Source organism: Nerophis lumbriciformis, linkage group LG09, assembly GCF_033978685.3.
Source record: "Nerophis lumbriciformis linkage group LG09, RoL_Nlum_v2.1, whole genome shotgun sequence".
NCBI lineage: Eukaryota > Metazoa > Chordata > Actinopteri > Syngnathiformes > Syngnathidae > Nerophis > Nerophis lumbriciformis.
This window is the reverse complement of record NC_084556.2, coordinates 8,003,230-8,074,864: the sequence shown is the minus strand read 5'-3', so window position 1 is coordinate 8,074,864 and position 71,635 is coordinate 8,003,230. Positions and strand designations below refer to the sequence as shown.

Sequence of the window (71,635 nt, the reverse complement as noted above, 5' to 3'; positions counted from 1 at the left end):
TTTTTTTTTATTTGTCAAAAAAGCTCCTTTACAATGCTAAGATTTCCAACCTGTAAAAGGCAGCCGACATGTAAAATACCCTTACAATAACATTAGAATCAAAACAGGTACCAAAAAAGTACAGTAAAATTACACTTCCTTTCAATGGAAATGCTGGAGGGGAAGAAAAAAAATAACAAAAAAAAAACACCAAATGGGAAAATGAAACCTAGAAATGAAAGCATAAAATAAAACATGAAAAAAAGTTACATTTCAGATGTTTTCTGTACAAATGGTCTTCTGTCTTAAAAGAGGTTGTGTTGGGACCAATGGTGCTTAGTCCATCAGGCCGCCTGTTTCACTGGATCCTACGTGTTAAATAAATCATGTTACTTTGTGGTTTTAAAAATAGCCATTTAAGTGCAAGCTTATACCTCACACCATCAGTACGGCTTGTAGGTGCTCTGGTGGCCCCTTCGCGGAGCTTTACCATAGCTGGCACTGCCCTGGCCTGCAAACACCAATCAATTATTCATACTTCAGTATTATGTAAACTGTCAAACATATTGTACATGAATGGAACATCTTCAAAACTTTTAAAGAACATGTATTAATATTTGTAAATCTTAAAACAAAATATGCATAAGCACTTAAAATATAATAAAAAAATAGTTCATTTAAATATATGTTTTTAGTAAGCAATGAGTTATTGTGAGATAAAACATTGGAATGTAGCATGTTTATGTATACAAAAATAACATTTTATTAAATCTTATTTACTTTTAATTTAATTAAAACCAAATATGTTAAGAGACTTACTGTAGTCATAACCAGGGCCGTATCCATAGTAACCAGAGGGGTAGTCATAGGCGCCGCTGTAGCCACTGTATCCTCCATAGCCATAGCTTTGACCACCATAGCCTTGGTTGCCGTAGTAGCCGCCTCCATAGCCTTGGTTCCAGCTCTGGCTCTGACCTACAGACAGGTGGAATCAGTTTACAATGTCATATTTTTGAATATTTAAGGTTTGTTTCCAAAAAAGGAAAAAAACCTCACCTCCACGGCCCCTACCTCCTCGTCCGCCAAAGCTGCCACCGCCACGTCCGCCATACTGCTGCTGCTGTTGCTGCTGCTGGTACACTTCCTTTGGCTGAGCGATCTTCAGCTCACACTGTGCAGGAAAGTAACACCAGGTCAAACATCGGATGTTCGATCCCACATCAAAATTAAAATGCAAGCGCTTACCCTTCCGCCCTCGATGTTGTGGTACTTCTTCTCCAAGCACTTCTTTACGCTGGACTCATCTTTGTACGTGATGAAGATGAATCCCCTCCTCTTCTTGGTCTTGGGGTCAAGGGGAAGCTCAATTGTTTCGATCTAAAAAGGAGAGGAATATGCCGTTAAGTGTTTCTGTATGGTCTGAACTTCACTGGTTGCTATCAACAAACCTCTCCAAAAGTGCCAAAGTATTCCCTGACGCTCTCCTCGGCAGCCTCAGGGTTCAAGCCGCCGACAAAGATCTTCTTGACGGGCTCCTTCTTCATAGCCAATGCCCTCTTAGGGTCAATCTGGCGGCCGTCGAGTCTGTGCTGTCCCTGCTCCAGCACCTGTGGACCGCACACAGTCAGTATGACATAACATTTACAATGCAGTATTGTAACGGGGTGGGGTCATACCTTGTCCACACTGGCAGAGTCTTTGAAGAGAACGAAACCAAAGCCTCGGGAGCGTCCGCTGGCCGAGTCGATTTTGATGGTGCAGTCCGACACCTCCCCAAACTTGCTGAAGTAGTCCTTGAGGTCTTTTTTGTTCGTCTCCCAGCTCAGGCCGCCCACAAACATTTTGCTGCAAATCCAACACACAGAAACACACACACTTCCTGTTATCGTTTGTATGTAAATATAATCTAGTCACACTTTATGTAAAGCAAAAGTGCTACAAGAGAGGCGCAGCATCTTGAAGAAAAATATTTGAGCTCTAAGACCATTAAAGCTGCATAGTAAAGGCTGGTGTATAATTTTTGTTTAAATACCTTCTGAGTTGATGACAAAAATCCAAGATAGAAAAAATTTAGAAACAATATAGATATGTTAAGATAACTTATCTAATGTACTATTGTATTAATCCATGGTATATTATTAAATCTGCATTCAATATGAAGCTTCTTACCTCATTTTCAGAGACACCATGTTATTTTTCTTTTCGTATACTGCCAGTGTTTTTTACAGGTGAAGATTTATTAAAGATGCTTAGTTATTTTTATTTGGTTGTTTGTGTTTGAAATAAATTGGTTGAAATATATTTGTAAAAATATTACAATGAGTTTTTGGGAACTACCGGTATTTAAAAATTAAATATGAGTCATCGACTTAAAATTGTTCATACTGAATTTCATGAGCTTTTTTTTAATAAAACACATTAATAATCTGTAGTTAGGAGTTAAATTTCACAACAAAATACTCTATTTTATCCTCAATTATTTTCTTAATTTGTGTATTTACAAATATTCCAGTCTTACCTTCAAACACATTCCTTTTTTTTTTAACTACAGCAGTAGTGATGAGTCACAATTACTATTTTGTATTAAGTTGTATGTATCCCACAATTAAATATAATTCCAGTCAGCTAGAAACATTGTTATGCATTGTTGTTTTTAATTTACTTATAATTTGACAATATAAGTAGCTATAAGTATCTGACGTGTGAATGGTAGAAACTAGGGAAGTTGGTTTCACGTTGCGCTTCTTTGAATTCTCCTAAGAGGTTTGGAAGACAAGCAAAGCGACGCCGCATTCTAAAATGGTTATGACGCATGGTACTACTCACCCAGCATCCTCCTCTCCTTTGCTGGCATCAATCTTGCCTCCGTCACCACCGCCACTCTCGTCCTCGGCCATCAGCTCGGTTCCTGCTCCATTCTGGTCGTCTTCGTTGCCGTTCTGCTCCGATGTCTCCATCAGTAGATTGTCAGTGTCGGACATCTTAGAGGGTGAACTGTTCACAAGCTGAAACAAGTACAAGCATGGGTGTAAATAGAAGCATTTAAGTCCCATCTTAAAACTAATTTGTATGCGCTAGCCTTTAAATAGAACCCCATTTGAGACCAGTTGATCTGCCGTCTCTTTTCTGCTCTGCCCCTCAGATTAGGTGACCATAGATGACGCGCTAGCTGTTCAATCAATCAATCAATGTTTATTTATATCGCGCTAAATCACGAGTGTCTCAAAGGGCTGCACAAGCCACAACAACATCCTCGGCTCAGATCCCACATCAGGACAAGAATAAACTCAACCCAATGGGATGACAATGAGAAACTTTGGAGGGGACCCCCCCTGGGCGACCGGTGCAATGGACTACGAGTGGATCTAGCATAATGTTGTGAGAGTCCAGTCCATACCATAGTGGGGCCAGGAGGAGATCATCTTGAGCAGAGACAGGTCAGCGGCGCAGAGACGTCCCCAACTGATGCACAGATGAGGGGTCCGCCCGGGGTCCCGACTTTGGACAGCTTGCGGGCTCATCTCAAAGTCGGGACCCAGGGTGGACCACTCATCTGTGCATCAGTTGATGACATCTCTGCGCTCCACTCACTCAACATGATCCCCTGCTGGTCCCACTATGAACTGGACTCTCACAATATTACCGTATTTTCCGCACTATAAGGCGCACCTAAAAACCACAATTTTTCTCAAAAGCTGACAGTGCGCCTAATAACCCGGTGCGCTTTATTACGATTCATTTTCATAAAGTTTCGGTCTCGCAACTTCGGTAAACAGCCGCCATCTTTTTTCCCGGTAGAACAGGAAGCGCTTCTTCTTCTACGCAAGCAACCGCCAAGGAAAGCACCCGCCCCCATAGAACAGGAAGCGCTTCACCCGCCCCCATAGAAAAGGAAGCGCTTCACCCGCCCCCGGAAGAAGAAGAAAAAACGCGCGGATATCACCGTACGTTTCATTTCCTGTTTACATCTGTAAAGACCACAAAATGGCTCCTACTAAACGATCCGGGTCATAAAAAGACGCAATCTCTCCATCCGCACACGGATTACTACCGTATTTCACAGCAACTGAACCGCACTGTGGAACGGGAGCACGTACGGTGAATATTCGCTCCACAGGGAATGAGAAGTCATCCTTCACTGTGGTTCTAGCTTGCCATGCTAACTTCCACTCATGGTGATATTCAAAAGGAAGACCTTGCCAAAAGAGACCTTTCCAGCCGGCGTCATCATAAAAGCTAACTCGAAGGGATGGATGGATGAAGAAAAGATGAGCGAGTGGTTAAGGGAAGTTTACGCGAAGCGGCCGGGTGGCTTTTTTCACGCTGCTCTGTCCATGTTGATATATGACTCTATGCGCGCCCACATCACAGATGGTGTCAAAAAACAAGTGAAGCACACAAATACAACACTCGCCGTCATTCCGGGTGGATTAACCAAAGAACTCCAACCGCTGGATATTGGTGTCAACAGGGCATTCAAATCACGACTGCGAACTGCGTGGGAAAAATGGATGACCGAAGGCGAACACACCTTCACTAAGACGGGCAGACAGCGCCGGACAACATACGCCAACATCTGCCAGTGGATTGTAAATGCCTGGGCAGATATTTCTGTCACAACTGTGGTCCGAGCTTTCCGGAAGGCAGGATTCACAGAACTGCTGCACAACAACAGCGACACTGAATCCGATGATTTCGAAGAGACGGAGCCCGCCATTTTGGAAGCCACGCTAGCGCAACTTTTCAATTCGGACACCGAAGACGAAGAATTCGAAGGATTTACCGGTACGAATGAAGAATAACTTCAGAAAGTGAGCGCTATGTTTATTTTGTGTGTTGTGTGTTGTGACATTAACGTTCGAGCAACATTACCGGTATGTTGCTATTGCTCTACACCATTTTGAATTTTACTATGTTTGTGATTGCACATTTGTACATTTTGGGACAGAGTTGTTAGAACGCTGGTTTTCAATATATTATTAAAGTTTGACTGAACTATCTGACTGTTTTTTTGACATTCACTTTAGCGCAGCGTTTTTTTGACATTCACTTTAGCGCAGCGTAGGCGCGGCTTTTAGTCCGGGGCGGCTTATTGGTGGACAAAATTATGAAATATGTAATTCATAGAAGGTGCGGCTAATAATCCGGTGCGCTTTATAGTGCGGAAAATACGGTAACTAGATCCACTCGACGTCCATTGCACCGATCGCCCGGGGGTTGGGGGGCGTCCCCTCCAAGGTTTCTCATTCTATCCCAATGGGTTGAGTTTTTTCTTGTCCTGATGTGGGATCTGAGCTGATTTAGGGCTATATTAATAAACTTTGATTGATATACTGTATAGGCATTAGTGGTGTTTCATCTAAATCAGTGGTTCTTAACCTGGGTTCGATCAAACCTTGGGGGTTCGGCGGGGCCTCTGCCACGGAGGTAAAGAGCCATCCGACTTATCGTGTTAATAAAAACTTTTCCCTATCCGCGTATTATGGATACCCCCAAACAATGTTCCCTCTAATTTGCAGGTTTTTTGATTGATTGAAACTTTTACTAGCAGATGGCAAAGGAAGAGAATACACAGTATAGTACCTATTCCGTACAATTGACCACTAAATGGTAACACCCGAATAAGTTTTTCAACTTGTTTAAGTCAGGGTCCACGTTAATCAAGTCATGGTAATGTGTGTAATTTGTTGTGAGTTCATGCACTGTGTTGGTTTTGTTCTCTGAACAAGGTGATGTTTATGCACGGTTCATTTTGTGCACCAGTAAAAAAACATACAACTTTTTCTTAAATTTGATATATATAAGGGCTGCAACAACTAATCGATTAAAACGATTATAAAAATAGTTGGCGGTTAATTTAGTCATCGATTCGTTGGATCTATGCTATGCGCAGAGGCAGTTTTTTTTAATATACATTTTTATCTATAAACTGCAACATGTACAAACAGCGGAACGAAATAAGTATCGTGCCAGTATGCCGTTTTTTTTCTCAATAAAATACTGGAAAGGATAGAAATGGAGTTTGTCTTTTATCCGATTATTAATCGATTAATCAAAGTAATAATCGACAGATTAATCGATTATCAAATTAATCGTTAGTTGCAGCCCTAATATATATGTATTGTTCACTAAAGAAGGGTTCGGTGAATGCGCATATGAAACTGGTGGGGTTCGGTACCTCCAACAAGGTTAAGAACCACTGATCTAAATTAGGGCTGCAACTAACGATTAATTTGATAATCGATTAATCTGTCCATTATTACTTTGATTAATCAATTGATAATCGGATAAAAGAGACAAACTAAATTTCTATCCTTTCCAGTATTTTATTGGGGAAAAAATAGCATACTGGCGCCATGTTCTTTCAACTTGCAAGGAAAATGTTACAAAAATGCACACTTTTGACACCCCTGCTATAGATAATAAAAAATTAAATCTGATAAATGTATCGATAAAAAGCAGCGCCTGACGACGCATGCGCGTTTATCACAACCCTCTCGCTCTCACCCCTCCCTCACGAATGATGCTGAACGCACAATTTGTTGTGTTTTTAACCTTCTTAACCCTGAACGTACATTGAAAATACACGCAACCCTAACTCAAAATGCCGGACATTTGAGGCATTTAAGAAACACCGCCCGACAGCCCCGCAAAAGAGGACATGTCCGGTGAAAAGAGGACGTATGGTCAGGACCTAGCCCGGTCGCTGCTAGCAACGAGAGGACTTGCAGCGGTTTCACCGGACGTGAAACCGCTGCTAGTCCTCTTTTGCTAGCAGCAAACGGGCTAGGATAGACTGACCATACGTCCTCTTTTCACCGGACATGTCCTCTTTTGCGGAGCTTCATAAATGCCTCAAATGTCCGGCATTTTGAGTATCGTTTACACAACGTGCAGTACGTTACTTAATATGTCGACAAGAAATCTGCGTTCAAAGAACTCCGGCTTATTAGTGATTCCCAGAGCCCAAAAAAAGTCTGCGGGCTATAGAGCGTTTTCTATTCGGGCTCCAGTACTATGGAATGCCCTCCCGGTAACAATTAGAGATGCTACCTCAGTAGAAGCATTTAAGTCCCATCTTAAAACTCATTTGTATACTCTAGCCTTTAAATAGCCCCCCTGTTAGACCAGTTGATCTGCCGTTTCTTTTCTTTTCTCCTCTGCTCCCCTTTTCCTTGAGGGGGGGGGGGCACAGGTCCGGTGGCCATGGATGAAGTGCTGGCTGTCCAGAGTCGGGACCCGGGGTGGACCGCTCGCCTGTGCATCGGCAGGGAACATCTCTGCGCTGCTGACCCGTCTCCGCTCGGGATGGTGTACTGCTGGCCCCACTATGGACTGGACTCTTACTATTATGTTGGATCCACTATGGACTGGACTCTCACAATATTATGTCAGACCCACTCGACATCCATTGCTTTCGGTCTCCCCTAGAGGGGGGGGGGGTTACCCACATATGCGGTCCTCTCCAAGGTTTCTCATAGTCATTCACATCGACGTCCCACTGGGGTGAGTTTTTCCTTGCCCGTATGTGGGCTTTGTACCGAGGATGTCGTTGTGGCTTGTGCAGCCCTTTGAGACACTTGTGATTTAGGGCTATATAAATAAAGATTGATTGATTGATTGATGATGTCCGTGTGGAAACTCGTTCGGTACACTTCCGCACCGAAACGAAACCCCTGTACCGAAACGGTTCGATACAAATACATGTACCGTTACACCCCTATTATTTTGATTATTGTTTCTCATCATCTTGTAAATGTTGCAGTTTATAAATAAAAGGTAAAAAAAAAAACCGTGGCCTCTGCGCATGCGCATAGCACATGACTAAATTAATCGCCAACTATTTTAATAATCGATTAGTTGTTGCAGCCCTAGTCTAAATTGAGGTAGGGAAAACCGAATACATACAACTAAAATCCTGCCAATCAACACTCTAGAAATTTTTTACTTTGTATGAAAGTGCTGAAGCACCTTTAAAGTTGTTTTAATATGAACAGGGCTACTTCTCATTGATAAAAAACCGCAGTTATTTGCGCTTTAACCATGACGATAAAGCATTAAGCCGATCACTTTCCCTCGACATAATTGGACAATTATTTTCGCATGTTTAAGCCAGGAGGTGTTCGATAAAGACAAGGATTAGTTTCTCATACCATGTTCGCGAACAATAAGTGGCTAGCTCGACGCTAAAAAGCTAAGCTAACGTTCAAGAGAACCGCGCTTTGCTGGGGGGGGGGAGAAAAACGACCAGGCCCGGCTCGCAGTCGCACGACTAACATCTTTTTTCCCCACGGGAAACAACGCAACACAATACAATGAGATGTTAAAAAGGCGGCAATGCACGACGTTTGGACCGATAATATACGCCTTCCATTCATTCGCCATACATATCGGGCGTCTCGACGTAAAGCTAGGCTAGCTCGCTAGCACACGGATAGCGTCCATTTAACGCTCCAAAAAAATGGTCTTTTGGCACAACAAAGCTACCGTCGAATGTAACGCTCGCATGTGCATGATATTATATACGCCAAAGATATCGCGTTTAAATTAACTAACAACCCTAAAAATACCGTCTTACCTTGAGACTAAGGGGGAAAAAAGGAGGGAGACGCCGGATCTCAAGCTTCAAAATGGACACTCCGAATTCGCCGCTAACTCGTGGCAACATATATACGACCGGATGTGACCCAGCGCCGGGGCACGTCCGAACAACGACGCAGCCGATTGGACACAGACGCCCGGGAAGGAAATAAAGACGCCTCGCTATTGGCTGGAACGAGTCGTGACAAAATAAAGTCCACGAACTTCTTCCGGTGTGTGTAGCATGTTCCTTTCAATCAGATGCTAACCGGACACACACATGTTACATTTTTAAATAATAAAACATATGATTATTGGTGCTGTGTTCATGAGAAGAGTCATTTTATAACAATCGCCGACGATTCTGTCGGATCGTTCAGGAGTAAATAAGGGGATTACATTAAAACGATGACTATGTGTATTTACTTATTAAAAATGTGGAATAGTCTTTGTTGTTTGGTTTGACCTAATCCACGAAACACGACCCAGTTAGGAATAATCACATCTGCAAGAATTAACTCTCAAGTGAAGTACAGCAATAATGCATCCAACCCACCCAAGAATGTACAATTATTCTCAACAAAAATATAATCTTAGGAACCATTTGTATGCACGCACAATACTTATGAGTATTGTGCCATATCCCACACCCCGGATTGTAAATAATGTAAACAATTCAATGTGTATACTCTGATGATTAACTTGTGTGATGACTGTATTAAGATGTTAGTATATATTTGATAGTATATAGCTATATTGATTGATATATTTTTATTTCAAATATGCATAAAAACAAGAGCAAACCTTATCCAATACAGTGCTATAGCCTTAACAGACATAACAAAATGAAAACAATGGAAAAGAAAAAACAAAAACAAATGAGCATTGGACTTTCTTTTTCTTTTTCTTTTTTTTTACATATTTGAAAAGGAGTGAGAAGAAGTTTACACTTATTTAATCCCACCCCTTTTCTTTAAATCATAAATTACTCTGAGTTAGAACTACCTGTTCACTCAATGTACAAACTTAATGAACTTGTATATACATAAATTATAGATATATACATACATATGCACACTACACACATACATAGCCACACCATTACCACTAGTGATCATGGAAATGGTATCATGCCACCACAGCAACACCACTGCCTCAATGGGCAGCCCCACACTCTTCTGTAACATAAACAAGCCAATATCAAAGCCCTTCTTCATCTCTGTACCTCTGGAATACCATGTACCTATACTTCTTTTTAAACTGGTTTATGTTTGGACATTGCTTTAACTCCACATTCAAACCATTCCATAATTTCACTCCACAAATTGAAATACAAAAACTTAATATATAAGTGGACCCCGACTTAAACAAGTTGAAAAACGTATTCGGGTGTTACCATTTAGTGGTCAATTGTACGGAATATGTACTTCACTGTGCAATCTACTAATAAAAGTTTCAATCAATCAATCAAAGACAGTGGTTCTTAACCTTGTTGGAGGTACCGAATCCCAGCAGTTTCATATGCGCATTCACCGAACTCTGCTTTAGTGAAAAATAAAATGTTGGGGTTTTTTTTCAAATTCAAGACATAGCTATATGTTTTTGGTAACACTTTAGTATAGGGAACATATTGTAAGTATGCCAAAACCCCAAATATTTATAATCCCAAAAACCTGGAGGGTGTGCCTGGCCAAGCATGGTTTCGCCCTATCACAGTGAGAAAATATAATAAATAAATAAAAAATATAATATAATATATCAGTATATATTATATACTGTATATATAATATGTAAATATTACATACATGTTATATTTTATATTGCTACTATCGTAAATTTTTAGTCTACTTAATACCTGCCTTATTCTTTCCATTGATTGATTGATTGATTGAACATTTTTAATAGTAGATTGCACAGTACAGTACATATTCCGTACAATTGACCACTAAATGGTGACACCCGAATAAGGTTTTCAACTTCTTTAAGTCGGGGTCCACGTTAATCAATTCATGGTAAACCATCCTTACCCTTTCCATCCTTTGAAACTGAGCTACTGTGTGGAACAATTTCCCTTGTGGATCAATAAAGTTAGTCTAAGTCTAAGTCTAAAAACAACTGTTTTGATGCAAACGAGCAATTCTATTGTCAAAGCCAACGACAGTCGTTGAAGTGGAATTTCCCCTCGTGAGCATTGAGGTATCGTGTGGCAGAACGATCGCTGTGGATCGACTACTACCAGTCCAAAATAGTCGGAATCCCCCAAATTAGCATTCCATTCAGTTGTAAACAAATGGTGCCAGAAGGTGACCAGAATGTTTCGAACTCCTGTTATATGTTGGAGGCTAAATTGCAGAGTCTGTTAGGAATGGTTGAAAGGACAGTGTTGTATGTGTAGGATAGATGGTGTCGCAGACCACCTCCTCTGTTCAGGGATGTTTTTTCAACCTTGACATAGATGGCTTCCTTCACTCCTCTTTCGTACCAATCCATCCTCTCAAAGGACTCAACTGTCTGCCTGCACCTCAGGGAGAAACAGGGCTCCTTTGAGAACAAAAATGTACAGATTCTGGACAGGGAGCCCGGATGGTACGAAAGAGGAGTGAGGGAAGCCATCTATGTCATGGTTGAAAAACCATCCCTGAACAGAGGAGGTGGGCTTTCAACCATTCCTAAAAGGCTCTACAATTTAGTCTCCAACAAATAACAGGAGTTAGAAACATTTTGGTCCCAGAAGGTGGCCAGAATGCCATTTGTGCCATTTGTTTACAACTGAATGGAATGCTAACGTGGGGGATTCTGACTATTTTGGACTGGTAGTAGTCGATCCACAGCGATCATTCTGCCACACAATACTTTAATGCTAACAAGGGGAAATTCCACTGTACTGTGCAATCTACTGCCTGTTGGCTTTGACAGTAGGATTGCTTGTTTGCATCAAAACAGTTGTTTTTCTCACTATGATAGGGAGAAACCATCCTTGCCCAGGCACACCGTCCTGGTTTTTGGAGTATAAATATTTGGGGTTTTGGCACCAGTCGCTCAACTAGATCGGACCAATCTGAGTCTATGAGCATGAACTGACGAAGCCTACTTGGATGAGAGGCGAAACGTCTTCTTGGACAAACCAAACAGTCCAGTTGCGATCAATTGAATGCCCTGAGATTACAAAGACCTTAATAAATGAGAACATTCATAGACACGATAGTTTAGGAAACTGTTCAAACTCAAAGCGTTTACAAAGAACAAAGAAGAGGAATACTGATTAAAAAAAAAATCTTGTACCTGGTTGATGAATGACACATCACATGTTCAATGAACCATACAGTAAATCAACTATTCATGTGAACTTATAATTAATAATTGATCATTTATTTCATTCATTGTTGTGTAAAAGACTGAAAAAGCAAGTGAACCATTGTGTTAGAAATTGTTTCCAGACAGGTGTTAGGTTCTACCCATGTTCTTCGATTGAATTGTCAGAGGCCAGGACTTCCTTGAAAGATTTGACAAGAGTTTATTTTGCAAAGGTCACAGGCAAAGGCAGCATTGGTCTCAATCAGCTAGCAATGATCGCATGATCATTGCCCCCGATCAATAATTCTCTCTTCCTATAGTCAATGCAAAACAAAGTCTATCTGGGCCAGACAACTTCATGGTGGCACGAAGGTGGGGGCGAGTCCAAGGAATATTAGTCCAGGTGACTTTGGCACAACAAGGCCATCAGGTGGCGCCTTTTGGGAGCCATCCGTTAATAAGACGTACGTCAGAACTATAGGACATATAGTTTTAAGTTCACGGTACACAGTCAACATTGTAACAGTATTAGGAATAGCACAACATTTTCATGGTGTTTTCACAATAAGGCCTTTCTCAGAGTCAGGATGACATGATTTTATGTTCCAGAAAGAGCAATGGTTGAAGCTGATTGATTGAAATAGATTGCACAATACAGTACATATTCCGTACAATTGACCACTGAATGATAACACCCGAATAAGTTTTTCAACTTGTTTAAGTCGGGGTCCACGTTAATCAATTCATGGTAAAGTTGAAGAATGAAGAGTGTATTTAAATGTATATTTGCTACAATATTCTACACAGGAAAGGGGTACAATTGAATAAGCTCTTTTTCCTACTCCTTTTTTGGACAAGTTGGAATGTGAAACTGTAAACATTTGATGTAGACATGTTCAAAACACATCACGTTATTTTCTTTCATCATTCGTTTGTGTTGGGCTTTTTCCTCTTTTCTTTCAGGATGTCCAAAATAAATACCTACAGTAGAATTGTAGATACTGTTTATAACAGTGGTTGTCAAACTTTTTTCACCAAGTACCACCCTAATGACCAACATTAAAATACAGTAGCAAAGTAGGCCTAAGTATTCATTAAAACAAGGCAGAAGTTTTAAGTATATATTTTTGGCCACTAACATTACACGCAGTTTGAACGGTAATTATTTGGAGTACCACTAGACAAAGACCACATACCAGTTTGAGAATCTCTGGTTTATATTTACATGAAATAATTTTTAAATGTTTCGCTTGCCTGCCAATGAAAATGGCCAATTTTTGCAGGAAATCGTTCAAAGGATTTTATATATACAGGTAAAAGCCAGTAAATTAGAATATTTTGAAAAACTTGATTTATTTCAGTAATTGCATTCAAAAGGTGTAACTTGTACATTATATTTATTCATTGCACACAGACTGATGCATTCAAATGTTTATTTCATTTAATTTTGATGATTTGAAGTGGCAACAAATGAAAATCCAAAATTCTGTGTGTCACAAAATTAGAATATTACTTAAGGCTAATACAAAAAAGGGATTTTTAGAAATGTTGGCCAACTGAAAAGTATGAAAATGAAAAATATGAGCATGTACAATACTCAATACTTGGTTGGAGCTCCTTTTGCCTCAATTACTGCGTTAATGCGGCGTGGCATGGAGTCGATGAGTTTCTGGCACTGCTCAGGTGTTATGAGAGCCCAGGTTGCTCTGATAGTGGCCTTCAACTCTTCTGCGTTTTTGGGTCTGGCATTCTGCATCTTCCTTTTCACAATACCCCACAGATTTTCTATGGGGCTAAGGTCAGGGGAGTTGGCGGGCCAATTTAGAACAGAAATACCATGGTCCGTAAACCAGGCACGGGTAGATTTTGCGCTGTGTGCAGGCGCCAAGTCCTGTTGGAACTTGAAATCTCCATCTCCATAGAGCAGGTCAGCAGCAGGAAGCATGAAGTGCTCTAAAACTTGCTGGTAGACGGCTGCGTTGACCCTGGATCTCAGGAAACAGAGTGGACCGACACCAGCAGATGACATGGCACCCCAAACCATCACTGATGGTGGAAACTTTACACTAGACTTCAGGCAACGTGGATCCTGTGCCTCTCCTGTCTTCCTCCAGACTCTGGGACCTCGATTTCCAAAGGAAATGCAAAATTTGCATGGTTGGGTGATGGTGTGTGTGTGTGTGTATATATATATATATATATATATATTTTTTTTTTTTTAAATACCCTTTCTTGTAAAATGTACTCCTATTTAGTAATGTAACACATTTTGGTAATGAGTACAGAATGCAGCGCTGTACTCGCCCTGGTTGCTCAGAACAATATGGTTGGTTTTACCCTAGAACGGATTTCTATTTGTTAGTCATACAAACAAAAACAACGTTTGAAGATTGCACACATTTTTTATTTCTTTTCAGCCACAGTTCAATGTTACTTTATTGACAAGTGAGCAAGTTAAAAAACACATTTACATTTAAAAAAAGACGTGTCAAGAAGTTAAAAGAGAGAGAAAAAAAAAAAACTTTTTAAATCACGCACATATAATAGGACTAAATTCATACTTCAAAGACGTCCTCGTCCCGTTGGTCTGGGTCCAAACTTGGAGTGGGTTCTAGGACCGGTATTTGCTGACCCAGTGGTACTTGTCCACACGGGGGCCACTGAACGTGAAAGTGGACCGGTAGGGGTTGACGCCCTTCTGGCCAGAGAGCTGCTGTGCGGGACCTCCAAGAGGAGGAGGAGGGGCGGGAGGCTGGAAAACATCCCCGATGAATGCCTTCCTCTTTGGGTACATGAGCCACGTCTTGGGGGCGCCGAGAGAAAACTCGCTGAACTGAATAACAAAAAAAGATGGATTCAAAAATAATCCATGTTAGACAAAAGTCCCTGGATTGGGGTCCTACCCTGTAGACGCTATTGGGGTTGTTGACGGTGGGGATGGTCTTGGGTTCAGGGTTGGCCGGGGGGCACAGGGCAGACAGGACGCTGCTGCCACTGCTGCTGCCGTCATCATCCTCGCCATCTTCCTCCTCTTCCGAAGAACTGCCCGAGGCCACACCGAGGCTGGCGCGCTCCACGGCATCGTGGACGCGGCGGGAAAACTCGCCACCCGGTCGCCGCCCGCATCCGCCCACCGCTGAGATGGAGAATGGGGCACTGTGTTCGCCATACCTGCAAGGAGGGGGAAGCGTTGCATTCGCTAACCAGTAAACCGCCATTAACGTCAACAACAAAAAGTGTATGGCTGGAAATAACATTCTGCACGTGACCATTTCCCTTTGCATTCTAATGTTGAAAAATATTTTCGAAATGTAAATCACGACTTGCACCCTAAGAGTTGTTTGCCCGTAGTTGTTACATTGACTTGTTGCTATTCTATGCAAGTTATGTTGACGTGAACGTGTTGAAAATTGTTGGCAACTGTCAAAAAAAGTAAACTGAGAAAAATCCACTTTGCTAATGCTAGACAACGCCAACAAATAAAAACGGTTCTCGTTTATTGGCTAGAAATTTTAAAATGGAAGGCAACAGCGCCTTCCTGCCACACTAGCTGGATTAAAAATGTTTTGTATTAACTGGTGAAGATCAGATTGACATTGAATGGTTCTGCAAAGTTTCAAGAACTGTGGGTGTCTTTCTGAGATATGTAGGTGAAACTAATCTCCAAAGTAACCCTGATTGAATCACAGTTGAAATGTGGGTGGTTGATGAGCCTTCTGTGCTTGGCCATTCAGGAATGCAGCAATCTGTGATTTGTCACTTTATTATTATTATTATTATATATATTTTTTGTACCAGTTAAGGAAAAAAAAACCCGCATTCAATGTATGTTAAAAAAAAGGCTTCCCGTTAAAAAAAAGAAGTTAAGTATACGGCTGCACAACTGATGAAAAAAAAAAAAAAATGAAAAAAAAAAAGACTGAAATTAAAATCTAAATTTTGCAAGATGAAAAATTGTCCAATGCACCAGAAATTAAATCGAATAGTCGTACTACCAGTCAGGAGTTTGCAATGTACTACCGTATTTTTCGGACTATAAGTCGCAGTTTTGTTTCCATAGTTTGGCTGGGGCTGCGACTTATGTGAAAATAAATAACACATTACCGTAAAAATATCAAATAATATTATTTAGCTCATTCACGTAAGAGACTAGACGTATACGATTTCATGGGATTTAGCGATTAGGAGTGACAGATTGGTAAACGTATAGTACAGTGGTTCTTAACCTTGGAGGTACCGAAACCCACCAGTTTCATATGCGCATTCACCGAACCCTTCTTAAATGAAAAGTATGTTTTTATTTTTCAAATTCAAGACAAAGTTATATGTTTTTGGTAACACTATAGTATGGGGATCATATTCTAAGTAACAAAGACGTAATTTAGAGTTTTTTGGACACTAGGGGAACATATTCTAAGTAACCAAGACTTAATTTAGAGTTATTTGTTTAGGGTTAGAATTAGAGGGTTAGGGCCAGGGTTAGAGGGTTAGGGTTATAATAAGGCCATGCCAAATAAGGCATTAATAAGTACTTAATAATGACTAGTTAAGAGCCAATATGTTACTAATTTGCTTGTTAGTAAGCAACTAATTAATGGTGAATATGTTCCCCATACTAAAGTGTTACCATGTTTTATTACTGGTGCACAAAATGAACCGTGCATGAACATCACCTTGTTCAAAGAACAAAACCAACAGAGTGCATAAACTCACAACAAATTACACACCTGCAAATCAATGTGACTTCTGCTGTTGCCGTATCCGTAATACGCCGATAGGGAGAAGTTTTTATTTACACGATGAGTCGGGTGTGTCTTGACCCCTGCCGAAACCCTGAGCCCGACTCACCGAACCCCTAGGGTTCCATCGAACCCAGGTTAAGAACCACTGGTATAGCATGTTCTATATGTTATAGTTATTTGAATGACTCTTACCATAATATGTTACGTTAACATACCAGGCACGTTCTCAGTTGGTTATTTATGCGTCATAAAACGTACATTTATTCAGCCTGTTCACTATTCTTTATTTATTTTAAAATTGCCTTTCAAATGTCTATTCTTGGTGTTGGGTTTTATACTCCGAAAAATATGGTACTTGGTTTACAATATCAGAACAAAATTGCCACCATTGAAAATGTGTTGGAATTGTGTCACTAAGAAAAATGCAAAACAAGTTTGTTCTCAGATTTGTTTGGTTTTCCAAAAAAAAAAAAAAAAAAAAAGAACTTAAAAAAAAACGCGAACAAAGTAAAGATTAACTATTATTGTCGACGTTACGTTATTTTTCTGGGTAATGACAAATCTGAAAGGGCATGTAGTAGGAATTTAAAAAAAATAAAATAAAAAGTAAAACTACAGACTGGGAGATGAGTACATTTTTAAATTGTTTACCTTTGGAGTACAAAATGAGTAATGTCTATAGTTAAGGTAGGTAGGGTGTCTGTCACTGAGATCTTTGAAAACGTGTTTTTACAAGAATGTTGCTTATTTCATGCACTAAAAAACCCCCAAAAAAACATTCACTGACCTGCACGAAACCTCGCCAGGGTCGACCCACAAGGTCAGTTCCTCAGGGAGGCCCAGGTCCTCGTAGCGAACCACGCTTCTGTCGCACGCCTTCTGCAACACGAGGTCTTGCAGCTGCACGCGGTTCATACGTAGACACCTGGAAAAACACTATTATTGTAACCATCTTCATTTAAAAAGGCATTTTTTTTGGAATGCAAGTGTATTAATGCATCCAAAACTAAAATATATTATAAAGATAAATTCCAGTTTCAAACTAAAAGAAAATGGTCGACATGTCCAACAAAATGCCTTTAACATGTGAATCAGTGAATTTTGCCTTTCTGTCAAGCCATTTCAAACAAGACGCAACAATGTGAAATTTAAACAACCCTTTTGAGATTGTTTTACCTCAATTTTATAACAATTTGTCAGTCTTGTTTAACAAAGACAACAAACTTAGCTGAATAACTAACGTGAACAAACATTAGTTTAGCTACCATATTAAAAAGGGGTTTCTGCAAAAGTACATTTTGTTTAATAGATCATTTAAAACCGGAGACTCTCCTACCTCGAATTTAATCAAATATTTTAATTTATTTTTTATTTTTTTAAAGGCTAACTTTAGCCAGCTAGCTTGTTTTAAAGAAAAATGCTAAAGTTAGCTAGCTAACTGACACACTTAGTTAAAATAGAGCACTTTAGTTTAATCACCATCTTAGATTAAGAAAAAAAAAACAGTTCAAGAAATGTAGACATTTTTCAACAAGGAAACCTAATTTAAAATTGATACATTTCAACCCAATTATACACCAATTTTTGATGGAGTTGTCCAATTTACGACACTAGAAAAGCGCGTAAAGGTAACATCAGAGTCTTATTCAAACCTGTAAGCCTGCCCTTTGGTTGGTGCGTTCGGGTGCCAGTGGTTTTTGTAGCTCTCCAACAAAGCAGACGTGAGCGCGGCGGCGAAGCGATCCCGGCTGTCCTTATCCAGACATCCGTACCGTTTAACCAGACGGGCCACGAAGAACACGGCGGCGGCGATTTCTTCCTTCATGTTGGTCAAGTCAGTGAACTTTCACTGCTAAAACATATGCAGAAGTATTTAAAAAGAGAAACCAAAAAATACGTAGGGTGCTCCTACTGATGAAAAAAAAAAAACCGAGTAAAACCAACAAACAGGAATTTAAGGAAACATATTTACTGCTGGATCTTGATAAAAGAAGTCAGCGGTTTTTTTTTTGTTCTAAACTATTCATAAATAAATTATCTTTATAAACTAAACATAAAAAATAAAACAGTGCTAATGCGTCACACGCTACAAGGAGGGATCACTTTAAAGATGTCAGCAGCAAACACACCTGAGGCTACTTGACTTAATTATGGTAGGAGTGGGCGGAGCTAACGTATGACTAACCAATCAAACGGATTTATTTGGACACTAATCGTACAAAAAGTGTTTATTTATTATAAATCAAAATTCTATTATATATATATATATATATTTTTAAATCAAGATTTTCTATCGTTAAAAAAAAGGGGGGGGGGGGTTATTTCAATGGACAGCGTTGCAACGAGCACCCCATGCAGACTGTTTAGCAGAATGCATGACTTCCAATTATAACTTTAATACTGTAGTAATTGCCTCACAGAAGAGCCAAAAGTGCATACCGTTTTGAACAAAACAAGCAAAAAAAAAATGGATTTCATAACTTCTTCAACAATTGTTTTCATTTATTGTATCTGGAATTCAAATCAACACAAGTCATATATATTTTTTTCCTGTAATATTTGTTATAATTTTAACACAATATTATAATGCTTATAATATAACCGTAAACACTGCAATGCTTACAAATGTTACTTATCCAGAAAAGTATAGCATTGATCTTGAGTAAGAATGAAAATAAAGGTAACTCCTCATTTACATTTTTCTTAAAATGATTAAATACTTATGAAAAATGTTTATACAGCATACATTTATTTAAATTAAATAATTATGTATTTGTATTTATTTTATGTAGTTGTACTATACATCTATCTTTTTCCACTAATCTGAAGTCGGGTTGCGGGAACAGCAGCCTAAGCAGAGATATTATTACATATTTAAAAATATTCTATACAGTCCAGTGTATAATTTCCATGTTTTACAGATATTTACTTATACCATAAATACCATCATAAAACATAAATGTAGCATTTCTGAAATAATCGTTTTATACAGTAAGTATACCATTTTATATATATTAAATATTTACCTTTTAAAAATAAACAATAATAAAAACACTTATGTAGTACAGTATTTTAAAACCAATGTACCTTTTCATATATTTTTAGGAATTGACTTAATAATCAACACAACATTCAAAAACATAGAAAACACACTGGATACATTGTACTGTATTTTTAATTTTCATTTTGAGTGTACAACCATTTAATTCAAGCCATTCTGTAGTTGAAGACCTCCACCAGAAAACACATCCATTTAACAAGCAGAGAAGTAAAAGCGAAACAAAGTAAGCAAAAAAAAAAAAAACATGCACACATTCCCCACTAACTATTTGCAGTCCATTTGACCTTTTAAATGAATAATTCATGAAGATGACCTATATTGTATTTGCACTTATTTTGTTTGACTTGACCAAGGCAAAAGGTGTAATTGTAATATCGAATGATGAGGGTTTTTTCTTTATTTCTATGTAACTTTACCGTCCAATGGCAGATGCTGGCGAGAAGGAAAGCTTTTAGGAGTTAAATATTTATTTTATTCCACTGAAGTTCATCTAATTTCTTGCTGGCTGCCGAAGCTTTGAAGGTAAGACTTAAAAGTGTAACTAAATAAATAGAAAACACACACTCCGAAAGAACCGTCCATTTTTTGTGTTTACTCAACAAAGATGCCCAAAAATAAATAGAATATTTAAACAAGAAAACATCAAAATAAATATAACTATGTGTATCATATAATTCTAAAATAACCTTGAACAAAAAGTGTGCAGAGTTGAGGAACATTGAGACGACAAGGAAAGTTGCAAATACACAAAAACACACACAAACACATCAAGTATTGGCTCATCTGCACTTTAAGGTGCTGTCAGGATACCTTAAAAACAATTTCTTTCTATCAATATAAAAGTAAAGACATCTATTTTAACAGCACTGATTTTTGAAATCCGACAAAAAAACCCAAATCTGTCGCCGTCCAACAAAAATCAATGAAAGAAACTCAAAATTTGAGCCCCAATGTCTTTTCTTTATGCTTGATCTTAAAAAAAACAACCAAAACTCGAAATACTGTGGGAGCCCATTCTTCTATTTCTTTTTATGTCATTACGCCAGGTGTCCACAGGTATAACATTAAAAGCACATATGTAGGGAATTGGTGGGAGATTACAGGTGTTTATCGCCCACATAAACATCTTTTGTTTTCCAGCATCAGTTGTTTATTTCTCCTACCACTACACTTGTGTTTTATTTTTTAACATGTTGTGTTATTAATTGGGAAGCTCACCCAACTTCACATTATTATTAAGAGCGCGTCAAAAACGTCTACCTCACTACAGGAACTAACACACGCTTTCCATTGGACAGCAACTAAAACGTAACACCTTGTCGTCTGGTGCAATGAAAGGTGGAAAAGTTGCACCAAAAGGCACCGACGTGCAGTCATCCTGTAACGGCCGGATGAGAAGCTAGCAACGTTATTTTGGACTGACTGGCAGCTTTCGCATTTTTTTGCCTTCTCCTATAAACTGCTAACACTGGAATTCAATTTGGTCTAATGAAGAGATGCAAAGTCAGTAATAGCAAATACAAAGCCAATCTTTATCTCATGCTATTGAGGATGGAAACTCAATCATATTCAGGCTTATGGCCAATTTAAGTGTCCACTTTTAAGCAAAACTGCAGCTTTAGAATAAAAAAACACATATGTAATGCTTTGCATAGCACATAAAAACTAAACTGTGAACAAGTTGAGGGTTTTTTTGGCCTGACAGTCCTCCTTTCTATTGATGCGACACCAAATGACAATACATTCAGCAAATTGTGTGTCAATCTCTCCGAGCGTCTTTGTGCGTTGTTACTGACATCCCAGTATTCGCTTCTTTTTTATCTTAAAGGCTTTGGCTCAGATTTCTTCCTCCGCCCCTACAGACACAAACTGGGTCAAACACAATAGTACCTCGGTTTCCCCTACGCACCACTTTTTGTATCATTTAGTGTTTGACGAAAATGTTCACTAAAAGTTTGTCTCAGTTATCGCACGGTCAAACATTGCGCGTAACAAATATGACCAAATAGAGTTTTGATTTAAATTGAGTACGACTGCAAAATACACCACATGGGGCTTATTTATTTAAAGCTGCAAGTGCCGGCAGTTGGATAAAGAAGATGAGAAACACTTATAATTTCAAGAAAGCACTTGTAGCAAAGTATGAAGGTGGCATCCACATGGCTATGCCCTTCAATTAAGGTAAAAGTGACATTAAATGTTTATTTATATGTATTTGGCGTTGTTTTCGGCTTACGGAACTTTCATTTGTGTCAATATTTGTGGATGTCAAAGACAGTTTATTTATTTTATCATACATTTGGTCTTCGTTAAAACATTTTTTGAACGATGAATCGAGATGTATCGAGATACTTAATGCTAATTAAATTTTTCCTCATTATTGTTTTTTTACTATTATTACTTTTGATTTAATCCAAAACAAATATATTTATTTTGAAATATTACTTGTCAAATTATCAAATTTTTTAATATTTATAAATATTTTTTTCCTAAATACAGGAGTTCAAGAATAGAGCCTTGTGGGATTCCCTTTTTGCTATTTTATTTATATATATATATATATATATATATATATATATATATATATATATATATACTGTATATGACTTAAACGTCAGCGGATAACTTTTCTATTAAAAAAAATTGCTTTGGTTTTGTTTGACCTTTTAGAACAGCACACCGGTGAAAACCGAGGTGCACTAGTTTAAAGACTCTAGTGTAACTGTTTGGCACCTTATTGTTCCAAATAACTTTGGATACATCTGGAGTGTTGATGAGCTGCCTTCTCACAGTCAGCTTTTAATATGAGGGGTTTCCCTCTCTCTGCAGAAATGGAGGCTTTTTGCCTGAAGTTGAGGTTCCACTCATCTAATTTACAGTTCTTCTAACCTACAAAGTAGCTGCCTGGTTCCAGTGCTCACGACTGTGTGAAAACAAAGGTCAGTCACAATAAATTAAAAGAACACAGCAAAGAAAAGGAAAACAATGTGAATTTTGGATGCAGGTGATAAATTGCTGGTAAAGGAGTGTGAATATACTGGTGCCAGCACTTTCCCAGTGCTTCTTCTGCTTCTGCTGTGTCACCACTGCGCTTCCTGGCCCGACACAGTCCTGACAGATCAGTGCTGTCTCACTTCTCCTTTCTAGTTTAATGGGAGTTTCTTCAGCTGCTCGAAGGTGATGAAAAACTGAGGTGAGGTTAAAGGAAACCACAAGGTATGCCTGAACAGTACAGTAAAGTCAGTACAAGCGCCGTACAGGTGATACTATTCTACTCCAGTCCTGTAGGAGGCGGTGACACGTGTTACAAAGTGCTTGCGTAATCCTGCCAAACATCTAGCAGCTTTATTGCAAACAAGGGGAAAACTATTAGCAGTACATTCAATTTGTTTTTGCATATAGCTCCATAGCATTGTGATATGATGATAGGGTTGGGAACATGTGATGCAAAGACTGTAGCACCAACCTTCATCCAGTTTTGCACCAAAATGTGCCACTCTTGCGACAACATTTTGTTTAATATTTTCTGTGTAATCGTTAAAAAGGATACAATGATGTTCCAAGGACCCAGTCGCAGCCAGTTAGGCCAGAAGCCCTTATAGAGAGCAAAGAATCCCTCGTTCCTCCATGTCTGCATCACTCCATCCAGAGTGCCTTTGTACATGGGACCGCCTGACAGCACTCGCTGGTTCATCATCCGTGTGCGAACCACGTCCACGGGGTTGGAGGCCAGCGCTCCTGCCAGGCCGCATGTGAAACTTGAACTGCACACACATAAGTGAATGAGATAAACGGGAAGTGTGCTCATAAGTGCCAACTATAGACCGTGTTCTTACATAAAATGTGTTAAAATGGTGTCTCCCATGGCGCCGGATCGGAGGAGGTGTTTCTTTGTGATGTCATAAACGGGTAGCTCCACCCCGACGACGATGGCGGCCCGCTGCGCTGTGGGGATGACACCCTGCAGAAGACGAGGGGCGAGAACAGTTAAGTTAACGCCAAAATACAAAAACGATGAATGCACTCACTCTCCACAGGCCTTTGGTGCCTTCTGTCTGGTAGATGTTGATGAAATTGGACATCATGCTGCCTTGAAGGAGGCTGCCCTGCGCCTGCATTCGGATCTGGAGCAAACCAAACAATCGGAACGTGTCACTTTTTTCAGGTGTGGAACTTTTGTCCACCTTCTGCAGGGAAGTAAAACTCATTTTCAATGAAAGCCACATCAAAGATCACATCGCATCACAGGCAGCCCTCAGAAGGCCACCTGTAACAGTGAATATATATGAATAATATGCATTTGATTACAGTGGAACCTTGATGCACAAACCCCCTTATTTGCAAACGTTTCAGTTTACGAACCTTTAGATCGCGCCAAATATGCCTGGGTGCGAACCATGTGTCTGTGAAAGCTTCATTCATTTTGTGTCACACTGGCAGCCATTTTGTGCTTGTTGGTATTCAAGAGATTGAGGCAGCCAGATTCATGATTGTGATTTTTCTGGAAAAAGATGCCAAAGCGGACTTATTTCACAGCAACGGCCCTTTAACCCCACCCCCACCATCACCCCCTCCGTCTGCTCATTTCTCTCCTCCTGTGAGCTGTTCTTCCGCAATGTTAATGTACTGTAGGTGGATTTTACTTTTTTTAATGTTTATTATTGTAGCATTATGGTTGCTAAAGTTAAGGATTTTCGTGTTTCTGATCTTTTGTGAAGGCACCAAAGGGACTTCTTTGTGTGTGCGCGTGTTGGCAGAGCACCGCATACAGCACAGTTCAGTTTGTCATTGTTTTAGATTATTAATCAAAAGTTGATTCATCACCCTCTTGCTATGTTTGATTGATATACTGCAAGGGTAGGGAACCTATGGCTCTAGAGCCAGATGTGGCTCTTTTGATGACTGCATCTGGCTCTCAGATAAATCGTAGCTGGCATTGCTTAACACGATAAGTAATGAATAATTCAGCTGGTAATCACAGTGTTAAAAATAACGTTCAAAATATAAAACATTCTCATGCATTTTAATCCATCCATCCGTTTTCTACCGCACCTGTTCAAGAAGTCGCATTAATGGTAAGAAGTATTTTATTTATTATTGGTTAGCTTCAGAATAACAATGTTATTCAAAAGAATAAGAGACTTATTATACTCTAAAAATGTTAGTCTTACTTAAAAATGCACGCATCTAGTTGTATTCTGTGTTAAAATATATTATATGGCTCTCACGGAAATACATTTTAAAATATTTGGCTTTCCTGGCTCTCTCAGCCAAAAAGGTTCCCGACCCCTGAGCTATGTACTAGTATTGTATGTCTGGGTGGGGGTCCTGCTTGAAAATAATTTGTGTACCTCTTTCAGAGATCACATTTAGTTCCTCTCAAAACATTCACATGTTGCACAATTAGATGTAAGCATAGGATAAAGTGTACATTCCTGTAACTTTGTCTGTAAAATATATCTTTTTATGAGAGTTTCTGTAATCTAGTAACTGCATTTCATGAATAATATCCATAAATTAACATTCTTAATAAATGACAGTAGAATAAGCACACATCTGATTGAAGAGTCATAGTGTAACGACCTGGAATTTTACACTTTATGTGTGGTGCTGGAGTTGTCCGACTTTTTGTGTGGCCATAAACGTATCACTGGCTAAGTAGCATGAGTGCTGGTGTTGGCGCAAGCTGGAAAGAGCGAGCGGCTGCTGTTGACATGACAGATGACAAAGAGTTGGTTTTAGCCTGGTTTATACGGCAGAAAATGACCAGTTTTACTAGGTAGAACTTTTTTACTCATGTTTTTGGTTTGGTAGTGGCCGACAATAAACAGTTTTGCTAAATAAAGTGATTGATGGACCTTTTGTCTTTAAACTGTCTTGACAGATGTTAAAATAAATGAACAGTGTTGACGAATATGTTTTGTCTGTTAGGGCCGCTTGTCACCACCTGTCATTCACAGAGATGCATCACAAAATCATACAGAATAAATCGTTATGTGTTTACTTTGTTTAGAGTTCAGATGGGATTTGATTTTGTGCTCTGCATAAATTTGCTGAGCCCAGAGGACACGTGAGCAGTGCGCAATTGCGCACCTTAGACAGAATTTTGGTTGAAATCCATTATTCATATTTACATTGTTTGTTATGGAGAAATTTGCTTGACTATAAAAACTTTAACATTTAGGAACCATGTTCAAGAAACAATTAAGTTCGTAAATCGAGGTTCCACTATATTTTTTAAATATTGATTTGTAACTTGTTTTAAAATCATGGGTTGAGGTGACAAGATCATCATTATTTTTTTAAACAAAAACTTGTTTTGAATGATCTTGTTGCATGATCAGATACTCAAAGTAAAGCTGCTGCTCCTCCACATCGAGAGGAGCCAAATGAGGTGGTTCGGGCATCTGGTCAGGATGCCACCCGAACGCCTCCCTAGGGAGGTGTTTAGGGCACGTCCGACCGGTAGGAGGCCACGGGGAAGACCCAGGACACGTTGGGAAGACTATGTCTCCCGGATGGCCTGGGAACGCCTCGGGATCCCCTGAGAGGAGCTGGATGAAGTGGCTGGGGAGAGGGAACTCTGGGCTTCACTGCTTATGCTGCTGCCCCCCTGACCCGACCTCGGATAAGAGGAAGAAGATAGATGGATGGATGATGAGATACTGTTCAAGTTAAGAATATACGCAGTTCTATTATTAAGTTATATTCATTTTACTCTTTCAAACCTGAAAGATCAAATACATTTATCAATAATTATTAGGGGATTCATTGATGCACATTATTTTTAAATGATGTGGCGAGCCAGATCTGGCCCCCGGGGCCTTAAGTTTGACACCTGTGACTTCGGCCCCGTTTACACTGCACACCGAATCTGATTTTTTTTGCCCTCAAGTGACACAGATCAGATTTTTTTTGCAAGTCTAAATGCTCCAAAGTACTTAAAATCTGATCTTTTCCCATCAGATTCAGGCGGTAGTCCAAATCAGATTGGTATCTGATCTTTTCAAATGTGACTTCAGTCTAAACACAATGCCACCTGAATGCGACCCGAATGTGACTTTTTTGTCATCTTTGGGCGAGCTACGTCATTTGTGGGTGCAGGGAAAGATGCAGCGGTGCAGTGGAAGTGGATATTTCATCACAACATCCGGTTTTGGTGAGCAAAGTCTATTTTCGACGGCGGAATTTTCAGTGCATCACCAGTCAATAGTGCGCTAATAAAAGGCTATATGTAATATATGAATACATATTTTGATACCAAAGAAATAGCGATTGTTGAAGGATTGAAGATGTGGCATATTTGCTTACATGTAAGTTGAAAAATAAAGCTAACGTTGACCACGCTGATGTCCGTGCCTCCTGTACTTACCAGCAATAAAAAGATTAGAACCCTCCCAAATATATTACACTATATAAATCCATTAATACATTCTATTGCTTTCATTTATTTTTACATAAAAAACATTTTTAAGGTGTGGTGACTTATTGTATTTTGTAGTAGTAGCGATTTCCTTGTTCATTAACGGAACCCGGTCAATTTCGTTTGTTTTTGTTTTCACTTTATCTAACTGCACATGCAAGTGACGTTGAGGCCACATCGTGTTGCACTGTGCGCGTTTACACTGGAGTCTACTAAAGATCACATTTTACTTGCAGTGTAAACAGTCAGCTGGAAAAAATCTGATTAAAAAAAAATAATCAAGATTTGGGCCACTTTGGCTTGCAGTGCAAATGTAGTCTTAGTGTATTTGTAAAAAAAAATCGCACCTTCAGGACATCAGTGGGGTTGGCCAGCGATGACGACAGGACACCTGAGACAACGCCGCAGAAGACATTGATGACCATAGTCTCATCTGACAGGAAAGTAAAAAGAAAATATATATATATAAATGACTTATTCCTTTATGATTCCACAAAAAATATCAACGTTTCTAACATTTGCAGCTACTCTTTGGATAAACATAACTTTTTTCTTTGACCACTAAACTTTTGTTCTCCTCTACTGCATTTGTAATACTATTTTGTATGAACACTGATTGGACATTAAATACTGAGGTGAGTAGGACAAAAAATGGGGAAATGGGAACAAAGAAAACAAAGCCCTGAGCACCCGACAGTTCCTGGCCGAGAAAACCCTTGCCGTGCTGAAACAACCTCCCCACTCATCCGATCTGTCTGGATTCCACTCTTTCTTGTCTCATACTCAATCGGGTCATCACTAGGACCCGTTTCGATGACCTGGACAACATCAACATAGCCGTGATGCGGGAGCTGCAGATGAAGAATCCTTCCAGGAGAGAATGAAGACATGGCAAAAAAGGCTGAGAAAGCCAGCCAGGGGGGTTTCTTTGAAGGGGAAAACTTGTAGTTTGGATTTGAAATGTACTTTTTCTGACACACCTTGTGAAAACTAGACAGCAGCGCCTTCAACACAATATCTGCTAAAAAGCAGGGAAGGCCTTTTATATGGAACCCTTTTATATGTAACTGTAACGCACCTTCTGGATGACTGACGAAAAGCCTCTTGAGAGAGTTATATGTCCCGATCTTGATTGTGCCGTAAGAAGCTTGTCTGAGGAGCGCAGGTGAGATCCTGCCAAAAGGAGCAAGAGACATTACAGCAACACATCGATGTGATGGTTTTAACAAACATTAACGTACTGAGATTTACCCCGAGTAAAGTGCCCGAATGCCCTCCTCTTTGCCGATCTTGAAGAGGGCGTGAAACATGCCTCTGTAGCGGACCTCTGTATACTGGGACTGACCCTGGACCTGTAGCCGCGTCTTTGTCAGATCGATGGGGAAAGTGCCTACCATGTGAATACATACAGTTAATTAACTTAACAATATGCTTACAATTGTGGCTGAACTAGTATCTATTATATCTTAATAGTCTCAAAAAAAGGTTGTTGATACAGTCAACTCAGAACAAATAGATAAAAAAACGTTATATAACTACACAATAAATGCACTCAGTTAAATAAAAAATGCTATTTATATGTGCAATGTCAAATGTTCTAACTATATTAAAATTTTAAATGTTATGACTGGTAGGGTGACTGCATACCGTACATTTAGTTTCGATATTCTTTTCTATTCTGAGGTGCAAACCAATATAGTAGAAACTGCTCTCAAAATGAAGCAGTGCACTTCTATGCAACATTTGTATATCTATGTAAACTAATCTTTATTCCTGGCAGAGTCCCCTCAGGTGGCTTACTAATGAATAACAAATAGCAATGATGGGCATCGATGTAAGACAATTTAAGAGGTCTCTTGGTGATGTTTTTAGCTTGAAATGTCGATTTATGCAGTAGATTGTTACTCAATTATATTTATTAACACACTAACAGCAGGGTAGCACTTAACTCTTACAAAAAACTCTTCTCCTTAAAAGGGTAATTGCACTTTATTTTTTAAACATTTTGCCTATCACTGTGTAAGATAAGTACACATGTTAATTATACAAGTTAATTATAAATTATAAATCATGCATCTCACCTGGATAGTAGAAATTTGTGGCCATAAACCAAGAAGTTGGTCAACTTTGACATTCAATTTATACCTACAGATGGCGAGGAAGACACGAAAAGACGGTAGTTTGCGGCACCTTATTTTTAACCCTTCGTGAGGATTATACTGTATAGTCGGCATTCCAGTAAGAGCAGACATCGTACAATAAGTGATTATTTTTGTATGTTCGTAGTTTGTATCTCTTGTTTAGAACCTAGCAATACTGCTACATGATGCTTAGTGTTTCACGAGAGGAGCGGGGGAGAACATGGAACACAACAAATAAGCGGCGTTTGGTCAATTTAACGTGAAATAAATTATATCCATATTACGATATTTTCTTAATTCACATCTTGTTTAAAAATATATCGATATACAGTATCTTACAAACTCTATACATCGCCCAGCCCTACACCGCGGTATGGTTAAAATGACCAAAATATGTAAATATTACATGTTCTGATGAGACTATAATTTTAAATTAAATATAAAATTATAGCGTGTGTAGAAAACGTTGATAGAGGTTTTCGGATGTTTTTTTAGAGCACTTTATAGGCAGAAAAGAGCAATTCTTATTCGGCTACATTGTTAAGTGACTTTTGTTCATGCCTATTCACGAGTTAGAATGCATAAAAAAGAAACATCTGTGTTCTTGTCCTATATACCGTATTTTTCGGATTATAAATCGCTCCGGAGTATACGTCGCACCGGCCGAAAATGCATAATAAAGAAGGAAAAAAACATATATACGTCGCACTCGAGTATAAGTTGCATTTTTGGGGGAAATTTATTTGATAAAACCCAACACCAAGAATAGACATTTGAAAGGCAATTTAAAATAAATAAAGAATAGTGAACAACAGGCTGAATAAGTGTACGTTATATGAGGCATAAATAACCAACTGAGAACGTGCCTGGTATGTTAACGTAACATATTATGGTAAGAGTCATTCAAATAACTATAACATATAGAACACGCTATACGTTTACCAAACAATCTGTCACTCCTAATCGCTAAATCCGATGAAATCTTCTTCCTCGGTGTCGCTTCTAAACAACTCTGCCAACTCCAAAAGGTATGCGCCGCTTCCTCTTGCCGTTTTCTGCTGCATATTTCACTACGTCTAGCTTGTAATTTGCAGTATATGATTTCCTTTTCGGTGCCATTTTTGTTCAGCCCTTCTCAGTTTTTATAAGTTACCGCCAATGTTGAAATTATCCATTTTTATAGCTACGGCCGTAGTAGCAGGTAGCATCCCATGACCCACAATGCACTTCTGCCATGACGCACAATGCACTTCTGCCACGACCCGCCCCCTCCGAATTTTTATTGGTTGATGTGTGTGACGATTGCTGACATTCGCCTTGTCTCTTACGGGAATTAGATAAATAATATTATTTGATATTTTATGGTAATGTGTTAATAATTTCACACAGAAGTCGCTCCGGAGTATAAATCGCACCCCCGGCCAAACTATGAAAAAAACTGCGACTTATAATCCGAAAAATACGGTAATGATTGTGAATGATGAGACAAAACTCCCCTTTAAGTGAAAGTGAGTGCACATACAGCCCTGTAGCCTGGCAATCACAGACCTAAGTCAATTAAACCCAACTATACATACATGCAACAAATAGAAAACTCACTCTTGGACACTTTTCCTTATTATTAGACCAGTGGTTCTTAACCTGGGTTCAATCGAACTCTAGGGGTTCGGTGAGTCGGGCTCAGGGGTTCGGCGGAGGTCAAGACACACCCGTGTAAATAAAAACTTTTCCCTATCGGCGTATTACGGATACGGCAACAGCAGAAGTCACACTGATTTGCACGTGTGTAATTTGTTGTGATTTTATGCACTGTGTTGGTTTTGTTCTTTGAACAAGGTGATGTTCATGCACGGTTCATTTTGTGCACCAGTAAAAAAAACATGGTAACACTTTAGTATGGGGAACATATTCACCATTAATTAGTTGCTTATTAACATGCAAATTAGTAACATATTGGCTCTTAACTAGTCATTAAGTACTTATTAATGCCTTATTCGGCATGGCCTTATTATAACCCTAACCCTCTAACCCTGGCCCAAACACTCTAACCCTAACCAAATAACTCTAAATTAAGTCTTTGTTACTTAGAATATGTTCCCCTAGTGTCCAAAAAACTCAAAATTAAGTCTTTGTTACTTAGAATATGTTCCCCACACTAAAGTGTTACCAAAAACATATAACTTTGTCTTGAATTGGAAAAAAAACAACATTTTATTTTTCACTAAAGAAGGGTTCGGTGAATGCGCATATGAAACTGGTGGGGTTCGGTACCTCCAACAAGGTTAAGAACCACTGTATTAGACTATTAGACTTCCTTTTATTGTCATTCAAATTTGAACTTTGCAGTACAGATAATAACGAAATTTCATTGCATTAGCTCATGGTAGTGCAGGAAAAAAAGAGCAATAAGGTTCAGCTATAAATCTGACTACTGCAAGCACTATTGACTTAAACCTTCTGAGCTGGAGGCCAACGCACTGCAGTACTGCGTTGGAAATCTGGTCCGGCGGTGCATCACCTACCGAATTCTGCGACAATCGAGGCCATCCCTCCGTAGATGAAGGGCTTCCAGTTCAAGTTGCTCATCTCCGCAGCGGCGGCGGCTGCCTCCACCTGCTGCAGCCCGGCCAGGAAGAGCAGCAGACCGCCCAGACACAGCTCCAAGCAGCGCTGCGTTAACAGGCGACAGAACATGCCGGAAAACATCAAGCCTTGATGATGATGTTGGGAGATGATACCACCGCTACTCTCAGAGATGCTCCCTCAGCATCAGCATCCGAAGCATACTGCGGCCGGAAAGTGACGCAAAATGTCGTCATGTTTTGCTTTGTTCCCAATGGCGCTGTGGGCTGTCAATGTCATCGTTTAAGCGATCCTATTGGCTGGTGGGCGAACAGTACGTTAACGGAAAATGTAACGCAAATTAAAAAATAAGTTTCTTTACGAAACCGGTCATATATATGTACATGTAATGTATACATTTCTATATGTTTAGAATTTTATGGCAAGATTGTCGTAGTTAGCTCATCTCGGCTAACGGCTCGCAGTCTAGTTTAGCACGGACTTACTCACCGGGATTACTAGCCTGTTGGTTTTCTAGTTTGCCGTTTACTTACTGAGAAAAAGATTTTAAAAAATACATACCTGGGAGTGTCAATACAATACACAAAGTGCTATTTCGAGTGGTTTTCCATGGCTTCACGAACACGGAGGGTTGACTCCAACGAAGAGAAAACTTCTTCGCCGCCGTGGTTTTGCTACCTTGTAGCCATTTAAGCTAACATCGGGTACCGTACAGCGGAAGTGGTGAAAGTGGCTTTTCCGGTTAGACCTAAAAGTAAAAGCTTTCAATTTAAGGGTAAAAACTAGGGGTGTGGGGAAAAAAATTATTCGAATTCAAATCGTGATTCTCACGTTGTACGATTCAGTATCGGTTCTCATTTTTCAAAAATCGATTTTTATTTTTATTTTAATTTTAAATTTTAATTTTATTTTAATAAAATACCATAACAATGCAATCCAGTTCCAAAACCAAACCCGGCCCAGCAACACTCAGAACAGTAATAAACAGAGCAATTGAGAGGAGACACAAACACGACACAGAACAATTCAAAAGTAGTGAAACAAAAATGAATATTATCAACAACAGTATCAATATTAGTAACAATTTCAACATAGCAGTGATTAAAAATCCCTCATTGGCATTATCAATAGACATTTATAAAAAAATAAAAAATAAAAAGAACAATAGTGTCACAGTGGCTTACACTTGCATCACATCTCATAAGCTTGACAACACAGTGTCCAATATTTTCACAAAGATAAAATAAGTCATATTTTTGGTTCATTTAATAGTTCAAACAAATGTACATTATTGCAATCAGTTGATAAAACATTGTCCTTTACAATTATAAAAGCTTTTTACAAAAATCTACTACTCTGCTTGCATGTCAGCAGACTGGGGTAGATCCTGCTGAAATCCTATGTATTGAATGAATAGAGAATCCTTTTGAATCGGAAAAATATCGTTTTTGAATCGAGAATCGCGTTGAATCGAAAAAAAAAAATCGATTTATAATCGAATCGTGACCCCAAGAATCAATATTGAATCGAATCGTGGGACACCCAAAGATTCGCAGCCCTAGTAAAAACAGCCAGGTCAGTGATTAAAGGTCAAAATAGAGATGGCATGAACTATGATGACATTTGTATTTGCTTCAAAATTTCAAAAGGGTTATTTTAAAAAGAAACCAAGTGGAGTCTTGGCATTTGACTGAAATAAACAAGTTTCAAAATAAAATACTAGACTTTAGGCCAGGCCTGGGCAATTATTTTGACTCAAGGGGCCATATTTAGAGAAAAAAATGTGTCTGGGCGCCGGTGTATCTATTTTTAGGAACACTAATACAAAACCTCACAATAATGTCTGATTGCAGATATATGGTTCCAGAGAGACAAAACAATACATAAAGAACTTAGTTGTATTTATTTATTTATTTATTTATTTGATGCCATCAAATGATAATATACATAATGAAATTGCTCCAATTTGTGAAGTAGTAGTTGTTCAGCGGCATGGGTGACCGGGGGAGTGCATCACAGAGTGGTCCGCATCCCCCGAGTGACCCTCTGGGCAAGCTGCTGGATGACAGACACCAGATTCCTATGGCAACAGAGAGCAAACAAGCTGATGTAGTGTAGGTGCTAGATCAGCAAATATGTACACAAGGGAGGCAAAAAAATGTTCATATTGCCATATTAGGATAGCCCTATATGTGCATTCTCAGGATAAAAACTGGAATTTGTCACAAAGATAATGTCAATAGGTCCACAGAGGTTAGAAAACAAAATCATTTGAACTGTAGTTTATATATATATATATATATATATATATATATATATATATATATATATATATATATATATATATATATATAAACAAACACGATGTTAGCATATACAGTTAGAAATGTATTAATTTAACAGTTTTACATGTTTGTGATTGTACTCGCATTATATTATGAGAGGTTTTAAAAAAGTGTTTATTATGGTTATACAAAATGTATCTGACACATGCAGATTTTTTTCTCCACATGGATTTTATAACTATTTAATTTTTTTAGACAATTTAACGGTAAATTGTCTGTAAGTATACAGCACTTTACTATACCTAGAATGATACCTAAAGCATTTTACATTATGTCACATATTCACCCATTCGCACATACATTCACACACTGATGGCGGAAGCTGCCATGCAAGTGGGACTATTATATAATAACTATTATATAATAACTATTTTTTCAAATATTTTCTTATTTATTTATTCTTACTGTTTATTTTCAGAACCACCCCATTTCTCCTTTTCACAAGTGGTTAAATGTTTTCTTTTTTTAAACGTTTTTACCTCATCTTTTAAATGCATTACATTTTTATATATATATATTTTTTTTACTAAACTTACTTAAAACTACCTATTCCTTTTGTTAGCTTTTATCTATTTAACCCTCATTTTTCAAATTGTATTATGTCTATTCATTTGTATTGATTTACTGTTTTTTAACCACCTTATTTCTTGAATGTATTTGTATTGATCTATTTTTTTTTACTTTTCTAACCATTTTTATTCTATTTGTTCTTATTTATTTACCATATTTAAATTTTTATTATAGGTCTATATATATATAATACAAATACAATACTATATATATAATATAAATATGCATATATCACACATCAAATTACCCTATTATTCTATTATTTTGATAAAGCAAAAGGAAGTAATTTATTCACCATTATTAACAAGAATAATACAACAGAAAACCAGAAAATTGCTGTCTTCTTTGTTTTGCAGGTTTACACCATTATGCAGGGTGTTCAAAGTGCGATCATTTGTGGCCCACATAAACAATAAACACGACTTGTAATATTATTTTGCAAGATTAAAGCCACACTGAAAAAAGGGCAATGGAGGCTAGACGTGGGTAGATCAATGCAAATGTATAATAGTATAGTAGTATCGTGTATATATATATATATATATATATATATATATATATATATATATATATATATATATATATATATATATAATAACCTTATTTTAAAATGTTTTAAATTATCTGTTTATTTGTACTAATATTATAATTAGTACCTTATTTATTCAGATATTGATTTATTATCATTTAACTATATTTTTAAAATGAGATTTGTTGAACCTTTTTTTTTTTTTTTAAATATCCATATGTGAGCTAAATATTTTGGGGTCCCGCAGTACCGTATATGGCCCATAGGTTGCCCATCCCTGACACTATCTAATAAACATTGTCTCACCTGGCTCCCCCAGAGAGGCAGTTTTTCTTGTTGCGTTTGGGATGCAGGCAGAAGAGCGAGGCCACACGTTTGATGCAGTACAACAAAATAGACAGGAGTCGTTTCCTTAATGTCATCTTCAAGCTGTAACACACACACACACACGCACACACACTCACACAAACACATTAACACACACACAGTCAATGCAAAACAACATGAACCCAAACAAGCCCATGACAAAATCCATCACCTTGTTGATAAAAAAAAATGTCTTCAGGATCTTGGCCTTGGTGTCCCCAGGAAAGAGGTGGTACAGGTGTAAACAGGCGCCCTCATAGTGCAACTACCACTGGGCACATTAACTGCTGACACAGCACTTTTAAAAAGGTCCCGAAACGTCCAGCAGCAGTGAATAACATTCCAACATTGTGTGAAATCAGTCAGAGCTATTTTGGTGTGTTGGGTAATGAATCCAGAGGGGAGGCAAGGCGGGGTAGGTGTGACCCGCTTTCGGGTGAGAAGGTGCCCATGCAGAGAAAGGTGGGGCTACACCAGAAACACAAGCAGATGAAGCCAGTAAAGACAACATTTTATTATTATTTAAAAAAATATATATTTTAAATGCTGCAGAAGTAATATCCTGCATGGTTTTTTACAGTGTCTGGCAACCATGTGTTTATTTTTATAAAGTTATTGTGTTTACCATTGGTTGGCTTTAACAAAGAACACACAAAACATGTTATTTATGAGGAAAAAAGTATGTATTAATACAAGACTAAAGTTGTAATTATGAAAAAAAGTAAAGTACAAGATTATAAATTTATTTAAGAAGCAGACATGTGTAATGTGAGAAGTTTAAACATGTCCTTATAGAAGAAAGAGTAATTATTTTATGAGATTAAAGTTGTATTTTGAGGGGGTAAATATTTGTAATTTTTATTTAAATAAAACAAACAAACAAACAAAAACAATATCAGAAAAATTAAAATGATTGATTTACAAAAGTAGTTAATATTGTTGTCATATTGAAATAATAAAGTTGCAATTATGACAAAAAAAAGGTCACAATAGTATGAGAATAAACGTTTTAAAACTTAAATGTGTTCTTAAAAAATGTAATTAAAAAAAGGCAGACAATTAAGAGTAAAGCTGTCATTTGTAAAGAACATAACACATACATTTTACAATTTTTCAAATACTACATTATATATACAACAACTTAAGAATTCAAATGTAAAATATTTAAAAAACTATTGAAATTTTTAGAAAAATATATATAAAACGACGTTAAAAAAGCCAGCAAATTTGAAAGAAGTTGTAATCATGAGGGGTGGAAAGGTCATAATAGTACAAGATTAAACTTTTAATTTAGAGAGAAAAAAAGTGTTATATTAAAAAAGACTTGGGATTTATGAAGAAAAAGTACAAATACTAAAAGAGTAAAGCTGTTATTTTTAGAGAATAAAAAATACATAAAACAATATACAAATATTTGAATATTACATTACTTCTACACAAACATTTGAATTTACTGTAAATGTAAAATAAAAATGTAATAAAGTGATTTTTTCTTTCTTTCAGGAAAGTACAACAAAAAAAACCCCAGCAAATTTGTGGTTTATGACAAACTATTTGTAATAACAGTTTAAATGATTTTAGGACAATAAATATGTAATGTAACTGAAATAAAAGTTGGAATTTTAACAGCATATAATAAGTAAATATGATGAGAATTAAGTGGTGAATTTCAAGAATAATATACAGTATAAATAATTTATTACAATAAGGATAAAAGCATACAAATAAATACATTAAATACAATACAAATCATAGAAACACTAGTTAAACATGTTTTTAATCTTAATAATATTCCAAATATATATATATATATATATATATATATATATATATATATATATATATATATATATATATATAAAAAGTTTTACAAGAAAGTTTTTTATTTTTTCCTCCAGTTTTGACTGATTTCAGTGAGGCGTTTTGTGTGCGGGCGGAGAAAAAAGCATCATTAGCTGAATGTGTTTGTGTGTGTGAACCCGAGTGGAAAATGGTCCATCATGCCAGATGTCTCACTGGAGGTAAGGCGGGTGAACGTGAGTCTGCAGGCGACACGGTTTTGACTTTGACTAACAAGTCTGGCAAAACTGCTGCATTTCTTCATGACTGAACTACAACTGATTCAGTAGAAAAAGACAGATTTTATAAACTCACTTAGCTGATTAGAAGCTGAGGGTTGATAACGACAAGGCGAGCAGTGTGTGTGTGTGTGTGTGTGTGTGGGAGGAGACACAACAGACCTGTTGATAACGCTGCCAGTGTTTGAAAAGGACATGAGACAGACTTGGACCATGACTCTAAACGAGGTGAGACCGCGTGTGATGGGACTGATCCTGAGCGTGGCCTCCTGCCTCATCATCTCCACCAACCTGCTGGTGGCCGTGGCTCTCCTCCGGCTCCTCCACAAGAAGAGCAGCCAGAGCTGGTGCTTCGTCCTCAACCTGGCGCTGGCCGACACCCTGGTGGGCGTGGCCATCACCGGCCTGGCCACCGAGGACCTCCACAGCAACGTCACATCGTCGACGTCGACGTCGTTCCACCACCCTGCGACCAACGTCACCTGCCCTTCTCCTCCTTCTTCCCCGGGAAAGACACGCTGTCTGATGCGGATGGCCTTTGTGATGTCACCCTGCACCGCGTCCATCCTGTCCATGTTTCTCATCTCGCTGGACCGCTACGCCGCCATCAAGGCGCCGCTGAGCTACTCCAGGTTGTCCGGAAAGGGGACGGCGGCGGCCTCGCTGGCGGCTCTGTGGGCTTGCTCGGTCCTCATTGGGTTCTTGCCAGGTAAAACAATCACTTTCACCTTTTTTTTTCTCAATATTTTTTTTATTCTCGATGATATTATACTTTAGAGTAGTCCGTGTTCAGCTTGTGTAGTAATATAGATAAAAGGACCAATTGCAACACCCCCTTTCCGTTGCTAGACTCAATATGCCCCCCTTTGGTGTGACATCATCCACCGCAGTGGTCCCGGCACCAATTGATCCACGGACCGGTAAGTGTATCTTGTGTTTTTTATGTTGATTTAATAAATAAAAAAAATTATTATTATTTTTTTCCTTTTTTTTTTTTTGAATTTCTTAAGCGGCCCGGTACCAATCGATCCACGGACCGGTACCGGGCCGCACAAGAAATTAAAAAAAAAAAAAAAAAAAAAAAAAAAAATATATATATATATATATATATATATATATATTTTTTTTTTTTTATTTTTATTTTTTTTTATTTTTTATTTTTTATTAAATCAACATAAGAAACACAAGATACACTTACAATTAGTGCACCAACCCAAAAAACCTCCCTCCCCCATTTACACTCATTCACACAAAAGGGTTGTTTCTATCTGTTATTAATATTTCTGGTTCCTACATTATATATCAATATATATCAATACGGTCTGCAGGGATACAGTCCGTAAGCACGCATGATTGTATTTTTTTATGTCCCCCCGGTACGTGGGACAAATTATCGAGTGTTGACCAGTTACAAAAAGGTTGAGGACCACTTATCTACGGAACTGGAGCCCATTTCCCCGCATAGACATAAAAACTATTATTTTGAATCACTTAATCGCATGTTTTTGTCGCCCTTGTCGATTATTACTTCAAAACTGATACGGTTAACATTATGAGCAAAAAATACAACTAAAAGAATCGCCATTTCCAGACTTCCATAGACACCATAGCCTGTGTTTCCTCGTGCTCTTTCAGTATTTCCTTAAGCATCTTGAGGAAAACATCAGTAGAAAAGGACGCAAAATAAAACACTAACAGCTTACCTTCTCCTGTCTGCTCGTTTGTCCGCAGGTTCTGTCTCGGTTTTTCTCCCCTCACGGGTGCTTCTGATTTTCAGGATTGCATTTGACCTAAGTCTTACAACATTTTGTTCCATCCAAACTCTGGCCAAAACTCTTCTTCTTCAAAGTCAAATAAAACAATATTCAGTCTAAGGCTACAGTCTCGGGGAGGGGGGTCAAGACTGAGGCCAGGAAAAAAAACCCTCAATAGCCATAGCACACTTAAACAAGTATCAAAGAATTCACTGGCGTGAGTTTTTCCTTGCCCTTATGTGGGCTCTGTACCGAGGATGTCGTTGTGGCTTGTGCAGCCCTTTGAGACACTTGTGATTTAGGGCTATATAAATAAACATTGATTGATTGATTGATTGATGGGGCAGCACGGTGGAAGAGGGGTTAGTGCATCTGCCTCACAATACGAAGGTCCTGAGTAGTCTTGGGTTCAATCCCGGGCTCGGGATCTTTCTGTGTGGAGTTTGCATGTTCTCCCCGTGACTGCGTGGGTTCCCTCCGGGTACTCCGGCTTCCTCCCACCTCCAAAGACATGCACCTGGGGATAGGTTGATTGGCAACACTAAATTGGCCCTAGTGTGTGAATGTGAGTGTGAATGTTGTCTGTCTATCTGTGTTGGCCCTGTGATGAGGTGGCGACTTGTCCAGGGTGTACCCCGCCTTCCGCCCGATTGTAGCTGAGATAGGCTCCAGCGCCCCCCGCGACCCCAAAAGGGAATAAGCGGTAGAAAATGGATGGATGGATGGATGATTGATTGATTGACAAGACTTGCTTCTAAAACTTGTAGCTCATCCTCCTTATAATCAGGCTCTAAATATATAAGGCTCTGGATCAGCATTTGTCCCAAAGTAGTCTTTGTTGTCTCTCATGAAGCCTGCCATCATTAGTAGTGTCGTTTAAAAAAAAAAAAAAAAGTTGTGGTTCCTAATTAACACGTGCTTTCCCCATAATTCTGCTTATTACTCCCTCAGTCATGGTCCGCCAGCTTCAGACTGACGGCTACAGCGGCCTGTGCGCCTTCTTCTCCGTCATCTATCCGGCGGGCATCATCGTTTTATTCAGTGTCTGCTTCTTCCCCGTCCTCTCCGTCTTCGTCTACATCTACATGGACATCCTGAAGATCGCCTGCAGCCACCAGAGGCAGATCTTCCAAATCAGCCAAGCAGGCTCTCGGACCAACAACCACAACAACAACAGCAGCAGCAGCAGCCCACGCGGACGCCAGCATCCCCCCCAGCAGGCGAGGAGCCGCTACTGGAGCCACGTCAAGGCCCTGAGGACGGTGGCCTTGTTGGTGGGCTGCTTTCTCGCCCTCTGGTGCCCGTTTTTCGTGGTGAGCATCGTGCAGCTGCTGTGCGACAACTGCCAGCTTATCGTGTTGCTGGAGAACCACCTGTGGCTACTCGGGATGTCCAACTCGCTCATCAACCCGTTGGTTTACGCTTGCTGGCAGAGGGAAGTGCGCACGCAGATCGCCGGGATGTTCGCGTACTGCCCGGGCAGACGGTCCACTCCTGGACCCGTCATGGAGGCATGGGACCTTCAGGAGACTTGAACTGGATGGAGATGCTGTTTTCAGAAATTGTGCTGACTCTTCAACTGGAAGCCTGTGTGCTTTATCTAAAGGCGTCGCTCTTCGCACGTCACGTTACAGTCATGGAAACGTCCCCGTTTGTTGAGGCTCTTGATAAGTAAAGCTCCATTCCCCAGCTGTCCGCTCTACCAAGCAGACCATAAGGATGCTTTCTAGGTTGGGTTAGATACATATTGACTTAAGTGCGACCGCAGGCTGCACTGTCTATATAATCTAATCAGCGGGGGCACGTAATAGGCCTAATTCACCCTCAGTTGCTGTTATACAAGTACGCTTCCGCTGTGGACATTGGTGTTTTGTATTAGAGCGTGAGGGTCTTCAACGTTCTCCAGGCCCAGGAACCCAAACTGATGGAGACACGGAGCGGGGAGCCCCCACCTATAGAGGGTTTCTGCACGTATCAGCAAATGCAATTCAATGCTTCTTAAAGCCTTTTTAATAGTACTTCAAACTAATGTAATGTCCTACTGCACATTATTATTATTAGCCTTTATTTAACCAGGTAAAATCCCATTGAGATCAAAGATCTCTTTTACAAGGGAGACCTGGCCAAGAGGGCAGCAGCAAGGTTACATTAAAAACAGTAAACAAATACATAAAACATCACATTTACAACATTAAAACTCGCTCACATGACATGTGCATACAGACAAGGTAGACTGCAGTCCTTTCACAGAAGATTTAAACTCATTCAACGTAACTAGGATTTGTAGTTTAATATTCGATTGTAGGTTATTCCAAGCCTTCGGTGCTGAAAACCTAAATGCTTTCTTGCCCAGTTCAGTTCTTACTTTGCGGACGACAAATTGCAGAACATTCATTGAACGAAGATTGTGACTTCCTTGTTTCTTTGTTAAAAGACAAGACAGATAAGATGGAGTGATACCCAGAATGGTTTTGTAGATGAAAACATACCAATGATTGAGGCGTCGAGCACATAAAGACGTCCAGTTAACCATTTAGTATAACACACAATGGTGAGTAAGGGGAGCGCAGTTGGTGATGAATCTCAGTGCCCCGTGGTACACACTATCCAGCTTGTGGAGACAACCAGCAGTAGCATTCATGTGCAACACATCTCCATCGTCAATAACAGGTAAAAAGGTTGTTTCCACCAATTTCTGTTTCACAGTAAAAGAAAAGCAAGACTTGTTTCTATAATAAAATCCCAGTAAAAGTTTCAGTTTTTTTTACAACATACTGAATGTGCTCCATACATAGTTATTATTAGGGCTGTGAATCGATTCGATTAGATTCGATTCCTGGGGATAAGGATTCGATTCAGGATCGATTCAAAACGATTCTCCTTTCAAAATCAATACTTTTTTAATAACATCGGGTGCCAGTTCTATGATGAACTACATTCCTCCATGAAACAGATAAACAGCTCTAATACATTTTTGTATTACTTAAAAGAAAACTGGTTTTGTTTGAAAAACATCCACCCAAAAATCATATCAAAGTCAAATACAAATAAGGCAACTCCTTTGTTTTTAACTAAATCTGTACAGCAAATAGCTGGCTGAACAGGACAGATTAATTCATTTATTTAAAAAAAAAAAAAAAAATCGTATTTTGTTTTAATCGATTAAGAATTGTTAAAAGTAAGAATCGTGATTAATTCGAAACTCGATATTTTTGGACACCGATAGTTAAAAGCATACAATTGTCTGTGTAGACAACATTGCAAGCATTTGACAATGATAATGTTGAGTAGTTTAAAAGTTCACATGAATTGTGGCCAAATTAAGCACTAATGTCATCATACAGCAGTGGCCCCCCAAGATAAAAAAATTAAAAATTTATTTTATTTTTTTAATTATTATTTTTTAAATCTGTTCTTTTTAATCCATTTTCTACCGTTTGTTACTCTTGGTGTCTCCTAGTCGCTCAGGCAAATCATATTGTCTAAAATGCATTTTCCCATCAATAACCTGACATCATCGCACTCGGAATATATATATATATATATATATATATATATATATATATATATATATATATATATATATATATATATATATATATGTATATATATATATATATATCCATCCATCCATCCATTTTCTACCGCTTATTCCCTTTGGGGTCGCGGGGGGCGCTGGAGCCTATCTCAGCTACAATCGGGCTGAAGGCGGGGTACACCCTGGACAAGTCGCCACCTCATCGCAGATATATATATATATATATATATATATATATATATATATATATATATATATATATATATATATATGTATATATATATATATATATATATATATATATATATACATATATATATATATATATATATATATATATATATATAGTCGAGGGGGCAGCACGGTGGCAGAGGGGTTAGTGCATCTGCCTCACAATACGAAGGTCCTGAGTAGTCTTGGGTTCAATCCCGGGCTCGGGATCTTTCTGTGTGGAGTTTGCATGTTCTCCCCGTGACTGCGTGGGTTCCCTCCGGGTACTCCGGCTTCCTCCCACCTCCAAAGACATGCACCTGCGGATAGGTTGATTGGCAACACTAAATTGGCCCTAGTGTGTGAATGTGAGTGTGAATGTTGTCTGTCTATCTGTGTTGGCCCTGCGATGAGGTGGCGACTTGTCCAGGGTGTACCCCGCCTTCCGCCCGATTGTAGCTGAGATAGGCTCCAGCGCCCCCCGCGACCCTAAAAGGGAATAAGCGGTAGAAAATGGATGGATGGATATAGTCGAGGTTTCTGTGGTTTTTCCGTTATACAGTGCTCAATACCGGGATAGAGCGGAATATACATCAGGGGGATTTTTATAAAAAAAAAAAAAGGGAAACCTGCGAAACAGGCTTGTAGGGATGATATAGCCTCTGTGTTTTTTCTGACCTAACGTATATATATATATATATATATATATATATATATATATATATATATATATATATATATATATATATACACACACACACAGTACATACATACATACATACATATATATATACATATATATATATATATATACAGCCCGGCCCCCGGGCAAATTTCTTTAACCCAATGCGGCCCCCGAGTCAAAAAGTTTGGGGACCCCTGTCATAGAGTATAATAGTAACAATGCAAGTTACCCTTTAAAACACACAAAAAAATATTTTATATATATATATTTTTTTCTGTATTTTTTACCATTGTAATTGGAAGGTCAAATCACTTAGTTATCATAAATAGGTAATCAAACTCAATCTTCGTAAGCAAAAATTGCACTTCAATAAATATTTAACATCTTGAAGTGCAGTTTTTTGCACCGATTGGGAAAAACTGGCAGCGGTGGTTTGTTTTGTTGTGTTTTTTGTTACCAATGAACAGAGGTGGGTAGTAACGCGCTATATTTACTCCGTTACATCTACTTGAGTAACTTTTGGGATAAATGAGTAGTTTTAATGCAACATACTTTTACTTTTACTTGAGTATATTTATAGAGAAGGAACGCTACTTTTACTCCGCTACTTTTATCTACATTCAGCTCGCTACTCGCTACTAATTTTTTATCGATCGTTAATGCACGCTTTGTTTGTTTTGGTCTGTCACAGACCTTCAAAGTAGATCTAGCGCATGCCTGCGTTTCATCCAATCAAATGCAGTCACTGGTGACGTTTGACTCCGTTTCACCAATCAAATACAGTCATTGGTGACGTTTGAGGCCGTTTCACCAATGAAACAGAGCCAGGCGGTCACATGATTAAATACACATTAAGTTTCAGCGGCAAACGACAACAATGGCAGCGACAACAACGAACGCACCAGAAGAGGAAGAACACCCCTGGCCTCACATGAAATCGATGTTCACGCTTCAGACAACCAAAAATAAGAGTTATGTAATGCGTTGTCATTTGTGTCTCCCCAAACAAGTGGACATTTCAGCTTACTGTAACTCAACGTCAAACTTGAGGAAGCACATGGCGGTAAGTAACGTGAGTAGATATTTTGGCTGTCACCATAGGCTGATGTTAGCTTCCCTGCTATGAATCACTGTCAAATGTACATAGTGTGGGTATAATTTATTAACCTACTGCAGCCTCATAGACAGAAGACAGAGACACACACTAGAGATGCGCGGTTTGCGGACACAACCGCGGAGTCCGCGGATTATCCGCGGATCGGGCGGATGAAATTAAAAAAAATAAGATTTTATCCGCTCGCAGGTCGGGTCAAGCGGATTAATGAGATTTTTTTTTTTTTTTTTTTTTTTTTTTTGCGGGTGGCAGTTAAACCAATTGGGAAATATATATACATAGTTAAATGTTGTTACCCACATACGAAAAACGAGCAGGCACCTGCTGCATATGCCACAACAGAAGAAAAAAAAGAAAAGAGATGGACACTTTTACGGAGCGGAGAAGGGACGCCTCGCTGGGGTCCGGGACCGAGGCCCCTTCCCCCGAGAGGGCCCCACCGCTCCCATATGATTGCGCACTGGTGTGCGTCTGGGTCGTGACAGCGTGGCACGCGAATGTCTGTGCATTGGATCAGTCTCCTTTCTTTAACAGGCAAAAGCTTTATAACCTCACCATACCTGCCAACTTTTAAATCAGAAAAACCTAGTAGCCAGGGTCCAAGGGCCGCAGGCCCCGGTAGGTCCAGGACAAAGTCCTGGTGGAGGGTTCAGGGCTTCGCCCCCCGACGCAAAATGATTATTAGCATTCAGACAGGTTAAAATGTTGCTAAAACCGTCACTTTTCTATCAGTCACAGTGACTTTTCAAAACAAAAATATTACAGCAAAAATCATATGGGTTGATTGACATGTTTATTCTGTAAGCTAACTTCAATAGTTTGAAATTATTTTGACAGTTAATGCCAGTTATCTTGTCAACCTTTCACAAGACTTCAATTTGTTAATTGAAAGTATAAATAGTATAAACACTTTTAACAGTATGTCGTGCTGTGAAATACAGCCGACAGGATTGCGCATGCACGGTGCAGGAGAACAAAGGACTTCTTTCATTTAAGGTTTGTGATAAACCATCAAACTCATTCGTTAAAAGGACTCTATAGTAATATAAAGCAAATTTTTCTGGACATTATCATGCAAGAAAAGTTTATTTTTGGGATCGCGATCACCGCGTAATGATTTTTAAAGGTTGCATTACATTATTAACTGTCCCATGTGATCAGCCAGTGCGATTGGAAGTCCATGCTCAATTATTGCCTCCGTAAATAAAACTTCGGCATTTATCACATCCAAAGAATCTGTTTGGGCGACGAAAAACGTTGAAAGTTTTCCACTTGTATCGCTAGCAACGGCATTAGACTTGTGTTTTTTTGTCCCAACGTGGTCTTTTACATCGCTAATTCCTCCGTGTCCGATCGAAAAATCTTGTCTGCACAAGGTGCAATTCGCGTAGTTTTCACCCTTTTTTTTTTTTTTTTATTAATATTAGATATATAACAACGGGCGGATGGCGGGCGGGTGCAGTTCTGATCAAACGTTACATCGGGTGGATGGCGGATGGTTGACGACTTTCTGACGCGGTTGCGGATGAAATAATTGCCTATCCGCGCATCTCTAACACACACACACACAGCAAAGCAGAGTAACTTAGCCACGATAGAGAGGACATAAAGTTAAAGATGAAAGTTTTGCCAGTTGATTTCAGTGAATAAAACAATGTATTTTCTATTAACTTATTTTTTCTGTTAGTTACTACCTGTATGTTTTTTCACACATTTAAGTCATGGTGTCCCGCCATCATGGTGTGTTGATGAGTATTTTAATGGATACATTCCCTGTAGCCTCATTGATATTTTTTTCTGTCAACAGAGGGTTCACCCCAATAAATTGACAACATATACAGACCTGATAGAATCCCACAGAAAGAGAAGATCGTCTTCTGCTGAGGGACCCCCCCCATCAAGAATGCAAAGATCACAAGCTGTCTTACTGTCTCTTCACGGCGGGTAACGCAGACAACACTTGACAAGCTTGTGCTAAATTTTGTATGTCAAGCCAATCAACCATTTTCTGTGGTTGAGACACCATCCTTCAAGACTATGATAGAAACCCTGCAACCTCAGTGTACAGTTATGACAAGAAAAACATTTAGCTGTAGAATACAGGAAGCTGCAAAGACAATGAAGAGCATAATTGTCAGAAAACTGAGTGCTGTGAATCATGTTGCTACCACAACTGACTGCTGGTCTGCCAGACAACGTAGTTACTTAGGTGTCACCTGCCACTGGATAGACCCCAACTCTCTAAAGAGACACTCCGCTGCATTAGCTTGTAGGCGTCTCAAAGGCTCACACACATTTGATGTGCTTGCTGCAGCATCAGAGGATGTACATTCCGAGTACCAAATCAGGGAAAAAGTGACCAAATCAAATCAAATCAAATCAACTTTATTTATAGAGCACATTTAAAATTTACCACAGGGGTAGCCAAAGTGCTGTACAATGAGCAGGTTAAAAGATAAAACGAGTACCGAGCAAACACAACACAACACAAACAGAACACGATAAAAAATAAATAATTAAAATAGAATTAATAAAAACATAAAAACATAAAAACAGGATCACAGCAGGTGTATTATGGGGCGCCATTGCAGGATGGATATCACTCAGTGTTAAAAGCCATGGAATAAAAGTATGTTTTTAAGAGAGATTTAAAAACAGGAAGAGAGGAGGCTTGTCTAACACTCAGAGGTAGGTCGTTCCAGAGCTTGGGAGCAGCAACGGCGAAAGCTCTGTCACCTCTAAGCTTCAGCCTTGTGTCAGGGACCGTCAACAGCAGCTGATCGGCTGATCTTAAGGATCGGGTGGGGCAGTAAGGCTGAAGGAGGTCAGAGAGATAGGTTGGCGCGAGGTTGTTTAGACATTTAAAAACAAATAAAAGGAGTTTAAAATGTATTCGGTAACGCACAGGGAGCCAGTGAAGGGACGCTAAAATAGGGGTGATGTGCTCACGTCTGCGGGTCTGTGTTAGCAGACGAGCAGCAGAGTTCTGCACGAGCTGCAGGCGGGCGAGGGAGGCCTGGCTAATGCCAACATACAGGGCATTACAATAATCAAGACGAGTCGAGATAAAAGCGTGGATTAATTTCTCAAGATCATGTCTTGATAGAAGCGGTTTCACTTTCGCTATTTGGCGTAATTGATAAAAGCTTTTTTGAACGACGCTGCTGATTTGTTTTTCGAATTTAAAATCTGAGTCAAACTTTACCCCCAGGTTTGTGACAGAGTCGCTGAGATACGGGGTCAGAGTGCCGAGGTCAACGTTGGGGGAGGGAGAGCGACTTGGACCGAACAACATAACTTCTGTTTTATCTTCATTTAGGCTCAGGAAGTTAGCTGAAAGCCAGACTTTGATGTCGTGCAGGCAGTCAATAAGACGTTGAACCGTGTTATTTTGTGCCATGGGAAAATAAATCTGGCAATCATCGGCATAAAAATGAAATGCAATACTGTACTTCCTAAAAATAGAACCAAGGGGGAGAAGGTAAAGCGCAAATAAAATTGGGGCAAGGATTGAGCCCTGGGGGACCCCATGTGGTAAAGGAGCTGTGGACGACATAAAACTGTCTACTTTTACACAAAAACTCCTGTCGGTTAGGTACGACCGGAACCAGTTGAGGGCGGCGCCCTTAATGCCCACACAGTTCCAGGACAACAACAGACAGTGGTTCAAACTTCCTGAAGGCCTTTCGAGTATATGGTGCACAGGAGAAAGAGGACAGAGTCGCTGATGATGGACAGGAGGAGAGAGATTCAGAAGGGTCAGAAGATGAGAGTGAGTCGGAGGTGGAGTACCAAGATGTGTCTGCTATTTTGGATAATGACACTTGCCTCGAATATCATCTTCCAAAGCACCAAAAGTGTGCATGCCATCTCCTCAATCTCATCTCTGCAGTTGACACCACTGCTGCTGGAGCACGCAGCGAAACATACAAGAGGTTGTCACGTGCTGTTTTTGCAAAATGTAGTGCTCTGTGGAATAAGACCAGCAGGTCAACCACAGCATTTGAAATTGTGGAACGTGAATGCAAGATGCAGTTTCTCCGACCCAATCAAACTCGTTGGAGCTCCCTGTTCTTCGCTGTAGAAAGGGTTGTGCGCATTCAGAAGGAGCAAGGAGAAAAAGCACTCCGCAATGTGTGCATAGCATTGCGGATGAAGATGTAAGTTGGCAGAACTCACATTGTTTAAAGTGTAATAGAACAAATGTGGGCATTGCTGATTAATGTGGGTGAATCCACCTGTTTTAAGATCAATATAATGCAACATAATATCGTTTTCTTTACATGGTCATGTGATAATTGTAGTTGATTTGTTGTGTAGTTTGTATGTTCATTTAACACACATAATGAAGATAAAAAATGGATGTATCAAAAGTTGCTAAAAGCTAACTTTCATCTTTACATCTTTTATAGGCTCAATACAGCTGAAATGGCATTTTTGACTGAGTACACTGCTGTAATGAAGCCTGTTGCCATGGCCCTGAACATCCTCCAAGGGCAATCATCATTGCATATGGGCTTCCTGCTGCCAACACTTCACCAGTTGCAGGACAAGCTGAAGAAGTTGGAGTCATCTTGCAAAGTGTGTAGACCTCTCATTGATGTCTTGCAGGAGGGGATCCAGAAACATTTTGGAGAGATGATGATACAACCTGAGTTGATTGCAGCAGCTATACTCCTACCAAAATTCAGGACATCCTGGACCACTGATGAGAGCATCTTAAATGACGGTAAATAATATACTTATGCACATGTACAAATTTTCCAAATGAAGATGTGTGTATATCAATCCATGTAATGTTATTTTTATTTAAGTTCATATTGTTATCAGTGACAAATTATAGGCTATCAAGAGTTAGGAGCACATAAAAAACAAAGCAGTTTGAAAGGCTATACAGTAGAAAGGAAAAAAATATGTTCAGACCTAATTCTTTTGAAATCACTTTCACTTGCCACAGGCCTCGACTACCTCAAAAATCACCTGGACACTGGCTTGGAGATGGATGATGCTCCAACAAACAGTAGTCACTCTGATGAAGATGACTTTTTTGCATCGCTGAGTACAGGACAATCAAAAATAGGAGAGCTGGAGAGGTACCTTTCATGTCCATCCACTGGAGGTATGGATCTCTTGCATTCCTTTCCTCAAATCAAGAGCCTGTCACTGAAAATCAACACAGGCCTCCCAGCATCTGCAGCCTGTGAGAGACTTTTTAGTCACGCAGGACTCCTGTTCACGGCTAAAAGGTCACAGCTTCACAGTGTGAACCTTGAGAGCCAGTTGTTGTTGAAACTGAATAGTCACTTAACTGAGTGATTCTGAGTGAACATGCAAAACTTCACATGCACACACACTTACACATGCACACACACACACACACGGACAGTCGCACACACACTCACACCAATCAGAAGTACACAGTGTTCTCAGGTGCAGCCCACACCTATCAGAGTTTATGGTTTGTGGCTCAATTTGCCTTAATTTATTTTATTTTAATGTATTATTATTTAATATATTATTGTTTTAGTTGCTTAAGAGGTATTCCTAACTCTGAATTTGTTAAGTGCTATTTTTATGTTTTTGAGCATTATTTGTTGCCGTCATTAAACGAACAGGTTACTCATCAGTTACTCAGTACTTGAGTAGTTTTTTCACAACATACTTTTTACTTTTACTCAAGTAAATATTTGGGTGACTACTCCTTACTTTTACTTGAGTAATAAAACTCTAAAGTATCGGTACTCTTACTTGAGTACAATTTCTGGCTACTCTACCCACCTCTGCCAATGAAATCACGGCTTACTTGCGTATTCGCCCGTGTTGATGGGCTCATGTTGCCAAATCAGTTCGGTTCATTATTTTCTACTGTTAAATAAATGTGCTCAGGCGCAGAGTGAGACCTCTTGCATCTATTTTGAAAGCCAGAGGCGAATAAAATAAACTTGCACGGACTTTGCAATTTATCGATGCAAAGGTATCAAATTGATGTTCATTTATCATTCCATGAATTGATTTATTAACTATCGGCCCAGGTCTACGATTGCATGACATTTTTTAAAAAGTCCGTGGGCATCGTATTTAATGTTTTTTAATGCCATTTAAGGCCTTAATTTTTGCAAAATCCATTTGATGACTTTTAATGCCTTTTAATGACCCGCAGAAACCATGGTGTACAACTTGAATACAATTGTTTTAAAAGTATGTTTTACCTTGTTAACAGGCCTAAACAAGATTTTGTTTGTGGACCCATTTTGGTCCTTGGTATTGCTTATTTATTCTTGTTATTATTAGACTCCTCAAGGGTCGCTAGCTCACCCAAATCTAACATCAACACCCCACATACACACACTCACGTCTAAAAAACCAAAATGATAATTTGGTTAAAACTACTGTAGCTTTTTAAAAACATGGAGCATGTAGCTTGTGATGTCTCCAAGATTTTGTATGGAAAACAAAGGATTTTGACTTTTTAAACATATTTAGATTGTGATTGTAACCCAGTTCCCTCTTACAGGTTTTTTTTTTCATGGTGTGCAATATTAGTGTTTTTTTGTTGTATTTTATCTTCTATCTATACATATTAGTGAGCAATATGTAGTATTTATTAAAATGTTTTTGTTTTTCATTACACACTACCTCTGTTACTCTGTAAAAACCTGCACTGCATCAACATCATTTCCCCATTGTGGGATAAATACAAGTCTATCACTTCCTATCCTATCCAGTATAATATACATTTTATATATATATATATATATATATATACATACACACACACTATGTTTATAAATGTGTAAACGGTAGAAAAAGGATGATGGATATATACTGTATATATGTGTATGTATATTTATATATATATAGTGTGTGTGTATATATATCCATACATCCATTTTCTACCGCTTTATTATAAATATGCATATAGCACACATCAAATTTCCCTATTATTTTGATAAAGCAAAAGGAACTAATTTATTCACCATTATTAATAAGAATAACAAAACAGAAAACCCCAAAAATATTTTCTCTTTGTTTTGCAGGTTTATACCATTATGCAGGGTGTTCAAAGTGCGGTCATTTGTGGCCCACAAAAAAACAATTAAACACAACTTGTAATATCATTTTGCAGGATTAAGGCCACACTGAAAAAGAGGGCAATATTGGCTAGAGGTGGGTAGATCAATGCAAATATGTATAGTAGTAAAGTAGTATCTTTATCGGATTACACTTGCATGATGACAGATATTTTTCAGTTAATTTTCATATTTTTTGTTGTTGTGTTGTTTGAATATATTTTAAATTTTTTCATATTGTTTACAAACTCTGGAAATAGGTTTTTGGAATTAGAAGCTCTTTGGGGCTAAAATTCCGAAAGATTGGAATGAGAACCAATAGTTTTTGCTTTGGCACTTGGTTTTGCACGATCAACTTTATGTCTTGCTCAATTAACTGTATGTACATAGAAGGGATACATTTTGTATTATGTTGTTGATATTGCGATATCAAATACTGTTCACAAAGTGCGTTGATATAAAACACTTTCATTTTTTTTTGTTTGCCCATAATGTTTTATTCTGATTATAATAATGATCAAATCACAATATCATTCAATGACATTGGAAAAAAAAGTATCAATACTGGCCTTGTATTTACTTGGTATGAGATGGATACCAACATTTGTAGTGGCGCCACACATTAAATGTAGGCTGTTTTTTCTTTTTCTTTTATAGAATAATTAGATTTTATTAATATGAATTAATATTAGTAAGTAATATTATAATCAGTAATTATTTAGATTATTTATTATTCCATCATATCTTTACCTACATTGGATTGTTTTTTAATAAAGCGTCTTTAAATTTTTCTGTATGCTAAATGTGACGACCTGATGTCAGTAAGTGACAGGAATGCTAATATCATCATCCATCCATTTTCTACCGCTTGTCCCTCTCGGGGTTGCCAGAACCTATCCCAGCAGGACCAACACACAGATAACATTCACACTCACACACTAGGGACAATTTAGTGTTGCCAATCAGCCTATCCCCAGGTGCAATAAATCGATATTGAGACGCGGCAGGTTGAGGTAGATGTTGAATGGGTTTCTGTGCGTGCGTTAGCTTCGCTTCTTCTTCTGCGTCCTCATGGGGCTGAAGAAGGGGTGCCACAGCGCCTCCTCCAGGGTGATGCGCCTGCTAACGTCGTACTCCAGCATGCAGCCGAGCAGGTCGAACAGCTGCCGCTCGCCCTCGCTCTTCCTCTGCATGTGCTGTTGAGGGACAAGACGCACTCTTCCACTTCCTGTTGCTGCGGCTGATGATGAATGCCCGGGCCCCAAGTGGACCAACGCGTACCTTAAGAGGTTTGCAGTGTTTCCTGACGTATTCACCAGAGGGGCTGTTCTCGTCGAAGTCCAGTCGCTGGTTGTGTACGTAGTGTTGTTTACTGAACACAATAACACACACAAATATGGGTACAACAAAAAGATGGCATCTTAGCATCTGACATTCCACTGCAGTACTTTGGTCGTCATGTATTCATTCGCGACCATAAGGCTTGCATTTCCATTTAAAGCCTTCTATTTATTTTTGGATGCTCTTTTGCATGATGATTAGGACGCAAACTTTAAAACATTTCCAACGAGGAGGTTTTTATGATTCTGCATGAGCGTGTCCCTAAAAGAAAGTAGCCTATCTAGATGCTACGGGTTTTTCATTCGGGTCCGCCATTACAATAACGTCGAGACCCAATATGCATCTAAAGTAGCGGTGGAAGTTATTTCCATGCAAAAGGCCACAAATCTGTTCGCAGGTGTTCCTCAAGGATCTGTTCTGTGCCCTTTTTAGTTTCTATATCACAAAAAATGTTTTTAAGAGCAGGCTTAAGACCCACCTTTTTGATTTTGCTTTTAACTGATATTATTTTATTGAAGTCATTTGTATTTTTTATCCTATTAGTTATGCAAGATCTTATTTAGTTATATTTATTTATTAAATATTTAATGTATATTCATTTTATTTTTATATTTTTATTAATCTTCATATGTCTTACTTGTATTTTATTCTTTATCGCTATTCATGGTTCTTACTATTTTACAAGTTTTATTTTCCAACGTTCCTCAGATGAGCCATCTGCCTCAGGGGTTATCGGCCGTGCTTCTGGGGGCGCTTTTGTGTCAGCGTCCTGGTGGCCATGGTCTGATGACCTCCTGGTGCAGATGGCTCCTGTGATAGTGTTTACTCACATGTCTCCTCTGTACTCAGCCATGCAATCATTGGTCCATATAGTTGCACGTGTGTGTATGTTGTGTGTGTGTTTGTGTTTGGTATCTGTGTCCATGCGTACGTATGTGATAATGGGGGATTTGGGTCACCGGGGTATTGTTTTTAACTTTGTAAAGCACTTTGCGTTGCATTTCTTTTATGTATAAAAAGTGCTTTATAAATAAAGTTTGATTGATGATTGATTGAAAAGGGACTTGGACTTAGCTGTATGTTGATGACGCTGTCATTTATGTGTACCGTATTTTTCGGACTATAAGTCGCTCCGGAGTATAAGTCGCACCGGCCGAAATTGCATAATAAAGAAGGAAAAAAACATATATAAGTCGCACCGGAGTATCCATCCATCCATCCATCCATCTTCTTCCGCTTATCGCGGGGGCAGCAGCCTAAGCAGGGAAGCCCAGACTTCCCTCTCCCCAGCCACTTCGTCCAGCTCCTCCCGGGGGATCCGGAGGCGTTCCCAGGCCAGTCGGGAGAGATAGTCTTCCCAACGTGTCCTGGGTCTTCCCCGTGGCCTCCTACCGGTCGGACGTGCCCGAAACACCTCCCTAGGGAGGCGTTTGCCTGAACCACCTCATCTGGCTCCTCTCGATGTGGAGGAGCAGCGGCTTTACTTTGAGCTCCTCCCGGATGACAGAGCTTCTCACTCTATCTCTAAGGGAGAGCCTCGCCACCCGGCGGAGGAAACTCATTTCGGCCGCTTGTACCCGTGATCTTGTCCTTTCGGTCATGACCCAAAGCTCATGACCATAGGTGAGAATGGGAATGTAGATCGACCAGTAAATCGAGAGCTTTGCCTTCCGGCTCAGTTCCTTCTTCACCACAACGGATCGATACAGCGTCCGCATTACTGAAGACGCCGCACCGATCCGCCTGTCGATCTCACGATCCACTCTTCCCTCACTCGTGAACAAGACTCCGAGGTACTTGAACTCCTCCACTTGGGGCAAGATCTCCTCCCCAACCCGGAGATGGCACTCCACCCTTTTCCGGGCGAGAACCATGGACTCTGACTTGGAGGTGCTGATTCCCATCCCAGTCGCTTCACACTCGGCTGCGAACCGATCCAGTGAGAGCTGAAGATCTTAGCCAGATGAAGCCATCAGGACCACATCATCTGCAAAAAGCAGAGACCTAATCCTGCAGCCACCAAACCGGATCCCCTCAACGCCCTGACTGCGCCTAGAAATTCTGTCCATAAAGGTTATGAACAGAATCGGTGACAAAGGGCAGCCCTGGCGGTGTCCAACCCTCACTGGAAACGGGTCCGACTTACTGCCGGCATGCGGACCAAGCTCTGACACTGATCATACAGGGAGCGAACCGCCACAATAAGACAGTCCGTTACCCCATTCTCTCTGAGCACTCCCCACAGGACTTCCCGGGGTACACGGTCGAATGCCTTCTCTAAGTCCACAAAGCACATGTAGACTGGTTGGGCAAACTCCTATGCACCTTCAAGGACCCTGCCGAGAGTATAGAGCTGGTCCACAGTTCCACGACCAGGACGAAAACCACACTGTTCCTCCTGAATCCGAGGTTCGACTATCCGGCGTAGCCTCCTCTCCAGTACACCTGAATAGACCTTACCGGGAAGGCTGAGGAGTGTGATCCCACGATAGTTGGAACACACCCTCCGGTTCCCCTTCTTAAAGAGAGGAACCACCACCCCGGTCTGCCAATCCAGAGGTACCGCCCCCGATGTCCACGCGATGTTGCAGAGCACTGGAGTAAAGTCGCATTTTTGGGGGAAATGTATTTGATAAAACCCAACACCAAGAATAGACATTTGAAAGGTAATTCAAAATAAATAAAGAATAGTGAACAACAGGCTGAATAAGTGTACGTTATACGACGCATAAATAACCAACTGAGAACGTGCCTGGTATGTTAACATAACATATTATGGTAAGAGTCATTCAAATAACTATAACATATAGAACATGCTATACGTTTACCAAACAATCTGTCACTCCTAATCGCTAAATCCCATGAAATCTTATACGTCTAGTCTCTTACGTGAATGAGCTAAATAATATTATTTGATATTTTACGGTAATGTGTTAATAATTTCACACATAAGTCGCTCCTGAGTATAAGTCGCACCCCCGGCCAAACTATGAAAAAAAACTGCGACTTATAGTCCGAAAAATATGGTATGTGTTTTTCCCCCTGTGTTTCAAGTGATGCACAAGCTACGAATTGATTTGCAGTTATCATATTCAAAGGTTCTTAAACTGTTCTTAGACAAGGATTAAAAACATTTGTGTGACCTGGTGAGTTTCAGCAGATGCGGAGGGATTGGTCCTATGATTTTCTCCATCATGGCGAGATGTTCTTTACTGTCGTGGGTCTGAAACAAAGAGCACAAAAGATGCAGCGATCGTTACTATCTCTGGGACAATCTGGACGAAAAACACCAGCAAATTGAGGAAGTTTTACAATAGGAGTGATAAGATGTAGGACAGGCCTGGGCAATTATTTTGACCCGGGCGCCAAATTTAGAGAAAAAAATGTGTCTGGGGGCCGGTATATCTGATTTTTAGGAACACTAATACAAAAACCTCAAAACAATGTCTCATTGAATGCTAAAAACGTTATGACAGACCGCCATAAAAAATGGAAGGGAATTAAAATTATTTTTCATAGAATGAGACAACTAGAATGTACATGAAAATAAAGAATTTGGGATTTACAATACTAACTATGACCGATAAAACACTGAATATTGACCACATATGAACGTCACACTCCCTCTTGGTCAACGTATTTTACAAACAAGGGAAAGGCAACAAAAATGCAACAAAATCAGCGAAATATGAACGCGAAGGGTAAATACAAAAAAACCCACTTACAATCTGATATATCACTAAGCTTTACAACTTTGCTGTAAAAATATCCTTCCGCGTCTGTCCAGCCGCTCTGGAAAAACACTCTGTGGAAACGCTCCCCACCCACACTGCTTGGTGCCTCGTCTGAGCTGCTGTGACTTAGATTACCATAGTAACTAGTATATCACGCAAAAGCGCAGATTCCAACCATTGAAATACTTTATATAGTTCAAGACTTAGAGTGGAGGACAGAATAAAACAACTTGCACTTAGCCTAGTCTATAAAATCCGCTACACCTCCCTGGTACCGAAGTACATGTCAAACTACTTCCTTAACGTAAATGACCGCCATAACCACAACACCAGGGGGAGCTCTACTAACCACGTTAAACCCAGATTCCGATCTAACAAAAGTCTTAACTCATTCTCTTTCTATGCCACATCAATGTGGAATGCGCTCCCATATATATAAAAGAAAGGGCATCTCTATCCTCCTTCAAAACCGCAATAATAGCACACCTCCAGGCAACTTCAACCCTAAACTAACACCCTCCCCGGATTGTTGTTAATAATCAAATGTAAACAATCAAATGCCGATATTTTTCTTATGCCTTCTGATCTCTCTCTCTCTGTGTCCACTACTTGCTGTACATATCCTACCAAGTCAGACCTACACTGTTTCAATATCCATGTCTCTGTTCTCAATTGTTGATGACTGATGATAACAACCAAACCTAACCCCCACCCTCCTTCCACACCCCGAATTGTAAATAATGTAAATAATTCAATGTATACACCCTGATGACTATCTTGTGTGATGACTGTATTATGATGATAGTATATATGATAGTATATATCTGTATCATGAATCAATTTAAGTGGACCCCGATTTAAACAAGTTGAAAAACTTATTCGGGTGTTACCATTTAGTGGTCAATTATACGGAATATGTACTTCACTGTGCAACCTACTAATAAAAGTCTCAATCAATCAATCAGTCAATTGAAAACATCACTGCACATAATAATAGAGCAGCAACAGTTTCAATCTTAAAGATCTAAAAAAAAATATTTAGGAATGTCCGGCGGGCCAGATTGAAGAGCTCAACGGGCCGCATGCGGCCCCCGGGCCTTAATTTGCCTAGGTCTGGTGTAGGATATGGTACCGGGAAGAGTGTCTGTCCAAGATAGTACTCCATGAGAACGCAGGCCAAACTCCAAACATCACATGACTGATTCCAGCCGAGATCTGACCACAAAACACAACATGTATTATCATAAGATGAATTCCATCCATCCATCCATTTTCTACCGCTTGTCCCTTTTGGGGTCGCGGGGGGTGCTGGAGCCTATCTCAGCTGCATTCGGGCGGAAGGCGGTGTACACCCTGGACAAGTCGCCACCTCATCGCAGGGCCAACACAGATAGACAGACAACATTCCCACTCACATTCACACACTAGGGCCAATTTAGTGTTGCCAATCAACCTATCCCCAGGTGCATGTCTTTGGAGGTGGGAGGAAGCCGGAGTACCCGGAGGGAACCCACGCAGTCACACGGAGAACATGCAAACTCCACACAGAAAGATCCCGAGCCCGGGATTGAACTCAGGACTACTCAGGACCTTTGTATTGTGAGGCACATGCATAAACCCCTCTTCCCCCGTGCTGCCCCATAAGATGAATTATTAAGCATAAATGTTTGTGTACATCTGTTTACCTAGTATGATCTCCGGAGCTCGATAGTGGCGAGTCGACACCAGCGATTGATGGTGTTCATGGTCGAATGTGGCGGTTCCAAAATCCACCACCTTAACGTCCAGACTCCTCATCCTCCTTTCGTCACGTTTCTGATGCGAACAAATGTAGTAAAGACGTCAGACTTTACTATCATACAGGGCAGTGCAAGACCTTTACCGTGTCGTTGTTGTACTCCAGGTTGTAGTCAGAGCACACAAACAGGATGTTCTCTGGTTTTAGGTCAGTGTGGGTCAACTTATTACGATGCAGGACTGTAACAAAAAAAAAAATCAACATCTAGTTTCTTCCAGGCTGTCCCAATTTCTGACAAACACTCCTCACTCACAGCTGACGGCTTTAAAGATCTGGAAGGCCATGTCTCGGATCTGGTCCACGCTGTACGGCAGGAAGTCAGTCTGGCAAAGGACCTCATAGGTGCTGAGGCCCAGCAGTTCAAACACCATACACACGTGGCCCTGGTGCTCGAACCACTCCAGCATCCGGACACAGGCGCTGGCATACGCCAAGAGAATTATTATCAAAGAAAACATCACAGATTTTTATCTCTTCCAAAGTTCATACTTGCCAACCCTCCCGGATTTTCCGGGAGACTCCCGAAATTCAGCGCCTCTCCCGAAAACCTCCCGGGACAAATTTTCTCCCGAAAATCTCCCAAAATTCAGGCGGACTCAGGTCCATGAGGACCTGAGTCCGCTAACCCACAATATAAACAGCATACCTGCCCAATCACGTTATAACTGTAGAATGATGGAGGTTTCTTATGTGGGTTTATTGTTAGGCAGTTTCATTAACGTCCTCCCAGCGCGGCAACAACACACAACAACAGCAGTCACGTTTTTGTATACCGTAAAGCAGTTGGTCTGCCGTAATGTTGTGACACTCTTAAACAGGACAATACTGCCATCTAGTGCATTTGATGAAAGCACTTTTGTGCGTGCCACACAGCAATGCATCATCAGAGAGGGTGTTCAGCGTGGTTCGAAAAATAGTGACAGAGAATAGAACAAGGATGGACAATTCAACCCTTAACTCAACAATGAGTAGATGAGTGTTATGTGTGTGTATATGTGTAAATAAATGAACACTGAAATCCAGTATATATATATATATATATATATATATATATATATACACGTATATATATATATATATATATATATATATATATACGTATATATATATATATATATACGTATATATACATATATATATATATATATATATATATATATATATATATATATATATAGCTAGAATTCACTGAACGTCAAGTATTTCTTATATATATATATATATATATATGAAATACTTGACTTCTTCTTCTTTTTATTTATATATATATATATATATATATATATATATATATATATATATATATATATATATATATATGAAATACTTGACTTGGTGAATTCTAGCTGTAAATATACTCCTCCCCTTTTAGCCACGCCCCAAACCACGCCCCGGTCCCACCCCGTCCACGCCCACCCCCCTCCCCCCACCTCCCGAAATCGGAGGTCTCAAGGTTGGCAAGTATGCCAAAGTTGTTCTTACAATCTGTTGTCGTCGTCCAACATGTTGATCTCTTCCAGGACTGCGATCTCGGACTTTGCCACTTCACAGAAGCTTTCGAACTTCCGCACAATCTTCACTGCTGCACGCAAGCCCCTGTGATAGAAAAAAACAAAACATTGCAGATGCTGCAAGGATGGATCCTTGTATCGTAATTTATGGATGTGGAGGTTGCCCCCCAGTGGGTTCTCTGAACCACCACACACCGACATGAGAGCCCAGTTCAGATTCACAATGAAGTTATATTTTTCCAAATACTGTTGCTTTTCAGCAATTGTCTGTTCGTCTCTGTCCCGCTCTCACTCCACCACGTCTCTCATTGTTGAGCACATTCAACAATATTGTGATAATAATGAACCGTGTTATGAATTTATCATACCGTTAAATACCTAGTCGTGCCTCACACACAAAAGGAAACTAGAATTCTTGTTTAGAACCGGGCTTCATTTGTTTCATCTGGGATTCACCAACAACCAAAGAGGTAAAGCCCCTTAATTACCATTTGTGCCAAAAACATAGCTTACTTGTCACGATCAAAACATTCCACAACCTTTCCAAAGGCACCTGCTCCCAGTGTAGAGACCACCTCATCTGGGAACAAACACACATTTAGTAACAGGACTGTTGGCTCCACAATTTGGGTTCATTTGGCCAAAGACCAAAAACGTCACATACAGCGTTCCTCAAGCACTAGGCCAATGTGGTAGACCAGGTGACCCTCTTCTTCTCCGTAGTCGCAGCTCTGACCAGCTTGACTTCTTCGAACTTCGTCGTCATCGCTACCAAGGTAAGTTGACTCGAGCTGGAACCAAAGGGGGTGATACTTGAAACCGGAAAAGTGCTAACCATCCGAGCGGCGTTCTATCAATCACCCAAATCTTTTTATTTCTGGCTCACTTTTAGTGCAATGTACTGTTTACCATGTATTAAAGGGGTGCTGCTTTCAAAGTCTTCTCTTTTTTTTCCCAACCAAAATTAGTTTAATGTTTTTATCTGGTTCTGCCAAGGTAGGTGTTTGGAAGATGAGGAAGATCTAGACCAGGGGTCGGCAACCCGCGGCTCTAGAGCCGCATGCGGCTCTTTAGCGCCGCCCTAGTGGCTCTCTGGAGCTTTTTAAAAAATGTATGAAAAATGGAAAAAGATGAGGGGGGAAAAAATTTATATTTTTTGTTTTACCGGTAATATGGTTTCTGTAGGAGGACAAACATGACACAAGCCTCCCTAATTGTTACAAAGCACACTGTTTGTATTAAACATGCTTCACTGATTCGAGTATTTGGCGAGAGCCATTTTGTCCTACTAATTTTGGTGGTCCTCGAACTTACCGTAGTTTGTTTACATGTATAACTTTCTCCGACTTTCTAGGGCGTGTTTTATGCCACTTCTTTTTCTGTCTCATTTTGTCCACCAAACTTTTAACGTTGTGCATGAAAGGTGAGTTTTGTTGATGTTATTGACTTGTGTGGAGTGCTAATCAGACATATTTGGTCACTGCATGACTGCAAGCTAATCGATGCTAACATGCTATTTAGGCTAGCTATATGTACATATTGCATCATTATGCCTCATTTGTAGCTATATTTGAGGTCATTTAGTTTCCTTTAAGTCCTCTTAATTCAATGTATATCTCATGACACACTATCTGTATGTAATATGGCTTTTAATTTTTTGCGGCTCCAGACAGATTTGTTTTTGTATTTTTGGTCCAATATGGCTCTTTCAACATTTTGGGTTGCCGACCCCTGATCTAGACTAAGAAGACCTGGTCTCACAGGATGAGGTTAAGACAGACTAGTGAAGAAGGCAGGCATACAGTGAAAATCAGTAACACCAACATTAAGAAAAACCTACATACCGACTTGTGCGTCTCCGTGGAGCTGTGTTGGCTGCATTGGTCAGTGCTACCGGTCTTTGTATGAACTTCTGTGTTGGCTGCATTGTTGTCTACCAGAAAAAAAACTGTGTTGATTTATAGCTGAACAGGGAGTGACAAATTACTAAACATCCATGGAGAAATACCTAACGAGTAACCAAATTCCTCTTCCTTCCTGCCCATGGTGCGGATTTTGGTTTGGGTGGCCCTACTTTACCTCCAAGAAGAGCTGCTTATACCTGGACAGGTGACAGATAAGGTCAGCACATTATGCATGGTTGCACCTTGATTGTACTTCAAAGACTTCTTCCCACCAAGGGGTATGGTTCAATTCAGTTTGGTATTGCTGAATTTGTCAGATGAATTACGTACAAAACCCAAAACCAGTGAAGTTGGCACGTTGTGTAAATGGTAAATATAAACAGAATACAATGATTTGCAAATCCTTTTCAACCTATATTCAATTGAATAGACTGCAAAGACAAGATATTTAACATTCTATCTGGTAAACTTTGTTATTTTTTGCAAATATTAGCTCATTTGGAATTTGATGCCTGCAATATGTTTCAAAAAAGCTGGCACAAGTGGCAAAAACACTTTTTTGGAACATCCCACAGGTGAACAGGCTAATTGGGAACAGGTGGGTGCCATGATTGGGTGTAAAAGCAGCTTCCATGAAATGCTCAGTCATTCACAAACAAGGATGGGGCGAGGGTCACCACTTTGTGAACATATGCGTGAGAAAATTGTCGAACAGTTTAAGAACAGCATTTCTCAACCAGCTATTGCAAGGAATTTAGGGATTTCACCATCTACGGTCCGTAATATCATCAAAAGGTTGAGAGAATCTGGACAAAATCCCTGCACGTAAGCAGCAATGCCGAAAACCTTCGATCCCTCATGTAGTACTGCATCAAAAAGCGACATCAGTGTGTAAAGGATATCACCACACGGGCTCAGGAACACTTCAGAAAACCACTGTCAGTAACTACAATTTGTCGCCACATCTGTAAGTGCAAGTTAAAACTCTACTAAGCAAAGCGAAAGCCATTTATCAACAACACCCAGAAACGCTGCCGGCTTCGCTTGGCCTGAGCTCATCTAAGATGGACTGATGCAAAGTGTATAAGTGTTCTGTGGTCGGACGAGCCCACATTTCAAATTGTTTTCGGAAACTGTGGACATTGTGTTCTCCGGACCAAAGAGGAAAAGAACCATCTGGACTGTTATAGGCGCAAAGTTCAAAAGCCAGCATCTGTGATGGTATGGGGGTGTATTAGTGCCCAAGGCAGGCCCGGCCCTAACCAATCTGACGCCCTAGGCAAGATTTTAGGTGGCGCCCCCCCACATCGGCAGTGAAGTGTATATACTCACAAGAACCCGAATAGCTTTGTCTTTGACCTTTTTTTTTTTTACTTACAACTATACCTAATATATAAAGGGGTGGAAAAGTGACTATTACCTGCAGGGCAAACATTAGCTAACCAGAAGGCGATAACAATGTAAACAAAAAACACCTGCTTGAGAGAGATCTAATACAAACATTTATATGCATGTACAACACTTAGAACTTTTAGCATATCAGTATGTGGAATTAATGTTGTATCAAATAATAATTCTATTAAATAGGCTTTACTTTGCATTTTAATTAACGTGGGATTATTTTTTGTATTTAGAAATAATAGTACCAACTTTTTTTCTTTTTTTTTTTTCTCCCAACATTTGTGGCACTGGCGTGGCGCCCCGTGATGGACGGCGCCCTTAGCATTTGCCTATACGACCTATGCCACGGGCCGGCCCTGGACCAAGGCATGGGTAACTTACACATCTGTGAAGGCACCATTAATGCTGAAAGGTACATACAGGTTTTGGAACAACATATGTTGCCATCCAAGCAAAAATCATAGACGCCCCTGCTTATTTTAGCAAGACAATGCCAAGTCACGTGTTACAACAGCGTGGATTCATAGTAAAATAGTTCGGGTACTAGACTGGCCTGCCTGTAGTCCAGACCTGTCTCCCATTGAAAATGTTTGGCACAATATGAAGCCTAAAATACCACAACTGTTGAACAACTTAAGCTGTACATCAAGCATGAATGGGAAAGAATTCCACCTGAAAAGCTTCAAAAATTGGTCTCCTCAGTTCCCAAACGTTTACTGAGTGTTGTTAAAAGGAAAGGCCATGTAACACAGTGGTAAAAATGCCCCTGTGCTAACTTTTTGCAATGTGTTGCTGCCATTAAATTCTAAGTTAATGATTACCGGTATTTACAAAAAAAATTTAGTTTCTCAGTTCGAACTTTAAATATATTGTCTTTGCAGTCTCTTCAATTGAATATAAGTTAAAAATGATTTGCAAACCATTGTATTCTGTTTTTATTTACCATTTACACAACGTGCCAACTTCACTGGTTTTGGGTTTTGTAGTTATCACCATCACGCCTGATCAATGTTGACCAGACCCAAACCATACTCAACTAAATCGTATTGGTGGATGGAAACGGTGCAAAAAAAAAGCAACCTTTAAACACACAAGTGGAGGTCAAGAGGGCGTATGTATTTGTAAAAGTATATTATGGTAACCCCTAACCCGGTTAACCCCTGAACCCTACCTCACAAGATGTGAAACGTTCCTCGGTTACACGCCCGTTATCAGCGCCCCTGCTTCATTTATCCACAGAAACGAAGTTAAAGTCCACGTCCAACGCGGGACAAGGGCGTCGGATGTTTGCAGCTAGTAAAGCCGCCGTGAATCCTCCTGGCATTCAAAGCTCTGGCCATAGGCTCCCCAGACTCCTGCAACACTTATTGCAGCTTCTCTGTTTTCAAAGCTATACATAGTCTTTAGAGCCCTTCACACTATCTCTCTCTCTCTTTTGCTAGAAGGCTTTGCACGGCTTCCTCGAGGCCACCGTCTTGGTTACTACCCCCCATCGAGCATAGGCGTGTAGCATTCAGAGAGGCGAGAAGATAATGTGAAACTATGATGGCCCCTTCAGGGAAAATAGGTCATTAGGGCAGTCATGGGACATGGCAACAGAGGCAAAAACATGTTGGAATAAACAACAATAGCTACTGTAAATAAGATCCGCAAAATATTAGATACTCTTCGATATCTACAGTGAATCTGGGTTAGTTTTTGCCTCATCCCTCACTTAAAGCAGGAGTGAAGAATGCACTTCCGACCTGATGAGTCCGGAAGAGAAAGAGATGATACAGTATTATCTGCTCACAGATGGTACCTGGTGGTTGTTTGAGCACAACTGCAGCTACTCCCACTCCTTAATGCTTCAGTCACACGCAGGGTTCTCACAGGAATGAGCCAGAAATACAACCTTACCTACTGTACAGCAAATATTTGAAAACTAATACTAGAATAAACCGTCGCCAAAGTTGAAGCATAAATAAAATTGATTTGTTTATACATATGCTGGTAGGCTATTTTGTTAACAGTGGTACTACCACATTTTCAATGCAACTTCAGAAAAACAATAGCAATACAAATGGAACACAAGTTGTGATTGTTTGACTCTTTGATAGTTAGCTTTTGTAAGATTTCTGGTAAAAGAAGGATGATGTAAGGCGACTAGGGGTGTGGGAAAAAAATCGATTTGAATTTGAATCGCGATTCGCACGTTGTGCGATTCAGTCTGGACTGCAGGCGGGCCAGGAAAGTACCCGCACTCTTTTTTTACGAAGCCACGCTGTTGTAACATGTGCTGAATGTGGCTTGGCATTGTCTTGCTAAAATAAGCAGGGGCGTCCATGAAAAAGACGGCACTTAGATGGCAGCATATGTTGTTCCAAAACCTGTATGTACCTTTCAGCATTAATGGTGCCTTCACAGATGTGTAAGTTACCCATGTCTTGGGCACTAATGCACCCCCATACCATCACAGATGCTGGCTTTTCAACTTTGCGTCGATAACAGTCTGGATGGTTCACTTCCCCTTTGGTCCGGATGACACGATGTCGAATATTTCCAAAAACAATTTGAAATGTGGACCCGTCTGACCACAGAACACTTTTCCACTTTGCATCAGTCCATCTTAGATGATCTCGGGCCCAGAGAAGCCGGCGGCGTTTCTGGGTGTTGTTGATAAATGGCTTTCGCTTTGCATAGTAGAGCTTTAACTTGCACTTACAGATGTAGCGACCAACTGTAGTTACTGACAGTGGTTTTCTGAAGTGTTCCTGAGCCCATGTGTTGATATCCTTTAGAGATTGATGTCGGTTTTTGACACAGTGCCGTCTGAGGGATCGAAGGTCACGGTCATTCAATGTTGGTTTCCGGCCATGCTGCTTACGTGCAGTGATTTCTCCAGATTCTCTGTACCTTTTGATGATATTATGGACCGTAGATGTTGAAATCCCTAAATTCCTTGCAATTGCACTTTGAGAAACATTGTTCTTAAACTGTTTGACTATTTGCTCACGCAGTTGTGGACAAAGGGGTGTACCTCGCCCCATCCTTTCTTGTGAAAGACTGAGCATTTTTTGGGAAGCTGTTTTTATACCCAATCATGGCACCCACCTGTTCCCAATTAGCCTGCACACCTGTGGGATGTTCCAAATAAGTGTTTGATGAGCATTCCTCAACTTTATCAGTATTTATTGCCACCTTTCCCAACTTCTTTGTCACGTGTTGCTGGCATCAAATTCTAAAGTTAATGATTATTTGCAAAAAAAACAACATTTTATCAGTTTGAACATCAAATATGTTGTCTTTGTAGCATATGCAACTGAATATGGGTTGAAAATGATTTGCAAATCATTGTATTCCGTTTATATTTACATCTAACACAATTTCCCAACTCATATGGAAACAGGGTTTGTGAGTCTTTTAATTTTTTGCGGCTACAGTCAGATTACTTTTTAGTATTTGTGGTCCTCTTTCAACATTTTGGGTTGCCGACCCCTGGCCTAGAAGATTAACATCTTGACAACCTTGCAGTTACAGTTTGTCCGCGGCCGATGTGACGCTATTGGGACACGCACGTCACACGCGACAGTGCTGCATTGAAGGGCAAGGTGCCACCTCCAGAAATAACATACATTCCGCTGGCAGCGGGGGCCCCACTCACCCAGGGTGTTACTTCTTACTCACCTTTCTCAGAGTGGCTGCTATTTGGGGGAACGATGGTCTAGTCGCCAGCTGATTAGCATCAATTAGACAAATAGGTGGAGCAAAACTGCGAAAGCTTTAAGTTGTCATCAAAGACTTCTATTAATCTATCATAAGGAAATATTTTCAAACCAATCAGACTCCCCAAAGGCACTAAAGTGTCTGTCGGGTCAGCGGACTGTGGTGGAGTTTAAATCAAGGGAGGAAAGACTGGCAGTGTAGTTGTCAACATGCAGATTGTTGTCACTCACTTAAGATCTTCCCAAAGTGCTGCCAAGCAGCAGCTATCCACTAATTAAATTACTCCTTTATTTTTACTATAATCACTTGGACTGTTTAGTGAACAAATTATTTGATATATGTGAATGGTGTCCCCCAGGGTTCATGTCCCATAATTATTTTCGGAAAGAAGAAGGTGAAGATTGGAAAGTTGTTTAGACTTTCATCTATTTTTTTTTTTTTTGAGTAAGGATTTAAGTTTCATCATCACGCCAAAGCAAGAAAATGCCTCGTCAGGGAATTGACTGGGAATTTGCAACACAAACACGTTTAAACAATATGTCCTAAAGATATTGGATTGTTTTTTTAAATTCTAAACGTCACAAAACGAATGAAAGCAAAATGAAACGGTGCACACAAAGATATTGTAAAATTTGTATTACATCCATCCAATTTCTACCGCTTGTCCATTTTGGGGTCGAGGGGGGTGCTGGATCCTATCTCAGCTGCATTCGGGCGGAAGGCGGGGTACACCCTGGACAAGTCGCCACCTCATCGCAGGGCCAACACAGATAGACAACATTCACTCACTAGGATTTAATTTAACTATTAAAATCAGTGGTTCTCAAACTTTTTCCACCAAGTACCACCTCAGAAAACCCTTGGCTTTCCAAGTACCACCATAATGACTAACATTAAAGGGGAACATTATCACAATTTCAGAATGGTTAAAACCATTAAAAATCAGTTCCCAGTGGCTTATTATATTTTTCGAAGTTTTTTTCAAAATTTTACCCATCACGCAATATCCCTAAAAACAGCTTCAAAGTGCCTGATTTTAACCATCGTTATATACACCCGTCCATTTTCCTGTGACGTCACATAGTGAAGCCAACACAAACAAACATGGCGGAAAGAACAGCAAGCTATAGCGACATTAGCTCGGATTCAGACTCGGATTTCAGCGGCTTAAGCGATTCAACAGATTACGCATGTATTGAAACGGATGGTTGTAGTGTGGAGGCAGGTAGCAAAAACGAAATTGAAGAAGAAACTGAAGCTATTGAGCCATATCGGTTTGAACCGTATGCAAGCGAAACCGACGAAAACAACACAACAGCCAGCGACACGGGAGAAAGCGAGGACGAATTCGGCGATCGCCTTCTAACCAACGATTGGTATGTGTTTGTTTGGCATTAAAGGAAACTAACAACTATGAACTAGGTTTACAGCATATGAAATACATTTGGCAACAACATGCACTTTGAGAGTGCAGACAGCCCAATTTTCATCAATTAATATATTCTGTAGACATACCCTCATCCGCGCTCTTTTCCTGAAAGCTGATCTGTCCAGTTTTGGAGTTGATGTCAGCAGGCCAGGGAAGCTAGGGTCGATATTCTTCTCTTGATCATCTTCGGTGGCATAAGGGACGGTGTGAGCAAAGACATCCAGGGGGTTTAGCGCGCTCGTCTGCGGGAACAAACTGCCGCCATTGCTTGCCGTGCTACCGAGGTCTTTTGTCCCTGAATTGCTCACACACTCCGGCAGATTCAATGGGGGTCTGGCGGCAGATTTCTTTGACTTTATCGTTGGAAATGCATCTGCTTTGAGTGTCGCAGGATATCCACACATTCTTACCATCTCTGTCGTAGCATAGCTTTCGTCGGTAAAGTGTGCGGAACAAACGTCCAATTTCTTGCCACTTTCGCATCTTTGGGCCACTGGTGCAACTTGAATCCGTCCCTGTTCGTGTTGTTACACCCTCCGACAACACACCGACGAGGCATGATGTCTCCAAGGTACGGAAAACAGTCGAAAAAACGGAAAATAACAGAGCTGATTTGACTCGGTGTTTGAGAAAATGGCGGATTACTTCCCGATGTGACGTCACGTTGTGACGTCATCGCTCCGAGAGCGAATATTAGAAAGGCGTTTAATTCGCCAAAATTCACCCATTTAGAGTTCGGAAATCGGTTAAAAAAATATATGGTCTTTTTTCTGCAACATCAAGGTATATATTGACGCTTACATAGGTCTGGTGATAATGTTCCCCTTTAAAATACAGGATCATAGTAGGCGTAAGTATTCATTAAAAACAAGCCAGAGGTTTTATTTAACAGGTATATTGCATATTTTTTGGCCAATGTAACATTACACAGTTTGAACAGCAACACTGTGTCTAAATATCGGAAAATAAAACATTGTACTTTGATGAAGTGATTCTTTGGCGTACCACTAGACGGAGCCCGCATACCACTAGTGGTGCAATATACCACAGTTTGAGGGACACGGATTCAAATTAAAACAATAGACTTTGATAAACGTAATTTTTGGCATTATTTCAAATGTATGTATTTTGTTGTGTTTTGGTCAGCAAGTGCAGATTAAAACTACTAATTTTTAAGGCAAAAACAAACGTACCGTATTTTTCGGAGTATAAGTCGCACCGGAGTATAAGTCGCACCGGTCGAATATGCATAATAAAGAAGGAAAAAAACATATATAAGTCGCACTGGAGTATAAATCGCATTTTTGGGGGAAATTTATTTGATAAAATCCAACACCAAGAATAGACATTTGAAAGATAATTTAAAATAACTAAAGAATAGTGAACAACAGGCTGAATAAGTGTTATATGAAGCATAAATAACCAACTGAGAAGGTACCTTGTATGTTAACGTAACATATTATGGTAAGAGTCATTCAAATAACTATAACATATAGAACATGCTATACGTTTACCAAACAATCTGTCACTCCTAATCGCTAAATCCCATGAAATCTTATACGTCTAGTCTCTTACGTGAATGAGCTAAATAATATTATTTGATATTTTACGGTAATGTGTTAATAATTTCACACATAAGTCGCTCCTGAGTATAAGTCGCACCCCCGGCCAAACTATGAAAAAAACTGCGACTTATAGTCTGAAAAATACGGTATGTGAAGTGAGCAAATTATTCATATTTACCTATCAGTTTCGTCACATTTTCTCAGAATATTCCAATTGCGGAGCAGTTTAAATATTATTCAAAAACTATTGTTTTATCCCGTATTTTGCACTTGCCTGGTTGAACGGAGCTGTGCTTTGCGTTCCGCTTCTCCCCAGGTTCAATGTACCTTGGTCTCCTGCTGGTTTGTTTAGTTACATACAGTCCCCCCCTCCCCTCCCACCCTCCCAAGGTTGGAACGTGAGCGGTTCCTGGCCGCCAAAAAAGCAGGGACAAAATTGGCATGCCTGGTGCAATAAAACATAATGTCCTTCAGGAAAAGCCAAGACGCGGACATTCCCAGCGAACATCTCGGCGGTAGTAAAAGTCTCAGCCAGCTGCAGTGAAATGGGACACGAGGTGGAGAGGGACAAAATGCTGCTCGCCCGATACTGATAGTGACCCAGCACGGGGCTCCTGTTACATATCGCCGGGCGGGAAAAAAAACAACGTCATGTGTCGTTTCTAATTTGGATGGTTTTATTAGCAGATAATGGTTTTGTGATATATGAGGTACATCACGCCTCACTATGGGTGACATGGAAACGTGTGTTGCGAGATGTTAACTTGGCTCGAGCCCTCTTCTAAAGAGTCAAAAAAATCTGTCTGTTGGAAGATGTAAAGGGAGTTGTGAATAAACTGGTGGTGTTCCTCAGGGCTACTTTTTAAGTCAGGGGTCGGCAACCCAAAACGTTGAAAGAGCCATATTGGACCAAAAATACAAAAAACAAATCTGTCTGGAGCCGCAAAAAATTAAAATCCCTATATAAGTGTCTATATGAGCTATAATAGCCTACTATCACAATGACGATGTGTCGCAGACTGAAGCAAATCTGCGTTGACAGAAATGTGGAAATTTAATATTTATTCTACACATTTTTACAACATTAAAAACCATTAGTAAATCAGACGCTACTCAGAAGGTGAGATAACACCCGGAAATTACTGGCTTTTAATGGCCAAAGGTGTAGATGTGTGTCCAAGTTAA

General features: G+C 39.7%; 5 protein-coding genes and 1 long non-coding RNA gene across 7 annotated transcripts in view; 1 reads left to right on the top strand and 5 right to left on the bottom strand.

Moving 5' to 3' along the window:
- LOC133607757 (heterogeneous nuclear ribonucleoprotein A/B-like) overlaps positions 1-8,770 on the bottom strand; it is an 8,783-nt gene extending 13 nt beyond the window's left edge. Inside the window, exons 1-9 of one of the 2 annotated variants that reach the window (XM_061962696.2) lie at positions 8,558-8,770; positions 2,806-2,984; positions 1,656-1,824; positions 1,428-1,586; positions 1,225-1,356; positions 1,051-1,150; positions 799-954; positions 414-490; positions 1-347 (exon numbers count right to left, since the gene is read on the bottom strand). The exon at positions 1-347 is cut by the window's left edge and continues 13 nt beyond it. In XM_061962696.2, coding sequence (XP_061818680.1) covers positions 423-490; positions 799-954; positions 1,051-1,150; positions 1,225-1,356; positions 1,428-1,586; positions 1,656-1,824; positions 2,806-2,984; positions 8,558-8,647 — 1,053 coding nt within the window. In that variant the 5' untranslated portion in view covers positions 8,648-8,770 and the 3' untranslated portion in view covers positions 1-347; positions 414-422. Of the gene's footprint in view, positions 348-413; positions 491-798; positions 955-1,035; positions 1,151-1,224; positions 1,357-1,427; positions 1,587-1,655; positions 1,825-2,805; positions 2,985-8,557 lie in introns of both variants that reach the window. The other variant, XM_061962694.2, reaches the window with a different exon arrangement.
- A 5,465-nt stretch (positions 8,771-14,235) lies between these two features.
- Positions 14,236-18,711, bottom strand: LOC133607163 (maternal B9.10 protein-like). The gene is made up of 5 exons (XM_061961629.2): positions 18,568-18,711; positions 18,248-18,447; positions 17,383-17,520; positions 14,757-15,024; positions 14,236-14,686 (listed from the first exon to the last, which is right to left on the bottom strand). The coding sequence occupies exons 2-5, from the start codon at positions 18,418-18,420 to the stop codon at positions 14,465-14,467; spliced, it is 801 nt and encodes a 266-aa protein (XP_061817613.2). The 5' UTR covers positions 18,421-18,447; positions 18,568-18,711; the 3' UTR covers positions 14,236-14,464.
- Positions 18,712-22,214: 3,503 nt separating this feature from the next.
- Positions 22,215-32,531, bottom strand: slc25a14 (solute carrier family 25 member 14). The gene is made up of 9 exons (XM_061962697.2): positions 32,365-32,531; positions 31,743-31,890; positions 28,331-28,469; positions 28,158-28,252; positions 27,427-27,512; positions 23,685-23,780; positions 23,493-23,617; positions 23,207-23,420; positions 22,215-22,844 (listed from the first exon to the last, which is right to left on the bottom strand). Exons 2-9 carry the CDS (start codon positions 31,804-31,806, stop codon positions 22,800-22,802), a joined length of 864 nt encoding a protein of 287 aa, XP_061818681.1. The 5' UTR covers positions 31,807-31,890; positions 32,365-32,531; the 3' UTR covers positions 22,215-22,799.
- Positions 32,532-33,713: 1,182 nt separating this feature from the next.
- On the bottom strand, positions 33,714-36,062 carry LOC133607164 (uncharacterized). Its single transcript, XR_009815387.2, has 3 exons — positions 35,786-36,062; positions 35,554-35,676; positions 33,714-33,883 (listed from the first exon to the last, which is right to left on the bottom strand). It is a non-coding gene; the product is annotated as an uncharacterized lncRNA (long non-coding RNA).
- Positions 36,063-37,922: 1,860 nt separating this feature from the next.
- On the top strand, positions 37,923-41,012 carry LOC133607165 (glucose-dependent insulinotropic receptor). The gene is made up of 2 exons (XM_061961630.1): positions 37,923-38,400; positions 40,397-41,012. The coding sequence occupies exons 1-2, from the start codon at positions 37,935-37,937 to the stop codon at positions 40,978-40,980; spliced, it is 1,050 nt and encodes a 349-aa protein (XP_061817614.1). The 5' UTR covers positions 37,923-37,934; the 3' UTR covers positions 40,981-41,012.
- A 10,853-nt stretch (positions 41,013-51,865) lies between these two features.
- LOC133607167 (dual specificity protein kinase CLK1-like) lies at positions 51,866-62,705 on the bottom strand. Its single transcript, XM_061961632.2, has 12 exons — positions 62,455-62,705; positions 62,291-62,379; positions 61,111-61,237; positions 60,960-61,026; positions 60,418-60,531; positions 59,189-59,355; positions 59,020-59,114; positions 58,823-58,952; positions 58,270-58,352; positions 56,547-56,626; positions 53,344-53,434; positions 51,866-53,258 (listed from the first exon to the last, which is right to left on the bottom strand). Exons 1-12 carry the CDS (start codon positions 62,489-62,491, stop codon positions 53,106-53,108), a joined length of 1,233 nt encoding a protein of 410 aa, XP_061817616.2. The 5' UTR covers positions 62,492-62,705; the 3' UTR covers positions 51,866-53,105.
- Positions 62,706-71,635: the final 8,930 nt, after the last annotated feature.

Bases quoted from the DNA above. Each gene is read 5' to 3' on its own strand.
- LOC133607165 (XM_061961630.1), top strand. From the start codon at position 37,935: ATGGGACTGATCCTGAGCGTGGCCTCCTGCCTCATCATCTCCACCAAC. The intron at 38,401-40,396 runs GTAAAACAATCA...TTACTCCCTCAG, and splicing joins CCTCATTGGGTTCTTGCCAG to TCATGGTCCGCCAGCTTCAG.
- LOC133607167 (XM_061961632.2), bottom strand. From the start codon at position 62,491: ATGGGCAGGAAGGAAGAGGAATTTGGTTACTCGTTAG. The intron at 61,238-62,290 runs GTATGTAGGTTT...CTTTGGTTCCAG, and splicing joins CCACGGAGACGCACAAGTCG to CTCGAGTCAACTTACCTTGG. The intron at 58,353-58,822 runs GTAAACAGATGT...TTTTGTGGTCAG, and splicing joins AGCTCCGGAGATCATACTAG to ATCTCGGCTGGAATCAGTCA.
- slc25a14 (XM_061962697.2), bottom strand. From the start codon at position 31,806: ATGAGCAACTTGAACTGGAAGCCCTTCATCTACGGAGGGATGGCCTCG. The intron at 28,253-28,330 runs GTAAATCTCAGT...TCCTTTTGGCAG, and splicing joins ATTCGGGCACTTTACTCGGG to GATCTCACCTGCGCTCCTCA. The intron at 23,618-23,684 runs GTGAGTGCATTC...CGTCTTCTGCAG, and splicing joins GCACCAAAGGCCTGTGGAGA to GGTGTCATCCCCACAGCGCA.
- LOC133607163 (XM_061961629.2), bottom strand. From the start codon at position 18,420: ATGAAGGAAGAAATCGCCGCCGCCGTGTTCTTCGTGGCCCGTCTGGTT. The intron at 17,521-18,247 runs GTTTGAATAAGA...GTGTTTTTCCAG, and splicing joins ACCAAAGGGCAGGCTTACAG to GTGTCTACGTATGAACCGCG. The intron at 15,025-17,382 runs GTCAGTGAATGT...CCCTCCTTGCAG, and splicing joins CCTGGCGAGGTTTCGTGCAG to GTATGGCGAACACAGTGCCC.